Source organism: Salvia splendens, chromosome 5 (assembly GCF_004379255.2).
Source record: "Salvia splendens isolate huo1 chromosome 5, SspV2, whole genome shotgun sequence".
In the NCBI taxonomy this organism is placed as follows: Eukaryota; Viridiplantae; Streptophyta; class Magnoliopsida; order Lamiales; family Lamiaceae; genus Salvia; species Salvia splendens.
Window position 1 is genome coordinate 6461700 of NC_056036.1, and position 69099 is coordinate 6530798.

Below are 69099 nucleotides of genomic sequence, written 5' to 3' on the forward strand. Positions count from 1 at the left end.
TTTAGCATGTCGACTGCAGAATCCAAATCACATCTGTTGGCTTGATAGACATCAGAAAGAGACTCATCTGATATTCCAGGAAAGATCATTTGCAGGTAAGCCAGGTCCATGTCAGAGTCTACATCAAAGCTTTGCTTTTCCGGGTACTGTGACGTCGAAGCAAAAAACTCACTACTGCGATTATCTTTCCATTTAGGATATTCAGCAGTTTGGGGAGCACCAAGACTCTGGGAATGACTTCGATAAACATTTGGATGCTGACCTCGTGGAAACAGATTTACAGGATGATATCCAAATTTTTGACCAACCTCATTCCCACTGTTAAATTCTTGAGGTGAACCAAACTCTTTGGTTAGATCAGCAGGGCCTCTTTTAAAGAGTGGCACATAGGCTGCTGCATAAGGATTTAAAGATGATCCTGTCTTCATTGCTGCAATATTGGGAATTGTGAGAACGATGAAACCACTCTAGCATCGCCATAAAATAAAATTTTCATTTGAGGAATATGGTGAAGATAAACATGTAGCATCAAGTGTGTCTAAAATTAAACATAACAAATAAGATATGATCGTCACCATACAACTATTTTTACACCATGATAAGTTTTTTAAGGTTAAGCAAATTCACAAGGAGCATCATGTAAACATATATTCAAGAAAAAGAGTTCTATGATGCCAACTCTAACCAAGTCCAGATCTACAAGACTACAACCAACAGGCATAGATGTGATCTCCATCATGTCATATTGCTTAATCCTGCACATACTGAAAGATTTTACAGAAATATATTTGAATGGTTGGTTTATTTTTCAATTTATTCCTTCTAATCAAAACCAGAAATACATCTTAAATACTTGATTGTTTTTATAATCATGAGTTGCTTTGAGACAGTTCCCTAAAAGACTAAATAACAAGTCCCATAGAATTCAGTAACAAAACAAAAACATTATTGACTGACTTCAAGTCTATTTCTCACTCTTTGTGCACAAACCAAGACAAAGGAAGAGATTGGCTGCATAAACAGAAATACAAAGAATGGTTCTTATTCGATATCACCTTACAGCTCACTTACCCAAAATGCAAAACAAGAAAATTACATTTGCACAAAAGTAAATTGTAGTAAAAGCTAAAGTGAAATTGCTTCAATAATAGTATTAATAATTTAGCCTTAAGAAGAACTTTCAGAAGCATTCACCTTAAACAGCTCCATAATATAGATTCGACAATCGCTCTAATCAATAACAACAAACTAATTTGTACAAGTGACTTTGAAAACCAATACATATAAAGAAGTTAAGCAGATGCAATACGCAAAACAAACGAAGAGCTGATTCCGTTACTCATTAATTTATTTCTTTTCCTTTGAATCTTTACCATGAATCTCTATTACTGTACACGCGAGCACTTAATACCAGCATCGCTTCTCAACTGAAAACTAGCAAAGACAGGCAATCAAACAGAAACAGAATTTCAGAAAATAAACAAAAATTAATGAAAATTCATTCCATCCAATCACATCGACGATGCAACAAAGCAAGATTCAGGCAAGAAACTGCATGATCATACGGTTAAAACAAATCGAGATTAATTAGATAAGGAAACAAATGAATCGCGATTTACAGGCTGAAACAATAAGTGCAGTATACGACCACGAGATCGCATGCGACGAATACAGATTGAAAGAATTCTCACCTTAGGTTGAGAGCGCGGAGAACGAACTGCGGTTGAAAGCTGAAACCCTAGGATTCGTGATCACCTGAAATGGAATCGGAATATCGAAAATAACAGAATCAAATTGGGGAAGAATTTGCGAATTTTGGAATCATAGCGAAAGATCGAAATAATGGACGGTTTAATTTAATATGTATAGAATTGTTAACTCATTTATTTCATCATCATATACATACTGTTCTCTCATTTAGTAGCCTTTATACGTGAAAGTTGCAAAAGAGATCATAAATTGGTGGAAATTTGTACTAGTATTGCAGTATAATTAATTTACTGTTGTAGTCCACAGATATGCTTGAGTTGAATTTGAAGCATTAAATTGTAAGTGCAATAAAATAAAATTAAAACAATACCACAAAATTTTTTTGGTCCCTCCCAATAACCATATTTATTATTTTAAATCCTATGTAACATAATAGTATAGTATTTGTTATGATTTGAGACATTTTTGTCTTTATACAATGCTATTCATTAAGGTGGGGTTCGGTTTCCAAGATAAAATAATACCAAGATAAAATCTAGGATTGAGTTGTGAGATTATTTTAGTCATAGGGGGGTTAGCTATGACTAATTATCTCATGATTATCCATCTAGGATTGAGTTGTGGGGTTGAATCTTATGTACCAAACACGCTACAAATTTAATCCCGAATATAATCTTGCAAACCGAACACTCCCTAAGACTAAAATAACAATTTGTTTTTACTAGGAGTACCCCAATAAATAATTTACTAACATGTTGAGAATTAAAAATACACCGATTTTTTTTAACAGTTGGATTATGTTTAAAACAAGATCTTTTTAGTTTATTTTCAATTGATTTAGAAACGAGATTAGAGCGATTATATTGTCATTTTTTTTATTATTTAGGTTTTTTTTCCTCAACATATGAGGAAAATTGATTTGGCAATTTTGGCTATCAACATTTAAGTAACCTGACTTTTTAGTCTTGGTATTGTACAGGAACCAAACAAACAATTCGAACATACAGTTTAAAACTTAAATAAAAAATGGTTATACTACATGAAAGGCCAAAAATGATTGACAAAGAATTTCCCAAAACAAGAAAATAATAGAATTTGACGCCTAGAATTCGACATCATCATTTCAATATACATATGAATATCAACAATACTCAAGAAAATAACATTACTGTATTTATTTCTGCCAAATCCGATTTCAGAAATTGGCAAGTTTTGTTCATAGCTAAAGGGATTGATTATGAAACAAGGCCTGAAAAGAGACATGAATTCCAGAGTTGTAAACATTAACCAATTATAAACACTGGAAAATCTTTGGTTGCTTCTGATTTATTTTTTCCAAATAAACCGTCTAAATCCTAATTTGGCGCTATGCTTAGGTTTTCAACAAGAAATAGAGATGAAAGTTGAATAAACAAATGAAACACAAGAACATCCATCAGATTTCCAAAAGAAGTAGATACATGACATGTACTAGTATGTTACAAACTGGTCTGGGAAAAGGAAGTGTCAAATAAAAACCGAGTTCAATAACCAAAATCATCATCCGGGGTCATGTAAATGTCATATCAAAGTTCATCGATCATGAAACGAGAGGACTCAGGGAGGAGGAGCTCCAAGTTTATTCGCGGGCAATAAAATCGCATCTCCATCTTTATGTAGATTCAATAATCTATATATATATCTTACCGGATTGGTTGCTGGTTGTAATGGTTCTTCTCTTTCTTCTTGGCAGCAGCGAGTCTTTTACTCCTAGCAGCAGCTTCAACAGCAGCAGCTCTTGCAGCAGTGTCCACCTCTTTATTTGATTTCTTTTTCTTGGAAGACGCCAACCTCTTGAGCTTCTCTTTCACGTCTACAGCAGAGGCGTCTTCTTCCACTTGTTCAGTTCCAGCAGTCTCCTCTTGTCCGTTAGGAACATCCGAGCTGTTGGACTGATCCTGAGGATCCTTCACCTCTTTGGAAGCCTTCTCCTTCTTTTTCTTCTTCTTTGCACTTTTAGACTCAGCAGGGGGGTTATCCTTCTTATCAGCAGTCCCATTTGATTGTCCATCCTTCTGCTCTTTCGCAATATCTGCAGAACAAATGCAACAATAGCAAAACAGATCAAAGAGCTTTTTTCTAGGACTGCCTGGAATTATAACACAGCAATTATTTATTACGGGACAATGTTACCAGATGATGCTTCATCTTTAGCTTTCTCTGTGGGGTTCACTCCAAAATCAGCTAAAATTGCCTCGAGCTCAGCAAGCTCCTTTTTCTTTCTCTCCTTCTTGGAAAGCTGTCTTTCTGTCTCTTTAGGTGCTGATGAAGCTTCTGCAGGCAGCACAGCCACTGGCTCAGGCTGTTCTTCAACCTCTGGTTCCTGATCATGACCATCTTCCATATCATCATCACCTTCATCAAGAAGTTCATCCTCACTTTCACTTTCCTGCAGTTACGATGAATTAGCTATTATGTATGAAAATTGCAATTCACATTTTTCAATGCATGGCACATAATTGTGCTAATTAACTGACAGCAAAGAATCTTCCCATATTTGCATTCTCAGATGTACACTTAAACATGTAGCATTTACCATAGAGACCCCCTACTGGTCAGAGGCAGAAAAAGATATTATGGACGAGGAACTGAGGGAGAGAAACAGGGTTGTAGAGTCGCTGAAACAGGTTCAATCAAATACTTGGTCGAGTAGTAGATGAAAGGAGGATCATAAGAACAGTCTGAAGAAGGGATTACTGATCAAGAGAAGATTCAAGAGATTGCAATGTAGGTCGAAAATGATAGGTGTAGCTTCAATTAACAAGCACAGTTGCTCATATTCAATTTCACTCTTGTAACAATACATGTAGTACAGCACTTCTCTGACAACTAGCTTCAATTAACAAGCACAGTTGCTCATATTCAATTTCACTCTTGTAACAATACATGTAGTACAGCACTTCTCTGACAATCATCACAATCCCCGGATCCATGAATAAAAGTAAAAACATTACATCAGTTAAGGAATATATACCTATAAATGAACAACAACGCTAACTCAAACAGTCAGTGGACGTAACGTTGCAACCCATTCTAGAAGTTTAATAAAGCTCACATGACAAAAAAATTAAACAATAGGAGCCATGAACTTCTATATTTTAATCAGACACTTTTTGGAGAATGAAACCACAATTAGCAAAAAAACAAGTTATTCGTTTTGCAGTAAAGCCATCATGCGGCAGATCAGTCAAGACAAAAATTTCCAGCTGTAACAACATTAAAAGCCTTTACAGAAAAAAGGAATGTCTGTACATAATACATCCATGTTGAAGCTCTGTTGATCACAATCATGCAAACAAATAATAACATGGCACATTACCACCCCATCTATGATAGCTCTGAGCTACATTTCAACAATTCTTTCTATATCCAATTTAATCAAACGATATATGACAAAGGAAGGAAGTATCGCTTGCAGAGAAATCTGTTTCACATAAATAACGGGAAAAGGAAAAACAACTCAATTTAGTTACACTTGCAACAAGGCATACTGACTTCAAGTCAACGAAAAGCTTACATTTATGACGGATTGTATACGATGCAAATCATGACTTAAAAGCGACGTGTTAGAACTTCATTACAAATGGCTAGTATAAATAAAAGCACACGTGAATTAACACTTCCATCCCCAAGGGATCCCCAAAAGAAAGATTTGGGAATGATGAATTCACTATCATCATACATGCTCAAAATTAGTCAGACTCAGAAGCATGTACAAATAGGCAAATTCAAGCAATATAGAACTAGCAAGAAAAAAAAATAGTGCGCGAATGTGTAATACACCAGTCTTCACTATTTATACCTCCACAACATCAGGTTTATGAGTCTCTTCACGTGCATTCAAAGCCGAACCACCCCACATCGCCTGGGGAGGAGCAGTAGTGGCATAGTAGTCATCATCATCCTCATCGTCAACATCCGCCCACGACTTCACTGTCAAAGGTGCCGGTGCCCAGAACACCTGCTTCTCTGCCCCGGCATTTTTCCCCCCCGCAGATTTTGACGTGCCCCTGCTCCCCTTAGAGGACCCCTTTTCTTTGTCAGACTTCTTCTTCTTCCTCAAAGTATCCAGAGCCGCAAAAACATTGGTGTTGCTCACAGTAAAAGACGACTCATCCCTTCTATTCCCGCCTCCAACCATTTCCAATCCAACGAATTGTTAAAAGCCCTGGTGAAACACAGAATTTTTTCGAAATTGATACAATCCGGAGCTTGGATACAGCTACGGCCGATGATTCCAAGGACTCCTAGAGTTTCAGAAGGTACAAAAACACAAGCAAAACACAATCAGAACAGAGTAGATTCACACAAACAAAATAAATCAATTAGACGAACTCCAGTCCAATTTATTTCGAAACTTAGATGACGTATAATTAGATTTCAGATTTCGAAAGACCTTCTATCGATATTCAACTTCCTTTATTCACAGCTTCCAAAAATGAGATTCCGAAAAGCTAAGGCTCACAGAGAATTAGGGTTCCAAATTGACAAGAACAAAAAAATCAAAATGAGAGAGGTATACTAGGGTTCCAAATTGACAAGAACAAAAAAATCAAAATGAGAGAGGTATACTAGGGTTCCGATGTGTGAGAACGATATCCGTATCTATATCCTTTCGCTGTGTGTGTATAGGTGTTGCATATAAACACAGTGATGCCTGTGGAGAGAGCGAGAGAGGGTTTCGGAATTGGAGACGGAAGTGTGGTAGAGATAACGTGAGAGAGGAAGCCACCCGCTTTTATACTTGTGCTCTGTGTAGGGAAACCGGTCCTTGTAGTTTTGGTTATTTCAAAATTTAGCCCACTTAATTTACCTTTACCTCCCCATATATTGTAACAGTAACAGGTGTAATTGTCCCTAAGTAACAGGTGTAATTGTTCCATTTTACGAGTTGCTCTTGCTCCATTTAAATTACTAGTAGTAGTATGAGAGGAGTACTTTATTTTGCATATCTTACAAAATCAAATCACGATATAGTTGCTACTTTAAAAATAAGTTGTTTCCAAAATAAATTTAGTTTCTTAAAGTAATTTTTTAGTTTGCATTTTTTTAGAATTTTAGTTTTTTATGATGGTTCTTAAATGCTAGTATTAGTCATTAGGTAAGAGAGGCAAAACGTAATCAATGTTAAAGAAATAATTATCTTTATCATTATTACAACTATCCCAAATTTCATAAACGTAGTGATACTAATAAATTTGCAGCTTTTATTAGAAATAATAGGCTAATTTTATCACTTTTGCTCCGGTATTATGATATTTTGTCGGGCTTATAAGTAGCAATTTTTTCTCTCTAAACAATATGCAAATTTCAAAAATATCCCAGTGAAAAAAATAGTACTACTAGCATTTTGACATTGTATATACCCATTACATTTTTATAACTTATATTTTTTTTTGCTCTTCATCATTCAGTTTGATATTGAAAGTTTATCCTATTTCAGTTGACGTCTATATTTAACTTAAAATCTAATAAATTTATGAATTTGACTAATTTGTAGCTAGGCGTATTAAATTAAATGACTACACACTCTATTTTAGATTATTGGCCGGATTACAAAGTACACATCTTGAGGTGACAATATGTTTGGGTCCTATTTATGGATCAAATCAGAAGAAAATATTTGAGTATTAATCTTAGAGATCTCATACCAAATCCCATCAATTGAATGGCTTTAAAAAAAATGAGACATCGAGTCATTTAAATAAAAGATCTATTCATTGATGAGAAAAAGAAAAATGCGAGTTGGGTAAGGTTGACTTGATGATGAAAGAGAATTTTGGGCTGTGAACCGCGAATTGGATGGATCTGTGTAGAAAGAAAGTTATTTAATACTTACTAACAATTAAATTTATGCAAACAAACAAACAGTCGGGATGGCCGAGTGGTCTAAGGTGCCAGACTCAAATCCCACTTCTGACATTGTATTTTTTTTATCGGCGTGGGTTCAAATCCCACTTCTGACATCGTATTTTTTCTATTTCATATGATAAAAATACGTACATTTTTCACATACTACTTTAAGGAAAGGAAGTGTTATAGCTTGACAAAATATTCTACCATTCATAAGCAAACAGTAACAAAGTGGTGGCAATTTGCAGCAAAAGCAATTTCTAGACATAATACATGTTCTATACTTACATATCAACATAAAGAAGATCAATATATATGGCTTTGTATTTACATTGTGAAAAACGCGATCAATATCACATGAAATCGTCTTCGATTTCCTGTACGGATTTGCTGGCTGATGCCGTGTCCTTGTTGGATGTCATCTTCTCTGAGACCATCAAATTCTTGTAGCTTCTCAGCTCAGCCTGTCTCTCCTTCTCGAGCTTTTCAAGCTCATCTCGACTTTTCTGCAAAACGCCATTCATCCAAAAAGTCAGGAATAGCAGAGGCCGATAGGTTTATATCACCAAGGTGAAGTGACTCACTGTGTCTCTCAGCTGATGCTTCCTTTCTGCTATTTCGGATGCATCGACAGCCTCTCGTTCAGCTGAACACAACACACGAGTCAGAAGAAACGAGAAGATGTTATCTTGCAAAGTTCAATAGAGGCACACACACATACAAGCACCTTTTAGATCTAGCTTTCTTTCAACCTTTGTTTTGTTTAACCTGTTAACTATCTCATTCATTCGTTTCTCCACTTTCATAGTTCGGACCTGAGCAAGAAAAATGGAAATAAATCAAGTTCTAATCCCCAAGTCCGCATCTAAGGATTAATGAAATGCGTGTAAAAAACTCGCCATTTTTTTATTGTGGAAACCAACTTGGCCGACTTCCATAGAAGCCGTCTTCTTAAGGTTCTGCCAGGGAGTGTAGACAATGCTAACACTGTTCACTTTATTTCCTGCTAGGTTAACAAAATCGTAACATATTTCACCAAAACAAAATTTGAATATGTTATTCAACATCGCATTCAATCAACTAAAAATAACCAAAAGAGAAAAACGGCACTTGCCCTGGATGGAATTTGCTTTAACTAGCTGCGCACAATCTTCCAATACACCCTCGGGTATGTCATCAATGGTCAGGCCTTTTGGTAGTCTGAGATAAACATGGGCCGAAGACATCTTGTCCACATGGAACCTACAGAAAGATACCTATTTCAATAGTGCATTTTTACGAATATATTTTTGTAATATTACGATTTTGCTTTCGGAAACCAATTGCACGATACTTCTGTTACCCGTATGACCTATCAAAACAGAGTATGATCTACAGTCCAGAATTAAAGCTGAAGCTAAATACATACTAAATGTGAAAACATGCACACAAAAAGGTAATCCAAGTAGTAGTATTTTGCTAAATGACCTGTTTTTGTGAGATTTTCAAAACAGAATGTACAGGAAATGAATGTCATAGTTTTATTCTGCTGAACATTGTAGCACTGAATCTATCTCTATGTGAAAGAACTTAGTATGTTTACACTTTTCTGGAGAGGGACGATCATCATAGTAATTAATGCTTGTTTCTAAGACAACTGGTCTGGAAGGAACGGAACCAAGGCCAACCCTTAACCCTAATGATGATGATGATATGATAAATTCAATCAGTTCTTCTGGTGTTGATTTGGCTTGAAGCAATTCAGTTCTATGGTTAAAAACACTACAGTCACACTTGCTTCATATGGAAGCTTATGTTTTTTTTTAATCGTCTGGCAAAAATAAAAAACAAATCCAATCGCTAATTGCACATCAATTTTCACTAAACTCCTTCAACTATATTCAGCTAGAAGTAATCCCCCAAACAAAGTCAATTTCAGAAAGAAAAAAAAGCTCAAGCTGAGCATTTGTGTCTGCCAAGAGAGACATCAATCCTTTATTTTCTTCTGTAGACGAGTGAGAAAACTAAAAATTACTGAAGCAGGTAAAATCAAACTAAATTCTTCCATAAACGATTACAATTTCGAATGTTAAACCGAACAAAAATTGAAAAAGTGAAATTTAAAGATCGATCTCCAATTAGAAAATGAAGCAGAAATATGTAGGTACCAAATGTCTTCGGGGAAGCCGAATTTGATAAGGTCCTCGTTCTCATATTTGTCTAAACCCATGAAGATAGTGTATTCTCCTGCCTCCGGTCGCCCCTTGAAGTAGAACACCATCTCTCCTCTCTTTCTGAGTTACAATCTCAGATTATTTGTAATACTCACGCGTGCGAATCGACATTGACTTCTTTTATCTAGCTACATTAGAGTATGAATAACCCCGTCCCCAGTTCCGACCCGAAGTCCCCTTCATGTCATCATTCCTCTACAGTTGCGGCCTAGGCCCCAACTGTTCTAACTCTGCAGGCCGCAACTCGGGTTGCAACTAATAAATAACACTATTCACAACTTCAACATATGTAACTCGTAAACGCAATTCGTTGAAAAATTAAAACTGGGAAAATGCATTGTTCATTAGAAATTAACATTACATTACTAGACGATGCAAATTTAAAATACTAGAAACCCGGGCCACGACTACTACTTCTTCATTTGGGCGCGAAGGTAGGCGATCATCTCACGGTGCAACTCGAGATCGAACTCCGACATCGTCGAAGTATCCCTCGATGTCAACTCCGTCAGCTGGCTCATCCGCCATGTAAAACTCATCTTCGACAAAGATTCGGACATCTTATCCAGAGACGGATTGATCGGCGGTGGCACCATAGCGGAGTTGCTAGCAGTTGCCTTCCCCTTTACTTTCCTCTTGGCCGCCTTTGTTTTCATCGGGCGGCTCTGAATGCTAGGAGAGGAGCCGAAGACGTCGTCGTCCGTCACGTTGAGGTCGATCGTCGGACCTCCTTCGCTCGAAGAGTAGTTTCCGAAGGCGGAAACTTTGGTTCTCTTCGCCGCCCCAGTTGCCGTCGGCTCGGCACCGCTGGTGTACTTCGGGCTCTTCTCGACGAGCTTCCCAACCTCGAAGTACTTGAAGGCATTCTTCCCATCAGTGAAGAACGCAAACTTCGTCTTCTCGACGAGGTCCGCCTCGCTGTGCCCGCTCGGCCACATCCGGACTACGTTGGCCCACTTTCCATTCCACTTGCTCATATCCGCCTGGACCCGGCCCCAATGCTTGCGCAACTTCACGTAGCTACGCTCGATCGACCCTTTAGGACGTCCAACGTTATACTTCACGGCAATCCGCTCCCAGAAAGCCTTGCCGGTCTACTGGTTGCCAATGATAAGATCCTCGGCGACGTCGACGTAGTTTCTCGCAAGCCACTTGTCTCTTCCGGACTGTACTTCTTCGGCCCATCCTCCTCGCTGACCTTGCCCCGCTCTTGGGCGGCCTCCATCTCACTGAGCTCAAACTCTTCGATGTTGACCGGCGATGTTACGTCGACGTTGCTACCGACTCCTGGACTAGGCGTCAACTGCGATGGTGGCGACCCAGGTATGTACCAATTCTGCAAGTTAACGAACTCGTCCATCTGACGTTCATCGCTGTTGAACCAATCCATTGACGCCGAAACAAATAGTATAATAGAGGATTAAAATGGAATGCACGTAAGAGTGATGCACAAAAGGCTCGTATTTATAGACACAAAAATTTGAATTAAAAAAAAGGTTGCGGCCCGGCCCGAACACAAATAACCTTGGGCTGGGCCGCAACGTGTCACGTCCCGTGCCGTGTAACGCGCGCCCAGGCGGGCCACGGGACGATCACCAGGCCGGGAACGCGGCCTCGGGACCGGCCCAGGCCGTGCCGCTTCTCCGTGTAACGCGTGGGACTGGCCGGGACTCGCGATTTGCGGCCCGGCCCGTAGCGTTATTCATGCTCTTAGCAACCGCGCAAGTACATTTTTCTATGGTGTATTGTACATAATGCAACGGCCAATGCTACTACATAGCTCTATGCTCCAAACTAGTCATGCCCACGGTTCGTAAACCGGCGGTTTCGATTCGGAATCGCCGGTTCCGGTTTCGAGAAATGTGGAACCGAAACCGAACCGAGGTTATTTCAAGGTTCCCGGTTCCGAACCGTCGGTTTTCCGGCTTTTTTTACTGTTTTTCACAGTTCCGAACCGCCGGTTTCTGGCGGTTTTTCGCGGTTCCGGCTAGATTTCACGGTTTTCCGATGGTTTTTCACAGTCCCGGTTTGGAACCGGCAGTTCCGGCATGGTTTCAGTTCGAAAAATTTGGAACCGGAATCGGCCCGCGGTTCAAAATATGGCGGTTCCGGTTCAAGAAAAAAGTCACGGATCCGGTTCGGAGTCGGAACCGGCGGTTACGGTTCCGCGGTTAACCGCCGGAACCGAAAACCTTGGGCACCTCTACTCCGAACAAATACTCTCTCCTATTAGGAGACTATTTTTCGTCCACAGTCCCAGTTTTCTATTGCAATCCGTTCCCGTATAAGAGTTCCGACATTATAGAGAATTCTAGCCTGAACTCACCTACATCAGCATATTCTTTTTTTTATTAATAAATGGATAGAAATTTGAGAATATCGTGCCACGATGGGCTTGAACCACTGATCTTTGGTTCGGGCATCAATCACTCTATCACCGTTTGACCAACACGACCACATAATAACAGGCATATTCTATAATACACCATCCGTCCCACAAAAATATGCACTCTTTCCTTTTGAGTCAGTATAATAAGAATATGCACTTTAATTCCACTAATACTTTAATTACGTTTTCTTTCTATCTTTCTCTTACTCGTGTCTAACTAAAAATGCATATTCTTATAAGAAGATGAAGTAAAGATAATTAACACGCATAATTAATTGATTTTATAAAAATGAGTTCATATTTTAGAATCCATATGAGAGCCCACACGAAATAAGGCCCAAAATAGACCAAAGCGGTAAACTAAGCCCATTAATTCCTATTACCTCTCGTTGGTTAGGGCAAACCTGACCCCCCAAAAAACTCTTTGTACCACACAGTCACGCACCGAAGAAGCATATTTGAGCTCCGATTTCACCACCGCCACCATGACCGGCGCGGCGCCGTACGACTCCGATCAACCACACGGCGACTCCGCCTCCAGCTATGACCCGAACTACGTGCCGGACTCCGTGAAGTCATTTGTGGTGCACATGTACCGCCATATACGGGAGAAGAACGTCTACGAGATCCACCAAATGTACGAGACATCGTTCCAGAGCATTAGCGATAGGTTCTTCAAGGACGCCCCATGGCCTTCCGTCGACGCCGTCGCCACCTACGTCGACAACGACCACGTCTTCTGCCTGCTCTATCGCGAGATGTGGTTCCGCCACCTCTACGCGCGCCTCTCGCCCACGCTTAAGCAGCGGATTGATTCGTGGGATAATTATTGCAATCTCTTCCAGGTTTGGGCTAATTATGTTTGTCTGTGGAATTCAGTGTTTTTTCTGCTTGTCTCGACAGTGATTAAGCTGAAACATCAGTGTACCCAAAGTATATGTGCTTAGTTTCGTAATTTACATTACCTATTCCTCTAATTAATGTAGAATGTGAATGGTAGAAGAAAAATGATCCAGGCATCGAGCACTGATAAATCTTGATACTTGGTTCGTTTTAAAATTAGCTATTAATATAACTAATTTGGAATGTGAATGGTAGAAGAAAATTGATCCAAAATGTTTGCAATGAGAGTGATTTCGGTGTTTCTATTGAGTGAGTGACAACATATAAACTGAAGGAATGTAAGTTTTTTTTTATGACATATTGTGAGGATGAACGGTTTTTGGGTGGTCGTGTAAGACACGTGTTGGTTGTAGTAGTATTGTATATGGACTTTTATTTTGTGCTTGAAGGTGGCTCAGTATACTCCAATATTGGCAGTTTTAGAATTTAACAGCTACATATCAAATTGCATTCCATTTAGCAAACCTTGAACGGTTGTTGGCTATAGTGATGCTTGTTTGTGATAAATGAAATGAAGGAACTAGGGTGGTTCTGTTATTCACTTTTATCAGATGTAGTGATTTTCAATTACAACGGACCTCAAGATGGTACAAGGAGTACTTAGTATTTTTTATATTTCGTATTTTTTTGGGGGTTGGAATCTATGCTGATTGTATAATTATACTTAATTTCGATGAGGTGGAGAGAATGTAAGCTAATATTAATAGTTTAGATGAACTTTGCTTGTTCTGATGAATGATTCTGCATGCTGGATCTGAAACTTTGATAGGTTGTATTGCATGGAGTGGTGAATATGCAACTGCCAAATCAGTGGTTGTGGGACATGGTTGATGAATTTGTGTACCAGTTCCAGTCATTCTGTCAGTATCGTGCTAAGATGAAGAACAAAACTGAGCAGGAGATTGCACTTTTGCGCCAGTATGATCAGGTTTGTCAGTGAGAAATTGATGAGTTATTTTATATAGATAGTTGTGTGCGCACGTGCTTTCTTTTAGAGTAGTATTCTTATAACAGTGTTCTCTTTTCATCCATCCCGTAGAATAGTCCATATCCATAATCCATTTATGGCAAACTTTTTCTCCTCTTTTACTTTATCATTTATGGGCTCCACCATCCATTACACAATTCAACTACTTTTTCCCCTTCTCTCTTACTTTACCAATTACACATTAAAACCCATGCCGGACCCTAAATGACTTATTTCTATGAGACGGAGGGAGTATATGATTTTCATTGCTTGTGTGAAGTCATGGATAGAGAGAAAGCAATTTTCATATTAGAATAGTCAAAGGGAAATAATATGGAGGCCGCATGGGGAAACCAACTTACTACTGAGTATCTCATGCTGTGTTTGGATGGGCTTCTCTATGCCTTTTTCGTTAAGTTGTTGAATTTCCTTCATGCACATTGTTTGTCAGGGATAATGAGAAGGCAATATGAAATTTTGCTTGATTAAGAGGTTTACATAATGCTGAATGCTGGTCTGTCATTCTTGCCATCTTGTTATTTTAAGAAAGGACTATTTCTGATTATTATATTTGTTTCTCAGGCGTGGAATGTGTATGGTGTCCTCAATTATTTACAAGCACTTGTGGAGAAGTCTTCGATCATTCAGATTCTGGAACAGGAGAAGGAAGGTCTTGAGCAGTTTACTGCTACAGATGGATATGATTATAGTGGTGGAAGTAATGTGTTGAAGGTCTTGGGGTACTTCAGCATGGTAGGCCTGCTTAGAGTTCACTGTTTATTGGGTGATTATCACACTGGGCTGAAGTGCATACTACCTATTGACATAAGTCAACAAGGTGTCTATACCAGTGTCATTGGGAGCCACATAACCACAATATATCACTATGGATTTGCAAATCTCATGCTTCGGAGGTGGGTGTTAACTTTTTTTAACGTAAAGCTCTATGAACCTTTTATTGCCATGTTTCATAATCTTCGTGTTTCAATACCCTCATTAGTAGTCTTATGTATTGAATTGAATACAGCGTTGTGCTTTCATAATAAGGTTGTTGCTGTGGGCCAAAAAGGAAGTATTTTCATGAATTAATCTTTTAAAAAATGTAGGCAATGGTATTGTTTGTCAACTTTATTCCATCATATCATGCTGTGATAACTGAACATTATTGTAGCATGGTATGATATGTTTCTATGTGCATATAAATAAGCCATGCTTAGAGTAACATAATGAGACCAACTGTTTTTCTTGTTTAGAGAGATGTTTATGAAGGATGTGTTGTAATACATTCTCATAAAAATATGTACAGGTACACGGAGGCAATTCGAGAATTCAATAAAATACTTATTTACATATTCAAGACTAAGCAGTATCACCAGAAGTCCCCTCAATATGAACAGATACTGAAAAAGAATGAGCAAATGTATGCTTTGCTTGCAGTCACTCTTTCCCTCTGTCCTCAATTGAAGCTTGTTGAGGAGACTGTCAACTCTCAGCTGCGGGAGAAGTATGGTGAAAAAATGTTGAGAATGCAGAGATATGATGATGAGGCGTTTGCTCTATATGACGAGCTCTTCTCTTATGCGTGCCCAAAGTTCATCACTCCATCTGCCTCAAGTTATGAGGAGCCACTTGTAAATTACAACCAGGTGTGGATATATCATCTGAGCGAACTCTAGTTAAGTGATTTCAGTTTCTCGATTCTCATGTGCATTAGGCATAGATACCACATGTATCTGGATTTGTTTTTCCGGGCTATAGCTGGCATGCTTATTCTAATTTGTTTTCATAATCTCATAGGCTTTTCAAATATGATATTTTCAGGATGCCTATAGACTACAGTTGAAGTTGTTTCTCTATGAAGTAAAGCAGCAGCAACTATTATCAGGCATTCGGACCTTTTTAAATGTATACTCTACAATCTCCATTGCAAAGCTGGCCTCATATATGGAAGTTGATGAGGATACTTTGAGGTAACTTGTTACATTTAAATCCCAACTTGGCATCCTGCTTTCCTTAATATATCAAAGTGATGGTTCCCATAAGCCGTATTTCATCATCTATTCACAGGACAATTTTGATGACATACAAACACAAGATGCATTCGGTTGATTCAGATGGAAAAATAATCTCCAACATGGATACCAATTTCTACATTGATGATGTGAGTTTTTTTGTATGGTTTTGTCTTTTCTTCCCACTGACTCATTTGTAACACGAATGAGGATTCATTTGATCTTCTTTTCAATCTCAGGACATGGTCCATGTTGTTGAATCCAAAGCACCAAAGAAATACGGTGATTACTTTATGCGCCAAATTGTCAAGGTACATACAAAAAAGCTAAAAATTCGTTTGGGATACTTTCTTTACACGGCATGCTTACCCAGTATATAAACGTTGATTTGTTCCCTTCAACACTCATCTTGCAGCTTGAAGGGATAACGTCTGATATCGACAGAGTAAAGCTGGAGTAAGAAATAAAGTCTTGCTCTATGATTTTGCCCTTTTCTCGGTTTCTGGAAGGTTTCCTGGGCAAAAACTCAAAATATTCAGAGTAAGAGAGGAACAAGGTCGTTTTGTTGCATCATTTTTTATCTTCCGAGATTGTGTTGCATGTTAAATATGATTCAATACTCGTGTCGATTGTCGAATATTAGATCTCGAATTTATCGCTTTAGGATTGTTAAGAAGAGTACGTTTATTCTGACATTTTCTTTCGTTTTAGGAAGAGTTTCCTGTTTAAAGATCAGATCTTTTTTATTTTAATAAATAACTTGAATCTTAATTGTTGTTAGCTGAGAATTATTTCTTAGATGGGGAATATTGATAGATTTCAAACGGTACGAAAATATTGTCGAAATAGATAATAGTTCTAAAGTTCTAAATTTGCGTTCCAATTGCAACATCTGTATAGTAGGAATAGTATAATAGAGGATTAAATCCTAATATAAAGGTAATATTGTCTGAATCACGTATTTCTATGAAACATAACTTATTTTGTATTCATAAATTCATAATCTATAAAGAAGCAATATTTTTACATGGTTAAATAAACAGTTTCAGATTTTGATTGTTGAGACTTTCTTATCAAAAGCCAACCTCAAATATGATCATAAAAAATATTCCCAGAAAACATTTCATTTCGTTTCAGTTAAAGAGTATAAGTGTTATCGTCTCATTTCATTTCGAATATGAATAAATAGTAAAAACGTTATCGTTTTAATCGAATCCAATTTTACAAGTTATGTTGTGCAAATACTTGTAAGAAACCTCTTATAATCAGAAATACGAAATAATTGGTTGACTTTTGTAAATTTAGGAGTGTGATCACATACAAAAGGAGATAATTAAAATCCAAATAATATCAATACAAAAATAAAAATACCTTCGATTACTGTATATATATGTAAACTGAATCGTCTACAAGAGTATCATCTAAACAGCAACATCAAACAATCAATCAAGGTTTATGGCCTCTTAGAATAAATCGAAGGTTTTTTATAATTTCCCAAATGCATTTTACACGGACACATGCCATTTGTTATATATGGTATTCAAGAATATAAAAAATTTAAAATATAGACTTACATATATATTACAGTAGGATTGCTCTATACCATGAATGCCTTGCCTTCTTCTACCTGCAACTCTTCAACAGATAGGAAGAGGGGCTTGACAAACTGGTGCTGCTTGAAAATCTTGCAGATTCTTTTCCAGGTGTTCCACATTCGCTAAAATCGAGTGTGCGCCTCTCCGACTGCAACGGATTGATAATACCATCAGAGTAAGAGTTAGAGAAAGTCGGGGAAACCACGTTATTCTATTTACAATCTCGGTGCATATAGCAAAAGACGTAATGGTGTAGAAAAATATATTTAAGAATTTATTGTAAACACATACCATGAAACTTGAAGCAGAGCATGGATTGTGGTTATGCTCTTTCTCTCCGTCGTGGTTTGTGACACATTTTCCCTTCATTATGGTTTCAGGAGTTTCATCACCAAGAACCTTTTGGGCATCAGCAAACGCACCTGCTGTCTGCTCTCCTAATTGCTTCATTAACCCAATGGCGTCATAACTTCCGTCCCCCGGGGTCAAGAAGTAGCCAATGTCCTACCAAAATAACATACTATGATATTAACATGAAAAGAATAAAACAATGAAAAAATAATGATCCCACTAAAATATTTCACATACCTCGATTGATATATCTGTATCAACTTTTGGGCCTGGTCCGAAGTTATTGATAAACCAAGGGGACTTCCAAATTGAAGGAGGTGTTTCCGCAAACCTGCAAATAAAGGATCGAAATTAGGAGCAACTGAGAATTGTCAAGAGGCTAGCATTTAACCAGGTGATAATGATCTTACATATTATTGTTTTCATTGGCTAAACCTTTGCCAGAAGCCTCAACTTTCTTCGCTGAAGGACTCAAGGATTGCAGAGAGGTAGTTATAAACAAATTAGTCCTGTTCTTTGAACAAATTCGAGGAGAACAAAGGACAGAAAAACATGCATTTGAGGAAGTTAAAACAGCCCCATGTTTTGACACAGCATCTAATCTTCGTGAAGACTGTTTTGCAAGGGCCCTAGCACTTAAACCAACCGTTCTATCATTCTTCATTATGAAACGGTCAGGAGAAAAGAATAGCAGGTCATTCACATCATGTTCGAGAAGGATTCCAGAAGACTCATTCGCCTGCCAGGATCAAAATCGTAACACATCAGAATTGCAAAAAATAACCTGGTAAAACATTCTTGTGCAGTGCTACAATTAGTAAATTCACACAAAGAAAAATTAAATTCACGATGAGCAATACAATGAAGTACAGAAAATGAGTATATTCTAGACAGCTTTGCAGCAAATTCGTTTTAGTAAGGCAGTAGCAATAAATGTTTGCATTTAGTACTTATCGGTATTTTCCGATTCAATAATGCAGAAAGAAGCCGATTAATGCCAGTGGAGACAAAGTAGGGTACTCACTGATACAGTCAAGTCCTTTTCTGCATTCTTAGTCATACAGTTCGAACAACCACTGCCGTTGTTAGTAGATCCTTCTGTTGTATCTCTTTCTGAAGTGACAAAGCTTTTATTGCCTTCATTCTGTTCCTGTCCAGATGCAGGAGCTGCGTTTTCTTTTTCCATACAAGACACTTCAAAGTTTCTTCTGTTTGGCGATAGTGAAAGCAGCTGTCCTTTTTTCTCTTTACATTCATCAAACATAAACTCTAACTGGGGAAAACCATTGTTCATATTCAAAAATGATTCTTGATTTCTAGGACCTTCAAGCTTCTTTTCACCTCTCTTTTCAGACAAAGGAGATACCAAGTCACGGTGTCTTTTCTTCAATATTGATGGCGTGCCTGTAAAAGTTTTGGCAGCACTTTTGAGAATAGCATCAGGGCTGTCATCTCTGGTTGGTGAATCCCACAGTTTGAACGGTGTCATGCTAGATATCATAAGTTGGCGGATGCCGAGTGGGCTGTACTCTTGATGCATATCGCTACCTGATGGTATAAGATCACAACTGAAGAATGGTATGTCCAAGCTTGGAAAACGTGGGGGCTCGTAGAATAAAGCTCCAGAATCCTTCTGTTCTTCAGTTTTAGTATCTTTGTCCACCAAAGAACAACCTTGAGAATCATTTGAGGATGTCAAGACAAAATCATTAACTGAAACTAGTTTCGGTGTTCCCTTTTCCTCAACAAAATTATCTTCACATTGCAAGTGATCAGACTCCGTAGGATATATGAAGTCATGTGTACTTGGTCGATTAGCTTCCTGATCTGCATGTGAATTACTGTACTGATTAGGATGAGGGCCAAACATGTGCTGACCATCAGCAGAAGGAAGTTGTATAGGGAAGGGAACACATTGAGGAAATGAAGGACCCAGCGGATCAGAAGGTGTATAACAAGATTGTGAAGCAAAAGCCCCATTTTCAGGAAACTGGAGAGTTGAAGAACGATGGAGCAATGAATCTATTTGGTTTATAACTTCAGAGGGACAGCATCCACCTTGATCAGCCTCGGTGTATACCATCCTGCTGCAGTCTGAAGTAGAGATCATATTTGTGGCATCGGAATCTACAGCCATGTTCACCATGGAAGTATACGTCCCTAATGGCATATGAGACTCTTGCTGAAAGAGTACTTCTTCATGATTATTGTTCTGGCCACTTGAAGATGTTCCGACGAACATTCCAGGGGACTCTTGCCCTAGATCTAGCAAAGACATGTCCGGTAGTTCATTTGGATTTAGTTGCCAATCTTTCCCCGCTAAGGCACCCCAATCTAGAGAGAAATCATGCTCAAGAAACTTGTCACTCAGTTCACAAGGTGCTTCTGGTATAGAAAACGCTGCTTCTTGAAACGCAGGACGATAATCTCCAGGATACTGAATTGAACTTGATTCTTCAGTTATTCTGCAGTCCCCTACGGGATGTACAATTGGGTTGCTTGTAGGTTGAGACATACTAGCAATGTTAGAGCCCTGACTGCATTCAGAAGCTTCCTCTGCTTCTATTCTGCTTCTAACAACACTGTTGTCTTCACTGCTTTGTTGTGCTTTTGAAGAGGAGGAAGGTTCTGACTGGTTAGGATGATTCACAAGAGGCTGACCTTGGAACTGTGAAAGTAATCCTGAAGCTAAATACATGTCCAATTTCTTCTTGACAGAACTATTCCAATGGTTTTTGATAGAATTGTCGGTTCTGGTGACAGACAGTCAAAAAAGGTACTCAAAATGAGTAAAAGCCAGGAAAAGTTACATACAACATACAGGTGTGAAGGGGCTAATACTAGTTTACGTACCTCCCAGGCAAGAACTTAGTTAACTCCGCCCATTTGTTTCCATAAATTTGATGGGCACGGATCAATGTTAATTCCTCATCCTGTGTCCAAGCTTCCTTATTTATGTTGGGATTAAGATGATTGTGCCACCTGAAAAAAATGAGTAACACCAACTGACTCACATATAAAGCATGCCAATAACACAAAATGCAGAATCAATTACTTTATAATCATATAAACCACAAAAATCAATTGAAGCTCCTGCAAGGTTACCTTTCACGACATTGCTTCCCTATACGCCCAGGAAGATGACTTGCGATCGTAGACCACTTTTTGGGACCATATTTGTTGACCAATTCAGTTATAACTTCATCCTCCTAATTATGTGTTAAAGTTGAAATTAAACAGACTCTATAAATCTTATTACATAATATAGAGATAAACCAAGAGAATGACATCAAAGCCATTGATGACTAGAGAAGTAGCCTAACCTCTTTCGACCATGGACCTTTCACAAGCTCAGGATTAAGAACTTTCTGCCACCTATGGAGGCACTGAACATCTGTTCGGTCCTTGAAACACTCCGCTGAATATATCATAACATATCACAGTAAGTGAATTGAATAATTCACTGCATGAAGGCCTAAAACCCATTTTCTTACCTATCTTCTTCCAATTTTTCCCTTTGAAGCGTTGAACAGCCATTCGCAATATCTCATCCTGCAATACGAGCTGAAAAATCAGTCTTTTACCCAACAAAATCCTATTTAATCTGTAATTGTGTTTATAGACTTGAATAATTACAACTATAGGAAAAAATCATATTAACCTCTTCTGCAGTCCATTGCCCCTTCGTCGAACGACGTGTTGGGCCACTGGTTCTCCTGCATAACAGAACGAGAAAAAGTCATATATATCGAAAGACTAGTATGTATCTGAGCACGAGCCACCGTAGTTTCTTTGATTACACAACTTCACTAGAATGGAAACTGGTTCCACATAATAACCATGAACAAAACATTGAAATAGTACCCATGTAAAGGTCGAGCTCTTTGCAGACCATTTTTTGCAACATCTGAAGGGTTATTGTTGCCTGTCCTATCACTTTCCATATTTGGCTGATAAGTGTAAGTTTAGGCCTCCAACTCGTTGGCAATTCTCTTCAAGATTTTTTCCAAAAATCATTATAAGCTACCTTATAACAAGGTAGGAACTGTCTGAATCTGGGATGGGATCAATAGCTAGGAACATGGAAGGAAGAAAGGAGAGAAGTCAGGTTTGCACATACAAAAACAGAAAACAAGTATTAATTCAAGAAATTGTTGCACACTCTAAATATAAACTGCACTAACTAGCCGTGAAATGTATTCAATTGCAACAAAATTACACTTTTCTGTGATTAGAGCCGTACATTGAAAAAGGAGTAATTTATAGGCTCTTAAAATAAAAAATTTGAAATATCCGGTTGCATTGAAACAGGAATAGCTCTAATTCCGAACATCGCATCTGATTGGTCATTGATGCCAAACCACTTAAATCAACAAAAGACCATCTTCAAGCAAAACCAAACACAAAAACTAACTTGTTAGTTTTTTAAAATAACTAGGGTTCTAGATTCATGATATTCCTTATACCAAGACCACAACCAAATCCAGAAAAATAAGGAACTCTAACAATAAACAATTCCTCCATCTTACTCAAATTCTAGTAAAAAACGGAATTTGAAATTTGAAATACTTACTGACGAATTTCAATCCAACAGCAACAGCAGACACACCAAAATTCCAACCGATCACTTGCGGATCCAGCAGAAACTTCATAGACATCCACGCATCCAATAAATTCAGAAGCACAAGAAGGATCCGCTGATTCTCGTGAAATTTGGCAAGAGGAGAGAGAGACAGCCGCAGTATGATGTGTTTCCTATGATACGTAGTGCGTGAAGTGTGTGTTTTAGAGAGAAAGTGAAATAAAAAAACGGCCCAAATAATTCAAAATTAAAGAGTGCGGAGAGGCTTTGTTTCAAACCCCTGACGGTAAATGTCGAACAATTTTTTACGGCTACGATTCCGCCACGCTGCGCAATCTGAATTCAGCTTTGTATGTTGTTCAAATGTTTAAGCATAACGGCACATTTGAAAACAATTTAAATTTTTATTAATTGCCTTACTTGTCCAAAAATGAGGTAATTCCAAATGACATTTCGTTGTTTATTCATCCTCTGCAATAAATATAGTATGAATATAGTATTTTATTTGAAAATGGAAATTGATTGCACTAGGGGTTATAATTTTTTGGAGTTGGGGATATTGAGCTCACGGGTTCAAATCCCGCCACTCGCTGGAAGACTTTCGGCCTTAATCTGCAATCCCGGTCGAGCAGAATTAGTCGGATTCAGCCAAAAGGTGGGTTCGATACACCTGTGATTAAACAAAAAAATGAAAAAAAAAACTGAAACATTTTGAGTTTCAATTTAACCAATCAATCACCCGAGACCTCTCTAAGGAAGTGTTTAATTGCATTGTAAGCTCTTTAATCCATTTTAAGGGTTTGTAATGCACTAATGCCATCTTCATGTTTGTATTAGTGTTTAATGTTACATTATTTTACTAGAATGTAGTAGATATTATCAAGTAAAATATTTAAATTTTTATAGAGAAAAATTTAGATATATAGAATATTAAAGAATAGAATAGAGAATTTTAGAATAAATTATAATGTCTATAAATAGATGTGCAAAAAATTGAGTCCATATTAGAGATTTAAGAAGCGTCAATACTGTACCAGAGTGTTTGGTTTGTCATTTGGGACCACTAACTGGGCCTTATATGATGTTTTCATATGTTAGGTTTGAAAGTAATCTTTTCTACGGGAGTGTTTGGTTTGTCATTTAGCACCACTAACTGGGCCTGTTTTCATATGTTAGATTTGAAAGTAATCTTTTTTAGCTGGCCTGCATTTTTGCCCTAGACCCGCCGAAATAATGTTTCTATTGGTAGTTAGTGAATCTTAATTTACGTATCTGTGGTCAGTTAGACCAATTAAGTTACGTATCTGTGGTCAGTTAGACCAATTAATTTCTCTGAATTTACATAATTAACCCCGCTTTTGCATCCAGAAATTTTTTGAATTAACCCAAAAAAAAGAAAAGAAACCTGCTTAGCCCTTTCCAATATCAATTGGCTAATCGGCAACGCAGGCCTTTAGCTGTTGCATAAGTTACTTTGTCATAACAACTCAAGCTTTACCTCATTCTTTTGGATGCTTCTTTTGGCACAGTTCATCTCATTCAAGTTCTAACTAGGGCAAATCCATCTGCAACAAAGATGATAACTTAGTTATTGCTGCAGCTTTGTGGAGATTTTTCTCAATTACTTTTGTTTTATACTATTCTCTCCGTCCCACTCAAGAATGCCACATTCACATTCTTGAGTGACACGAAGTTTTAGACGGAATAATTGTTTGTGATAATGGAGAGTGGAAAAAGTGATTGAATATTTTAATGAAAGAGGATATAGGGATTTAATTCCAAATATATAAAGTGGACATCTTGGACAAACTAAAAATGAAATGTGAATATCTTGAATGAGACGGAAGAAGTATAATTTAGTTATTGCAGTTCACCTATTCGCAAACAAGAAAAAAAAAGTTTCAGTTGAATTAATTTGTTATCCTTTATACTCCCATTCGAAAAACAATTAAAAGCAATTCGATTTTTACTATAGGGTTGACGCGGCAGGCAAAGGCTTCTCCTTACACCGGTAAGCGTCCCACTTCCGGCAATGGACTTCGATTCGATGAAAAAAGTAAAACCAATTTTATCAAAAAACAATTACAAGCAATTTGATTTGTTACCATTTAAACCATTCTTGACGCACGGGTAAACGCTCTCCAGACGCAGGTTCAATCAAAAACTTTTAAGAGCTGAGCAATTCAATATTCAAGATTTTCCAAGCTGTTTCTTCGATATCGCTATTGATTATGAGTCGTTCAACTCTAGAAAATAAAAAATGGAGAATAAGTAAAGTGAAATAAAAAAAAAGATAATTGAAATGTTTTGAGTTTCAGTATAACCAATAGCAAAAATTTTCATAACTCTGTGATTTGAATTGCACCTCATTTTCAATTTCATCAATTTTTAAAAAATACATTCATAAACTATGGATTACGAATTTGGACCCAAATATGAGTATAGACACAAACTACCCTCTATAACCCCGTGCTGAAAACAACTCTCATTAGCATTGATGGGTGAAAATGGAAGTTCACTTCCCCATAAAAACCAAACATTGCAAAAACTGCAACACTGGCAAAAAAGAGCTCCAACAACACACTCATTCTACTTTGAACTTTCTTGTTCAACAAAGATAGATTAGGCTCCTGCATTAGCATTAGGATGCTGCGATTCTGTGAGCAATCTCAGCCGCTCGTATGCCTCGAAACATGCATGTGCGTAGTCCGAGAGAGCTCGGAAGATCTCCTGCAGCCGGATCTTGAGGCTTCTGAGCGACTTCTCCCTCACTTGAACGCAATGCTTCTGATGCTCCTCCATCTTCTCGTCCATCCGCTTCTTCAAGCTCTCGACCACGAACTGCTTCTCCGCCACCGAGTCCTTTGTCCCACTCTCCACGGCCTTATCAGGGTCGCCCTCGTCCGTTGAGGGTGTTTTCCGATTCATGCACTTGTGATGCCACTCCTCGAAGACTTGCTTCTTCCAGACGTACTCCCTTCTTGTCTCCTCGTACTTCTCCTTCAGCTTCATCTCCTCCTCCTGGTGGAAGATGATCGTCTTGATCACGGCGGCAAAGGATGCGATGGCGCCTTTTGCCACCTCATCAGGGAGCTTCTCGAGGTAGTCGTGCCAATCGCGGAGCAGAAGCTGGATCGGAGGACTCGGGACTCTTGGCGGCGATGACACTTTCTCCTTCAAGGTGCTCTCGATGGGGATGAGATTCAGCTTCAGCCAGTTGAAGAGCCTCGTAATGTACTGCCTCTGGCCCGTCACGAGCTTCTCGAAATGTGAGTGCCGTTGCTCGAGGACGGCCGCGAGCAGCTTTGTCCTGTCATGATGGTGCTTGCTCGTCTCGATCAGAACGCCCGAGATGTCGAGGGATTTGAGGCCTGTGACAAGCTCAAGCTGGCTATCGTGATGTACGCACATAGACTCCCACATCGTTGTCATCCTTCAAGAAATCGACATATTGGGCAACCGTTAGACGTTAAATCGCTTAAAAGAATCAGGCACCACCGGCACTCACCCGTGAACGAGAGCCACGAGCTTGGGAAACAACTGCTTGTCGCGTATATCATTGACTTCTGATACAGTAGAGTCCAACGATTGCATGTCAACTATGTATCTCGTGTGCAAATGGCTAACACCAGCTTTCGTCTTCTCCAGTTGCTCGGCACTGGCATTGCGTCTCTTTAGCTTATTCAGCACACCAACTTTACGTTGATACTCACGTTTCATAAGCTCACCCGCCTACCCATATGAAGACAACAGAAATTCAAGACTGATGCCAAACTATGAAAGTATGAAATTCTCATAAGGAAAAGGAAAGGGGGATCGAGTCTTGAACATAGACGAGCCTTGATTTCATCGTATAGCTTTTTCTCCCACGCTAGCAACTTGTCCAAAACAGTGGCATGTGTCTCGTAATCATCTGGATCAAAGCTATCATGCGCTGTTTCACCATTTGGGACGCCCTTACAGGATTTGTTCCAAGTAATAACTTGCATGACTCGAGCTGCATGGTCGATGTGGCCAGGATACGATAAAAAGTTCACAACCGAATCTAAAATCGGAAAAGAAACAAAGAGATGCCAAACTGCAAATTATTCCAAAGGAACTAGTAAAAGAGGCTCCAAACTTTCAATATTGCAGTGTGAAAAAGATATACGAGTAGTTAAATACGGTGATCATAAATAAATCGAACATATTGATAGTTATTGAGTTCATTTGAAAAGTCAATATGTTCACAAACAACTAGTACAAGAATTACCATATTTTATACAAGATATTTTTAAGTTAAATGCATCAATCCAATATAAGCTTATGCAAAATTCAATGGACATATTTTCATGATTCATGTGAACGACTATTTCACATCCAACTCTAAATTGCAAGGTTGGAACTTTAAACAATAGAAAATCACAATGTAGGCGCGTTAGCAAAAATGATGACCTCGGTTATCAGCAAAATTCGAGTGGTAATGCAATCTCATTGCCTCGAGCATCTTTGAAACAGCTTGTGAGCTTTGGGAAGCTTCAAGGAAATGATCGTCGATCTCACTCAAAATCTTCAACAGATCCACACCATTTTCATCTCCTGCCGCACTCCCACCAATAACGGTTCTACTCATCAAAGTAGGTGCCGTGTTCGAGTGCATAAACTTTGGGGCTGGCGCATACGCTAGCGTCTCCTCCGGGGTCTTGAATGCTTCTGTATCATCGAAACCCACTTGCTTCTCCGGAGTCTTGAACTCATCAATTCCTGCCACATTCTCGAATACTTGATCGAGATTCTCATTCATGTCCTCGGCATAGCCCCCTTGGCCTTTCTCTCCGACCTCGTCCAAATTAGAGTCTGGCATTTTCCTTTATTTGTATATCTTATTCTATTTAATTCACGCATGTCCTTTGTTGTTATTATTTTTTTTTTATTTTATTTTAGTACACCTATAATTGATAGTATTAAAATTGTATAATCCAATAATATGCTGAATATGAAATATGAAATGTTTCGTTACAGTGTGTTGAGAGAATTACAAATGTCTGTTTGTCGTTGATTATAATGTTTTTAATTGTTTATAATCTTAGTAATACTATTTTTAATTAATTAATATTCTTAAAAGAATATTTTTATATTATTTTCTCTACGTTCATTATTTTAATCTATTAAATTATAAATATATCTTCATTAACAAACCAAAGTATAGAGTAATTCATAAATCACTATCATAATTTCTTAAAATGCAATTCTAAATCGAATGTATACATTCGATTTAGAATTGCATATACATTCGATTTAGAATTGCATTTTAAGAAATTATGATAGTGATTTGTGAATTACTCTATACTTTGGTTTGTTAATTTGGAATTAGATAGCTATGAATTTAGATTGGATTAGGAGTTTTAGTAATATATATAGTACATGATAATGGAGATTTATTGAATTTTTTTAATTACAATTATCATCTGGTGTCTCACAAAATTTGCAAAAAATTTATATGTAAAATTAAATACAAAATGTTTTACTTTAATTCAGCACCGGCTTCTTCGAACTTCTGGTTCCGTCCCTGTTTATGGATGTGTATTCTGTTGGAGAGGTGTTTGGAGTAGGGCTGATAATTCGCCTTACGATCACGCCGTTCCTCATCTTGCTTGCGGGGGGCTTCTATGAGTGGCAAAATTCATTGGCTGGCGAGTAGCCGGGACGAGGGCTATTCCTATGTAATTTGATGCTTTCAGTTTAGCGCGAGAGGTGTTCAACGAAATGCTGCTCCTAAAGATGTTGATGGGGAGAGGTTGGTGTTTTATAAGCTCGTAGTTCTTGGAGGTTGCCTTTGTTTGGTTGATGCTCAAAGAGATATAACTCATATTTGGATTATGGAAGAGTATGATCAAAGTGTTTGTGATCCTTGCTTATACTGCACTATTTTTTCATCTTAGTGAAGTAAAATGTGCAAAGAGTGAAGTATCCATGGTTAGAGTGAAGTGTTTGTGATCCGTGCTTATAGTGATCTGTTTTTTCATCTCAGTGAAGTAAAATGTGCTTAGAGTGAAGTGTTTGTGATCCATGCTTATAGTGCACTATTTTTTCATCTCAGTTAAGTAAAATGTGCATAGAGTGAAGTATTATATGGTTACAGTGAAGTGTTTGTAATGCCTGCTTATAGTGATCTGTTTTTTCATCTCTATGAAGTAAAATGTGCTTAGAGTGAAGTATTCCATGCTTAGAGTGAAGTGTTTGTGATCCTTGCTTATAGTGCACTGTTTTTTCAGTTCAGTGAAGTAAAACGTGCTTAAAGTGAAGTATTCTATGCTTAGAGTGAAGTGTTTGTGATCCATGCTTATAATGCACTATTTTTTCATTTCAGTGAAATAAAACGTGCTTAGAGTGAAGTGTTTATGATCAACATGTATGTACGCTATAAGGTATTGAAACATTACTATAAAGCATATTCACTTGTAAGTATTCAATTATTACAAAAAAATAGCTAGTAAAAATCATCTGAAACTACATAGCTATGAACTAAATAAATAAAAAAGAATTTAACAGAATATTATGTAAGTTATGAACTGACTATTGAAGTTGAATTAATCGAATATGTTTACATTGAACTAAATGACACATGTTATTAACTATATCACTTTCTACAAAGTTTGCAATCATTTTTTCACATCTATGTCCATATGTTTGCTACAATCTTCATAATGCCTTGATGTTGCCATGGAGTTAGTCAATGACTCATGGTTCGTCTTTAACAACATTAATGCGCTGCAATACTTTGATCTTAGCCTCTGCTTCAGTTGCTCTATACCCTTCTCTTCGTCTTTCATTATGTATATCTGTAGCTTTCGAAAGATTAACAGAAAGTCCTATCATTTAAAGAAAGTAAAAAAAGATTAATATCAATATTCAATATAAAGCCAAAACAATTCATTGTAATCAATATATACTTCACTGTGATCATAATATACTTCACTCAAATGGCAAAACAGAACACTCACATGATATTATACTAGTTCAATGTAAACAAAATATACTACACTATAAGCATAATATACATCACTTAAATGCAAAAAAAAAAAACACTCATATGCTAATATAATTCACTATAAAAACAACACACTTCAATACAAGCACAGTTTACATCACTCAAATGTCAAAACAGTACACACACATGTCAATATGCTTCACTATACTATAAGCACAATATACATAACTCAGATGTCAACTCACATGCCAATATACCAGTTCACTATAAACACAATACTAATTCAATATAAACACAGTATACTTCACCGTAAGCATAATATACTTCATCAAGTTCCAATCGTGATTCTTTTCATCCCTGCAGATCTCTCTCTCTAGAAAGACTATGCATAAGAATAAGATTAGTGTGCGTAAATGTGTATTTTTTTCCACTCCCGTAATTCACAATTTTACTACAAATACAGATATAGTTAGAAGCACAGTTGCAATAGAGACATAAACATATATACTTTTATCCAATTAGTGTAGTAAGTATAGAGAGCTGACAGTCACTGCTAATAGTTATACGATCCCAACCAAAAACAACGATGGCTACACCACCACCGATCTCTCTCCCAACGCCACTCCGGCGAGACCCTTCGCCACAAACATCCCATGGCCCAGCCCTACCCCGACGCTGGCGTAAATGATGACTAGATGTTGAAACTTAGCGGGAAGTGAGAGAAGCGGCTGAAATGACCAACGGAGACAGGGGAAGTGAGAGAAGCGGCTGAAATGACCAACGGAGATAGAGGAAACGGCGAAACCCTAGGTTTCCATTGAGAGAAGAGAGTAGAGAAGAAGAAGCGCAGTGGGTTATGGACAAATGATGCATTTTTCAAAATGAGTGTAATTGATTTTAACCCTAACTTTTGTAAATGACTATTTTGCCCCGCCTTATTATAGTGAACCAATTCATTCTTATAATGAAGTAAAATCTGGGACAATTTCGAAAATCATATGTTGAATATCAGCCCTTAATTTTCTTGATCTTGTGGCTGATATTTAAGGGATGTTTGCCCTATATCACTACTCTAAAACTAATTGTCTAAATAAATACTACAATCGTATGTCGACCAGCGGTGTTGGAGTACAATTTTTCACAGTACTCTAAACATTAACTTACGAAAACCTTGACCTAAACTAATTAATAAGTAGGGTTTAAACTAAAAGAACCTATTCAAAAAATAAATATGGATTTAATTGAAACTTCGAAATCCCGGCCATATTCGTATCGTTTACATTTACATATACTGATATACTAATGCTACATTACATTACTTATTCGAACATAATTACTAGTTACTAGCTTATAAAAAACACATTTTATCTATTATGTAATGAAACAGTAAAGTGTTAAACACACTTCATATATACACAACAACGAATAGACTTATATTACATCTATAAAATTATTACTAACAATGAATCTACAACAATGTACATTGACTTACTTATTCAAGGTTATTGATCATGATAATTAAAATGCTCTAATTTGGTCTCAACTTTAATATTAAATGTGGTTTATTTTTAATCCAAACTCTCTATAATATCATGATGATTCTGCATGAACACGATATTAGTAATATCATCTAATTTCTTGAACGTGACAATTTACTTCATTGATTAGTCCTATATACCAAACAAACCAAATCTTAGAGCATCTCCATCTGTGCTCTTGCCAACGAGCATGGATGTGGGCCCGAACCCACTTTTACTCCCTGCTATTAAGCAATAGACAACACTCACCTTCGTGCTCTTCTGCAAGGACAAGCTCAAGGGTCCCACCATTCTATTATTCAATTTAAATAAAAACATTTCCACAAAATTAAAATGCATTAAAAATATCTGGAATACTATAACAAATTACAAAAAAATTAAAAAGTACATAATTAAAATCCTAAATGTGTGTTTATAGACTATCCATTTGAGAGGGTTTGAGTGAGAGAGGAAGATGTAGATAAATTGTATGAAAAAATATGAATGAGAAATGAATGGGAGATGATTTGATGTGAAAAATGGATGATAAATTTGTGTATTTATATATGATTTTGGGAATAAAAAAATTAAAAAAAACAAAAAAATTCCAGAAAAACGGTAAAAAAAACGGTCATATTTTTGGGAATCTGAATTTTTTTTGGTATTATTTTCAATTAAAAAAAAAAGAATTTCCAACGGAAATACCGTTGGCCAATCAGAACGCGCCACATCAGCTGCTCGCTGGCACGGACGTGCTCGATACATCGAGCAGCGCCGCGCCACTGGTATGGACGGACGGACGAGTGTCCACTCACTGCTGCGGATACTCTTATGTTCTAGAATCAACTCCCACACATACACAACTATATATACATAGCTGAGTATGAAAAACACTAGTATGATAAATTCGGGAAAACGGAACCCCAATTTTCTAAAGTGGATTAGTTTCTGATTAAATCCCACCGAAAAACCTATCCCTAAAATCCATCCATTCAATTTCATTTTCATTTCATCTCCAATTTTCGTTCCATATTTCCGATTTTCCCTCCTTTTTATATCCAAAATCTCTGGAATATTCCCCCAATTCTTCGTTGGATTCAGTAATCTTCCTCACTGATTTAATCTCAATCTCACTCTCTCAGATCAAAATTGACGGTTAATCAATGAAATTCTCGGCCATGGAGGAAGCCGAAGCCGAAGCCAAATCCGCTCACGATCGCTACTCCAAACGCGCCGCCGTGTGGATCCCCTCTCCGATCATCGTCGGCGCCGGACCGTCGGGGTTGGCCGCCGCGGCATGCCTCAAACTCCGCGGCATCCCCTCCCTAATCCTAGAGAGAGAAACCTGCATCGCCTCGCTCTGGCAGCTGAAGACCTACGACCGGCTGAAGCTCCACATCCCCAAACGCTACTGCGAGCTGCCGTTCATGCCCTTCCCCCCCGATTTCCCGACCTACCCTAGCCGGCGGCAATTCGTCGAGTATCTGGAGTCCTACGCGGCGGCGTTCGGGATCCGGCCGGCGTTCGGGCAGGCGGTGGCGAGCGCGGCGCGAATCGACGGCGGATGGAGGGTGAGGACGGCGGCGGGGATGGAGTACGCGTGCCCGTGGCTGGTGGTGGCGACGGGGGAGAACGCAGAGGAGGTGGTGCCGGAGATCGAGGGAATGACGGTGTTCGGAGGAGCCGTGGGGCACACGAGCGGGTACCGGAGCGGAGAGGGGTACGACGGGAAGAGAGTGCTGGTGGTTGGATGCGGAAATTCAGGAATGGAAGTTGCTTTGGATCTCTGCAACTATAATGCTAAGCCTTCGCTCGTCGTTAGGGATAAAGTATGTGTGCTTTTTCACCTTCAATTCAGTGTTTTCTTGTCATTGTATTTTTTGCATCCCAATTTCGACTTTAAGTCTTTTTTTTTTTAATTTCGATTTCGACAATTGATTTGCTTTTGTGCATGGGATGGGAACTATGGGATTGATTTTTGAAGGATGTCATTCTTCGATTTCTTTTTTTTTTTTTTTGTTTAGTTATGTAAGTAAACCTTCATAAACAATGAGTTTTATTTTCCTCATTCCCTCCTTAGCTGAAAATCAAGTTTTTCAGTGTTGTTTTGGTGTTAAAATTTTCTCATTCTAGTAAAATAGGTGATTAGAACCCGAATATTAAAAATTATAAACGAATAAATCAAAACTTAATTTTTCTCTTATTTGTCTTTTCAATTTATCTTTTTATAACATCAGTTGATCAGATTAATTTCATTAGATGATGAATAATTTTATCTAATCATTACCAAATAATATAATTTCAGAACTTTAATTTTCTTTTGAATTGATGCATTTATCTTCTTATTTTAAATCTTCTTTTTAATTGGTGATGATTTTAATTTTTAGGTTCACATTCTACCTAAGGAGATACTCGGAGCTTCAACTTTCGGGCTATCGATGTGGTTGGTGAGATTGTTGCCTGTTTGTCTCGTCGACCGGGTTTTGTTGGCCGGTTCATGGTTGACGATTGGAAATACGGACCGGTTTGGGATCCAACGGCCCAAATTAGGGCCAATAGAGCTAAAGACAAAGTTCGGAAAGACTCCGGTATTGGATGTCGGAACCCTTCATAAGATCAAAAAGGGATACATCAAGGTACAATACATAATGCTTTAGGTGCAACTCCTCATTGCAAAATAGAAGTACTATTGAGGATTTCCTCTTCGTTCTAACTTGGAAAGTACAATTGCTGGTTAATTTGATAAAGTGTTTAACTTCATTGATTTTGTCTCACTTTTTTTAGGGTTTGTGTGAGTTTATGTTGCTGAGATTCTCCACGCTTGATGCTTTTGCTTTGATCATATAGGGAAATGTTTCATATCCTATGTTGAATTTGTATTTCATCTATGATGATATCATTATGTTGACATACAATATTAATAATTAAACAACCTTTTATCTCTAACTATTGTGCATTCCTGCCACATAAAATGAGACATGAAATTTGTGACTTTAAGCTCTTCTTTTGTTGATTTTTTTTAATACTTCTTCAGGTATTCCCCGGGATCAAGAGAGTGAGGCGTGATTGTGTAGAATTTGTGGATGGAAGAATAGATAAATTTGACGCAATAATCTTAGCAACGGGTTACAAAAGCAACGTGCCATCGTGGCTAAAGGTAATTCTTTAAATGCTACATGAACAACGATAAAGAGTTGATTTGAAATCGAACATCTAATTGTATGTATTTATTTTGTGTTGACATGATAGGATAACAAGATGTTCTCGGAGAAAGACGGTCTTCCAAAATGTCCATTCCCGAATGGCTGGAAAGGCGAGCACGGTCTGTATGCAGTGGGGTTCACCCAACGTGGTCTACTTGGGGCAGCTGTGGATGCTAAGAACATTGCAAAGGACATAGAAAAATGTTGCAAAAGGAGTTTTAATTAAAAGTCATTTCTAGATTGTGTGATGTATATATATATATATATATATATATAGATCTAGCTAGTATATGATTTTATGTGTATATAATAATTAGTTTTTATTGGTAAGTTAGATCGATTGAAGAAGAGAGAGATTATGGAGCTAAGGATCTCTAAATAGTTGAAAGCACATTCTCACTACATTTGATGAAGTGCTTAGGTATAATATCGATCATATGTTTTAGAATGTCAATGATCGATAGTTGGTTTTTGGTTTGTAGTGTATTTCCTAACTTTGTTGAAGTTCATCCTCGTTTTGTTCACCTCTTCTTATCCAACTTTATTTGGATTCAATTATGATAACATTTTATTATATCAAATTATATTATTCTAGTAATATTAGTGGATGGACGATTTCTTGTGTAAATATCTTCATTTTATCAGCAGACAGCAAAGAACCAATTTAGTGACGGACTATATCCAAATTGATTTTCAGAATACATACAATAATGTTTCTATCGATATAATAATGTTTTTTTTTTCAATCATGCATGATGTTTATACGCAATGCGTAGTTCATGAGTATATATAGCTAGTTACCTAAATCGAAAAGATTTTATTGTATTAACATATAACTAACTACTGGTTCTTAAATCTTAAAGATGGCCTAATTACTAAGAAAATGATGAGCATTAGTTTTTCTATAGCCACGACGAAGGTGCCTTTCAGTTAAAGGCGAGATCCATGATCACCACTTAATTAATCATGTGCATGCTTTCTTTAATTGTATCCATACCATTAATATTTATATATTGTCCATAAAAAATTAAATAGTCCGAGCATACATAATTTAATTTAAAATTAATAAAGTAGGAAAGATATAGAGAAAAAAGATTGATATGTTGTTAGTGAAAAATGAGACTTGCCTCATTAGAGAGAACAACTTACTTAATATATAAAGACTAGTTTTGGCAGATAAATTAAACAAAATGAAAAAAATGACTAGTTTTGTGGACAAAAGTAATGCTCCATTAATTTTTTTTCTCTCGAAACAACAAGACAAACCATCAACCAGAATTGCAACTTTTTAGTTTTTCATTTTTTTGTGATAAGCCAAAATATGCAATATCACTATATATTATACACTCCTATTTATAAATACAATAAAATCCATTCTTATACTCTGTCTGTCCCACTCAAAGTGGAACATTTCTTATCCAGCACATGATTTTATGCATTATTATTTTGTGAATTAAGTTGAGAGTGAATAAAGTAAGATAGAGAAAAAAGTAAAGAGAGTGATGTTTCTATTTTAAAAAAATGTGTCATTTAGAGTGATCAGATATCCTCAAAAGAAAAAAAATTGTGTTACTTAGAGTGAGACGAATGGAGTATATTCTTGTACCAGCACCACTCAATCTAAAGATGTTCTTGTAGGTATAATCTTTTAATCATAAATGTATTTATTTTCACTCTACCGATTAGTTAGCCTAAAAAAGGTTCTCGTTAGGTTCGTTGATGAATAATGATGAGAGCTAGAAGTCTAGAACAACGTTTAAAGTCGCAATACTTAGAATGGAAACTTGTCTAATTACTTTTGGTTAATGATCAATCTTAGTTATATTCTAAGAAATAAATTTTGATTGGATCCAACTTTTTTAATGATCAAAACATGATTATGATCGCAATCTGAGCTTTGTGGGTGGGTTTTGGTGAGAAGAAGAGATGCATGTGCGTGTCTATTTAGGACCATTTTGTAGGAAGCTAGGGGAGTGGTTAAGGTGTTAGATTTGCATGTTTTATGAGCCAAGTACAAGCCTTAAGTTTCCATTTTCCCCAACTAAAACTACTAGTAGTACTACTAATAATCAAATCTTTATTAAGAAAAAGTATAGTGGGGACAACAAATGATTCAATATTCTCTCTCTCTCTCACACACACAACACACACATATTTGAGAAATATATATACTTCCTTTATTATTTATACAGTCGATTATTGAATGGAAATTTAAACTTAAGCATTTGTATTGATGAAAAGAGTAATGTGAAATTTGACATAATTTTCGATATAGTTCTATAATAAAATCTCATTTATATATTACATTGAATATTTATTCAGAGATCAAGTGAGCAGGGTTGTAAATGTGCCGAGTCAAATATTGACTAACTCAAACTTGACTTGAGCTTCAATCATGTTGTTCTAATTTGGCTTGCAATCTAAAATTATTGAAGCTTACTAGAGGCTGGACATGATTAAGAGCTTCACAAAGAGGTATGTTGTGCTAGTTATCGGTTGAACTTTTGGATCTTGTTGGTTTTACCTTCTCTTGTGGCGTTGTTGTGTGTTTTGTCGTGGTGATGCGGTGGGTTTACCTTTGGGTGCTTCTTATTTAGGGGGTTGCTTGGTGTTGGATGCTTTTTGCTAAATCTGTTTTCTCTGGTTGCACTTTAGAGCCCCTATTCTTGGAGATAGGTGGTTCTGAACTTGTTGATGATCTTGTCTTTTAGCATGCTTTTTTGGCTCGTCGTTTTTTTCTTGAGTATTCATTATTTTTCGATTATTGAGCATTTGAGCTTGAGCTTTTATTTATTTTAGAAGTCATGAGGACACTTTTTTCATCCATAAAAGAAAAAGAACGTGGACACTTTTAAAAATGTTGATTATGTATTTAAAAACATCTATTAGCATTTTTAAAATTAAAAAAAATTGTCCTTAGTCATACTTTTTTTTTATTGTAAAGAGTATATCGAAAAATTAAATAATTAAATTTGAGTATACAAATATTTGGTTGGTTAAATACATTTGAGGCTCACTAAATAAATAATTTAAATCAGTTATTAATATAACTTTTATTGGTATCCAAAAAGTTCCGAGAAAAAGTAGTATGAGACTATTTTAGGGATGAATTTTTTTAATGTGGTGTTATAAACGAAGTTAATTCAACCACACAAATATTGACACGCCTTATCAATTATGAAACGATCTTACAATGTCTCCATATGAGTATATACTGGGACATTAGAGGATCTATTTATGGGGTGGGGCTACGACTCCCCAATGATTTTGAAAAATAAAGTATTATTATACTAGTAATTTTATATTATAATTATAATGTTATTTTTAATTAGTTAAATTTGAGAGTTAAAAATTTGTTTTATACTAGAGCTTCTATCCCATAATTATTTAATTTTTCTATCTTTGTTATTCCTTTTTTATTTTTAAATTATCAGCAATAAATTTTGTATAAAATATAATTCTTAGAAATTTGTTAAATTTTTATAAATTAAATTAAATTAAATTAATTATTGTTTGGATTGGACGGTAAATTACATGGTGTGATGCTTAATTAAGTACTTCCTCTATTCCATAGTAGTAGAGTCATTTTTTTTTATTTTGAACGTTCCATAATACTTAGTAGAGTCATTTTCTTTTTAAGTAAAAAGTAACACATTTTCATCTTTTATACTTTATTATCTCTATTTTTTCCTCATTCCTACATTGTTATATTTTTATTTAATACATTACACATTTTATCTTAATTTTCGTGCTGAAAATGCCGGGAACAGAGGGAGTATATATGCATGTGCAGCATGTGTACGTATGGATAGGTGGTATCATGTCATACATTATCCATCATCATGACTTGTGACCACTATTTGTGGTCTACATAATCTTTGCATTTGTACAACTATATTAATCATATGCAACATCAATTTTGGTGGCACCCTAATCAAATTACATATTTTTTCATACTATTATTTCCCCAAAACGAAGCCAGATGATCCAAATGTTTTTTTTATTCTTTTACGGAGTATTTAACTCAATTGATCTTGCACCATATTTTATTAATTAATTTTACACAAATAAAACGGAAATTATACAAGGTATATCTGTATATAGCAATGATTTACTTAATGTTGATTAGAAGACAACATCTCTCTCTAAGCTAGAGATTAATTAATAATTGAGATTAACGGTCAACTATTGAGCAGAATCCTGTTTTGGGTAAAAAAACACAACCTTGCTGTGCTAGTACTTATTTTTCGTTGTCTAATTATATCATCTTATTGCTATTATTCTACATATTTAAAATATATCAGCACCTTTTTTATTTATACTTTTCAATTAATCATTTTTAAAGATTGCTTTTTCACATATTCTATTTTTTCCAATTTTTAATCTTTTAAATAACCATATTAAATTGAATTAGTAAATAGACTAAGCTTTAATAACAAATGAATCCTTTTACCTATAAAAACCATTGATTGTTATTTCAATCATAACTATTTAGTAGGAGTATTTACTATAGAAGCGATTGGTAAAAAAATTTCAAAAGGAATTGGTTTTCTAAGTAATTCTTGCTCTAATAATCAGTATGCTATTCAAGTTTATATATGTCTATGCATCAACGGCACTCCCAAATGACACGTATTACATTTCCCCCTATTATTTTCCGATGTCAACATGCGTGTGTAATTCAATTTTTTTTCTATATTTATAACATTTACTAGTATATATGAACCAACAAAAAGATTATAGTATATAGTAGTCATGCATGCTTGTAGGTGTTAGGGATCCCTATATATAGGATTAATCTTGAAAAATACCCTAGAAGAGATGAACATCATCTCCACTTTGACCAAGATACTAACTATTTAGAATAAAGAGGGTGCCATTTTTATATATGACTTTGACTAGTCGTTCATTTGTGGAGAGGGAAAAACTATGAATATTTAATATATGCACAATAAAATTCCAGCATCTGTGGATTGCATGAAAAGATACACCAATGAAAGTGAATAGATCGTATCAATATTCCAAAACAAAGATAGAAATTAGTAAATGGACCACCACTTTTGTCTTCAATTATAGTTGTGTTCCTTTATTTCCTACACATGCTTAAATTGCTGCACTAGATTCTTTAGTTTGTAATTACCAAAAAGTATAGTACTAACTCATAAGACTGACTGTGTCAGAACTCAAAAGACAAGACCAACTATAAGCTTTGTGTGATGGAGAAAGAGCCTGCTAAAAATGGTGGAATATCCGTCTTATATGGAGAGGTGAGAATGGTGGAATATCCATCTTTCTATTGGAAAGTACAAACAACAATTATACTACCATTCTCTTTTTATTCTCATTAACATCGGAGACATATTCACAATATCTTAGTCTTTATTGTTTTACAATGAAACCTTTTATTTTTCACTACACAAGCAAATGGGAAAAGCACAAAGAGAAATAGTGCATAATATTTGTAACTTGAAAGCCCACTTGTCCACACTATTAAAATATTAAACCCCCTAGCTAGGTCAATATCACTCACGTTAAGGGTTTCAGCTAGAGCCGATGTGTTTCATTCTATCAACGTACTACATCCGTCCACGAAAAATAGCCTTGACAGTGAATGACACATGTTTTAATGTAAAATGATAAAGTAAGACAATGACAAAAGAAAAAAGTGGTTAGAGTATTATTAGTTGAAACTTGAAACTGATACTCACCTTGGTAAAAAGAAAAGCATACAATAATTATTTGTTTAAGTGGGCGCCAATAAGTGTCTTATGTTTGTCATTTTGAGATGTCTAAGATTCAATAATGTCTTATTTCACTATATTTAGTGAGCACGTTTGATTTATTAACTCATTTCACTAATATTTAGCTGTAAAATTAAAACTATATCGAATGGAACTCATACTACTATTTATTTAAATTTTTGCACCTACGTTCCTTCATATTTGTTAAAACTCATGTCGCCAAAAAGTAGGACTTCTATTGATTGTCAGACGAACCGAGGGAGTATAAAATTAAATTAGCGAAATATACATCTATGTATTTTGATTCTATCAATCTGTATATAGCAATATTAAAAACCCCAGTTTTCTTCATCTGCACAAGGTAAGTATGTTTGTAATTTGAAGCAGCCCACTTGAATCAAGAGAGGCATGATTAATACACTACTGAAATTGTTCAGTCATAACAGGGTAATTTTTTCCAAATAATAATATTTTTGAGTAAAATTAAAGCTGGCCAGGGATATAATTAATTCAAATACTGTACTTATATAATTTGTTTGCTTTGTTCCCATAAAATGGAACAAGAATTTTCCAACTTATATTCCCCATTGTCATGCATTAATAATACTTAAATGTCAGACTCTACGTATTGTTGTGACATTTTAATTTAATTCCTATCATCTAAATGTGATTTTCCTATTAATTAACTTATCTCAGAACATCACTCCGCTAGCTCCTTATAAATTAATTTTAAGAATAGAAAATCACTTTAATACTAGTATACGATTAAGTTAAAAAATAATTTCGTCTACAAGAAAGATTGAATATAGTTTTTTTAGTATGGGAATTTAATTGGTCGAACTAGCTAGTAATTAATTCCACTGAAAATATTACTGTACGGAAGTAACAAAAAAAAGCCCATTGGTCTTAAAAATGATCTGGGCCGTTCGAATGGGATTCAAATATTTATGGGCCTTTTAAGGAAATAATTTTACTCATGCTCCCCATATTTAATTAAACCATGTATTATTATGTTAGAGTACTACTACATGATTGTGAGATGAAAAAATAATGAATATCGGATCTCTTACTCCCATTAAATTATGTTTTCTTTTGATTCTAAAAAATATTCTTTTATAAATATAGTACTATTAAAAAAACGAAAAAAATTTAAAAAATAAGTCAAAAACACAAAGGGGAGAGACAGGAAAATATCATCGATCATGATCAAATTGTCCCCGCATGTAATTTTAACTCATAAAGATCGTTTTTTCCACTCAAAATCGCAGTGAGTTCTATCGAAGTCTCAGAGTAGGGCGAATTGCGACGTGAATCTGAAGAAATCAGAATTAGCTATGGCACCTCCAGCTCAATCTCATCGATCCCCTTCTCCTTCGCAGCCGTCTGGGTAATTTTCCGATCACATAATCCCTCCGCCCGCCCAATGTCAATCTATTCCCATCTATATGTTTGCGTGCCTATATGTGTAGCATAATTTTACTAGGAGTTAGTTTGCATTTTTAGTTTCTATCTCAATTTTTGCGCTGAGAGTATGAATTAGTTTGTTGAATATTGGAACTGCTGGTTTTGGGTATTGTTCTGAGTGTTCATGATAAGAAAATGCTTGATTTTGATCCATTCGTTTTGAATAAGGAGTATGAAGTGAAGAAACTCATTGATTCATGAGTTATTTTTCTGTGTAGTGGTAGTTTTGAGATGATTAGATGAGAAATAAAAAATAGGTCATGTTCTCAGCTGGATGATTAGATGAGAAATGAAGAATTAGCCCCCTTTTTTGTGTGTGTGTGTGTGTCTGTGTGTTAGGGAGGGAATAATGATTATTGGGGCAATAAAATGTACTGAATTCGACTGTAGAGTATATAATCTTATATCTGAAAATGTTGATAGTAGTAGTTCCCAGAGGTCTAATTCTTGTTTTCTACTTTTATCAGAAAGGGAGAGGTTTCTGATCTTAAAACGCAGCTACGCCAGCTGGCAGGTAGCTGAGCGCCTGGAACAGATGACACAAAGAGGGAGCTGTTCAAGAAGGTTATATCTTACATGACTATTGGGATTGATGTATCTTCAGTTTTTAGTGAAATGGTGATGTGCTCGGCTACCTCGGACATTGTGCTGAAAAAGATGTGTTATTTGTATGTCGGGAATTATGCAAAACACAATCCGGATCTTGCGCTTCTGACTATTAACTTTCTTCAAAGAGACTGCAAGGATGAGGACCCCATGATTCGGGGTTTGGCTTTGAGGAGTTTGTGCTCACTTGGTGTGGCGAATTTGGTGGAGTACTTGGTGGGGCCGTTAGGTAATGGGTTAAAAGATGGGAATAGCTACGTGAGGATGGTTGCAGCTGTTGGAGTGCTTAAGCTGTATCACCTATCGGCTTCAACATGCTTGGATGCTGATTTTCCACCTCTGTTGAAGCAACTAATGCTCAAAGAAAAAGATGCCCAGGTCAGGTTTTGCACCCTTGATGCAGTAACCTTTTCTTAGGGATAGATGTTACTTTTATGACTTAATATAGAGGTTGTTTTCTGCTTGACACATACAAAATTTATTACTTAATATAAAAGTTGAGTTTGGATGCTGGCTAGTACAAGTCATTGGACAATGGCTATCACACTACAGCGACCATTTTATCACTAGTTCTGCAATTGTTTGAACAGGTTGTGGCAAACTGTTTAACTTCTCTGCAAGAGATCTGGAGTCTCGAAGCAAGTACATCTGAGGATGCAGCAAGAGAGAGAGAAACATTGCTTAGCAAGCCAATTGTGTATTACTTTTTAAATAGGTATCGAGTGAGAGAAGTTTCCTATCATGAAATCATTTTTCTATCTTGTAAAAGGACCTAACTTGGTTTCCTATGGATTCAGGATGAAAGAGTTCAGTGAATGGGCACAGTGTATTATCTTAGAGTTGGTTTCTAAATATGTTCCTATGGATACTGAAGAGATCTTTGACATAATGAATCTTCTTGAAGATAGACTTCATCATGCAAATGGTGCAGTTGTCTTGGCAACTATTAAGGTCTTTTTACATATGACGCTGTCCATGACTGATGTTCACCAACAGGTACTTTGTCTTTTCATTTTATTATCCATAACTTCACAAACAATGATGAACGTTAGCATGATTGTGGTTCCTAATAAAGCTGAATTTAATGTGTTGAGAATTTGTCGCACGAAGAGTTTTGTTCTAGTCCATGTGTATGTCATTTAGAACTCTACATACTTTTGCTGCTGCAGTTAAAGTCTGCAGAAATCACGATGTAGTACCTTATATTTGAGATATGTTGTTATATCATCTGATAAAGAAACTGCTGATACATTCTCCAGGTCTATGAGCGAATTAAAGCTCCTCTGCTCACTTTGGTAAGCTCAGGAAGTCCTGAGCAATCTTATGCAGTTCTTAGCCACCTTCATTTACTTGTGATGCGTGCACCATACATTTTCTCTTCAGACTACAAGCACTTCTACTGCCAGTATAATGAGCCGTTTTATGTCAAAAAATTGAAGCTTGAGATGTTGACTGCTGTGGCAAATGAGAGCAATACATATGAGATAGGTGACTTTCATTCTGTTTGCATTCTTAAGCCTTTGCTATGAAAGATAACATAATCAAATTATACTCTAGTCACTGCTCATTGCCAACCTTGTGGTTCTATTCCAGTGACTGAACTTTGTGAATATGTTGCCAATGTTGATATCTCAATGGCAAGGGAATCAATTCGAGCTGTTGGTAAAATTGCTTTGCAACAATATGATGTGAATGCCATAGTTGATCGACTGCTTCAGTTCTTGGAAATGGAAAAAGAGCATGTGACTGCTGAAACTCTTGTAAGTATCTATTTTCTTTTCTAGGCCACGCCGATTTGCCAATCTTGAGATGTACTATTGCGGATTGGCAATTCCTTGAAGTATGTGATCGTGGAGAAGCTTGAGCTTAACATGTTATATATCTAGGTTCTTGTGAAAGATCTACTTAGAAAATATCCTCAGTGGAGCCATGACTGCATAGCAGTTGTTGGGAATATCAGCAGCAAAAATGTTCAGGAACCAAAAGCCAAAGCTGCTCTCATTTGGATGCTTGGTGAATATGCTCAGGATATGCAAGATAGTCCTTATATTCTGGAGGGCCTTGTTGAGAACTGGGACGAGGAGGACTCTGTTGAGGTAACTGGAAGCCACTTTCTTTTTTCTTTCATTGTCGTTTTTCATTCAATTCCTAAATTTTTTCTGCTAGGTGGTTTCAGCTTCAAACATTGCTTTTTGGTTCTTATATTTCAATTATAAATTGCAATTGCAGGAGCCATCTTGAAACATGCAGTAGAATAAGAAAAAACCTAAACCCAATTAACCTATCGTGCTCTAGTAATTAACTTTTATATGATACACAGGTTCGCTTACATCTTCTTACAGCAGTAATGAAGTGCTTCTTGAGAAGAGCACCAGAGACTCAAAAGGCACTAGGGGATGCTCTAGCAGCTGGTGTTGCTGATTTTCATCAGGTCTGTCTAGCTCAAGTTTACGATCCTTCTGTTAATGCTAGTACGGTTGCTAAATCTTGGTTAACTGCAGGATGTTCACGATCGAGCTCTTTTGTACTATAGGCTTCTAAAGTATGATGTTTCTGTTGCTGAGCGCATTGTAAACCCTCCAAAACAAGCTGTTTCAGTCTTTGCAGATACACAAAGTAGTGAAATGAAAGATCGCATCTTCGATGAATTCAACAGTCTCTCTGTCGTGTACCAAAAGGTATTTCTGATTGTCTGAGTAAATGCACAACGAATATGTGTATACTCAGAAGTATGCATCGAGCCAGGTCACGTTAACTAATGCAGGCACAATTTTTGCAGCCATCATACATGTTCACTGACAAGGAACACAGAGGCCCATTTGCTTTCTCAGAGGAACTGGGTAATCTATCTATTGGCACTGAGCCTTCAGATGCTGCAGTTGCGGCTCAGAGAGTCGAGGCAAATGACAAGGACTTGTTATTGGGTACATCCGAGAAGGAAGAGGGTCATGGTTTTGGAAGCAATGGTTCTGCATATAGCACCCCATCTTACAATGCCTCGACAACAGCTGGTGCTTCTCAGGGCCACTTTGATCTCGTATCTATAGACCAGCCATCTACAGTACATCCACCTGCTAGCTTTGCAATTGATGATCTATTCGGTCTTGGAATGCCAGCCGCACCCAGCTCTGCTCCTCCTACCTTGCTGCTTAATGCCAAAGCTTCCATAGACGTGAACACTTTTCAGCAGAAATGGCGGCAACAAACCATATCTTTATCCCAGGTTTATGAACTTCATAGCTGCCTTTTTACCAATATGCTTGTGATGAGGGTATATGGATTTGGTTGTGGGCTTTATTAGGCTTAAGTTGAAAATTAACAGCCCAGACTTGAAATAAGCTCTCTCCTTATTATTGGCGTTTTCCATAATTTTTCTCTTGTTACACTTCTTATAGATGACGCCCTTTTGTTGTTTTTTCGTTCAGGAAACCTCTATAGATCCACGAGGAGTGGCGGGAATGATGAATCCTCAGGCCCTCCCTCAGCATATGCAAGGCCACTCCATCAACTGCATAGCATCAGGTGGCCAAGCCCCAAAATTCAAGTTCTTTTTCTTCGCGCAGAAGGAAGATGGTTCGTCTGCTTATCTTGTGGAGTGTATCATCAACTCATCATCGTGTAAAGTGCAACTAAAGATCAAAGCCGATGACCAGGCTACGGCACAGGCTTTTTTCGAGTTGTTCCAGTCTGCGCTGGCCAAATTTGGTTCTGCTTAGGCTTTTAAACAACATTTTTAGTTCCATTTTTGTCTGGAAAACCGATGAACAATAGAAAGAGTTGTAAAATTCGATTTGTGTACAATACGTGTAAAAATAGCTCATTTATGTTGTCTTCTTGTCTGTCCTGCTCGTCCAATATGTTATTGGACTTGTTATTTTTTTACAGTAACTTAGTAAATTGAAATTGATATGGAAGCAAATCTCATTTCTGAAAACAATGTAAATTCTAATTTGATAATACCATGAATTCGCCTAAATACCAAATCTTGTTTTACCAAGTTCGACAAATTTATCATCGGATAAAAAATAAGAGAAAAATGATAAACAATAAAAGAGAGAGAACTTGTCGTCATCTTGTTGGAGGGAAAAATCTTTTTCATGGATGCTCACTTCAAATATACGAGCCACCATTAAAAGGTGTTCTTAAAACTGGCTCAATGCTCGATTTTCCACTGACAAAAATGGTGCTTACCAGAAAAGTCAAGGAGAAGCTATAAGAAGGGACAAAAGAATTCAGCCGCCTTGACCCTCTTCCTTGAATGAGATACTAGATTTCAACCATCGCTTCCAAGGGGCATCTTGTTGTTGCTCAATCCACGAAAGGAAGCAGCTATCCAGCAAACAGAATATGTTGACATAAAGAAGTTGGTTATGAACAGGGACAAATCGGAAGTTGGCAACTTGAACAGCTGGCCATATTGCTCCCTCCAAAATCAAAGCTGGGAGAAAATCTCTCTTGACATCTTCTTTAACCTGAGCAGTACTTTTGCCCGAGGAATAGCCCATGTAAGTGAAGAACACTAGTAAATCCAAGGGCCCAAAGATTATACCATCAGCTGCTACTTTTGAAGCGACAAAACGGAAAGAATTTGGCTGTAGCTTTAACCGCACCCTAATGATGCGGTCCAGCCCTTGATACCTGCATGGCAGACAAATATTAATAACATTATTGTCATTCAACACTTTTCCCTACAATTCTGGGCTGTGTCATTGACAGTTACCAGCCATAGTGACATACAGATGAGATATAGGACAATACTGTTGTGCTCAAGTATCCGGAAGATGATACAGAAATATGCCCATTGCTGGTTTCTCGTTTGTTGACATACACTGATACTAGTACCGTAGTCAGTTAAAAAACTAGTGTGCACTACCTGTGCATTTCAATGTTTTTCTTCAAGCAAGTCATAATGGAATATAGTTTGCATCTCGTTAGTGAACTAAGTAGAGTGCAACCGATACAAATATGGCAACAGTTGTATGCTTGTCATTAATGGCTGGCCATGCAGCTGAAGTGAATAGAGTATATCCACCGGTATATTCAAACCAAGCATATGTAGCTGAAGTGAATAGAGTATATCCACCGGTATATTCAAACCAAGCATATGTAAGAGTGTATACAAGTAAAAAGTAAAAATGCAACTTTCCTAAACCAATGCGGGAAATAGGTAAAATACTGACCAGTAGTGACCAACTGGACCAACAAATCCAAGACCAAACATGGTTGTGGTGGCTACTCGTCTCCAATTGATCTTTAATTCTTTATGTTCATCCTGGAGAAGTGAGCAAGGATATACCATTGTTAATTGAAGAATGAGGGAGCCATATTTCCCAAAAAAATCAACAACATATCAAACCCCGAATTCGCAAAGCCTGTTCCACCTATCATATTTATGAAATGGAGGAACATCCCATTTATGAATTTTATGTTCTATTCATTATTCTCTGCTGGGAAGCAGCTTAATACCTTCAAAGAAGCACAACCACGTAATACGATTGTCCACACTGTTAAGAGATATAGGGGTGTTTTAAGAATGTTCAGAAACACTCTACAACATCTAGTTTTATCACAGTAAAGATTATTGCTAGCATCATAAATACTGATTCATCCATTGCCATGAAATACGTAATAAGATGAATTCATATCCATTATCTTCAAGTGTTACACTAAGATTACTGGCAAAGGTATTTCACAGCGCACAAGTTCAAGCAGCAGAACACTCCCACCATCTGTAGGATAAGAGATCGAAAATAACATGAAGAGCATGATTGAACAAGTAGATTATGGGAGAATAAACCTCTAAACAGATATAGACCATTGCTTCACTATCATAGATATGCTGTCAAGTGTCAACCAATAGCATTTGTGTGCAATATCAGGGCCAAGTAGCCGAACAACCTTCGACAACAAACACTATCGAAGTTCTCTTTATCAGAATTGAACCAATCCTTTACTAAATTTCATACAAATCCACATACAACAACTAATACAAGTAAATTGATCAGCAAACCAAATTGATGAGCATGCAAACGCAGGTTTCTCACGGTAAACGATACCTACACGCGCAAAATCCCTCAATTGGAAATCATAAGACACCAATTAGCATCGTATTCCATCAAACCCTAAAAATGCAAGCGAAATACAGACTGTGCAAGTTCCCCTATTGAAAAAATTCAAACAAAAACGCGCAATTAAAATCATCAAAACCAACCCCTGGCAAAAACCTCGCATGTGAAAAGGAAATGATGATAATAATAATAATAGGAATGACAACGCACATGCTTTTGCGGCTTGGTGGTGGAGTGCGTGACGGCTTGAGCTCCAATATCGCCCAACCCCCAAATGAAGCCGGAGCTAATCACCTGCGTTTTTACTGGATGCGTCGCTAAACAATTCTGGTACCATTTCCACAATCTCAACATGATTTTCCTCTTAATTCAATCAGTTTAATCCGACGTTTTCTTCACGGTTTTCTCCAAACGATTGTGTTGAGAGGGGAGTGTTTCAACTCTCCTCTCTCAGTAGGGAACAAAGGTGGATTTTGGTTGCTCTCCTTTATTTCTCTCTCTGCCTAATTTTCTATCTCTATCGATTCCTAGGTCAATTCATCTGTTTAATTTAGAGCTTATCAGTACTGTTTAATTAACAGAGACGTTCACTGTGTCAAAATTTGTAATTTTCAAGTAAAAATCTCTTATAAATGTGAACTATTTTTATTTCTGTCTGTTTTTAAAATTATGAATTTTTTATAAATGTTAAGAATTTTCTTCATCTTAAATGATGATATTCATTTTTCTCTAAAATCATATTTTTGCGCTCTTTTTTTAAATTTACCAACAAATAAATTCAAATTAGAGTACGATAACTTTTATTGAATAATGGGATTTTAATATGCTAAAAGTCATAGTATAACTTGAATATTAGGTAAAATATTTAAGAAAATGATACTTAATATTTAAGTTAATACTACATCTGTCCCATAATAAGAGACATTTGGTGTAAGCATGAGTTTTAAGAAAGGTAAAGAATGGTATGTTGAAAAAGTTATTGGAATATGATGCCCACTTTTTATATTAATTTTATTATTTACAATAAAATGTGAACAAAGTGAGTTAGTAGACAATGAGACCTACTTACTATTAATGGTAAAAATGATATCAGATTCTTGTTGTAGTATGGACCGAAATGACAAAAATGTGATTTTTTTTATTGTTAAACAGATGAAGTACTAATTAATAAAGTACTAGTATAATGGTACGAGCTGGGGTCTTCTATTGTGCTAAATAGCACAACAGAGGATCTCACTCCATAATAGTACTCCATCTGTTCCGTAATAGTAAACGAATCATTTTGCCTTCAAGTTTTGTTGGTGGGGCAAGATATATGATTCAGAATTACCAAGATGCCATGGCAATTTGTAGATGGTTTGGTTATCCAAATTTGTTTACTACCTTTACTTGTAATCCGAAATGGCCAGAGATTGTTAGATTTCTTGGTGCCAAGGGGTTGAAACCGGATGATCGACCCGATGTTGTCTGTAGGATTTTTAAAGTGAAGTTGGATAATTTGATAAGAGATCTTAAGACCAACCAAATTTTTGGAGCTGTGAAAGCAGGTTTGTTATCATTGTTTAGAAAATTATGTCTTTCCTTCTAACTAATCCATTTATTGATTTATCTAATAAATATGTTTGTTAAATTAATCTTTGCAGTTGTGTATACTATTGAGTTTCAGAAACGTGGATTGCCTCATGCCCATATTTTGCTTTTCTTAAGCAATGAGGACAAATTACCTCAACCTAGACGCATTGATGAGATTATTTCTGCTGAAATTCCTGATCCAACAATTGATCCTTGCTATTATGAAAATGTCAAAGAATTCATGGTGCATGGACCATGTGGTGTTGTTCGTAAATCTTCTCCGTGCATGCGTGATGGAAGATGTTCAAAATATTTCCCAAAGCAATATCTTGATGCCACAAAGTTTGATGATGATGGTTTTTCGGTTTACAGACGTAGAGATAATGGTCGTGTTGTTATGAAGGATGGTGTGCCCTTGGATAATAGATATATTATTCCACACAACCGTGCATTGCTTATGAAATACGGTGGTCACATCAATGTTGAGTGGTGCAATCAATCGCAATCCATCAAGTATTTGTTTAAGTACATAAACAAGGGTCATGATCGTGTTACAACGTCTTTTTTCCAAACTGGTGCGGATGGTGCTAGGCAGAATTTGGATGAAGTTAGTTTGTACTATGATTGTAGGTATATATCGTCATGTGAAGCTGCTTGGAGAATTTTCGGATTTGAAATTCAATATAAGGAGCCTTCTGTTGAAAGACTGAGTTTTCACCTTCCGAATGAACAACATGTTATTTTTAATGAATCAGATCCGTTGGACAACGTTCTAAATCGTCATACTATTCATCAAAGCAAGTTTTTGGGTTGGATGGAGGCAAATAAGATTTATTCTGAAGGTCGAAATCTCACTTATGGAGAATTTCCAACCAAATTTGTGTGGAAAACCTATCATTGGCAACCTAGAAAACAACGGTTTTCCATAGGGAGGTTGTTTTATGTTGCTCCAGGTTCTGGTGATATCTATTACTTGAGATGTTTTTTGAATATTGTTAAATGAGCTACATCATACGAAGACATTAGATGTGTCAATAGGGTTCAATATGATACGTTTCGAGATGCCTGCTATGCATTAGGATTGTTGGATGATGATAAAGAATATGTTGATGGCATTATAGAGGCATCCTTTTGGTCTTCTGCACATTCTATAAGATTGTTATTTGTGAGTTTATTGACATCAGAATCTATTTCAAGGCCGGATTTTGTTTGGCGAAGTTGTTGGAAATATTTATCAGATGATGTTCAGTATAACCAACGAAAATTAAGAAATCATGCAGGTATACAATTAGTTTATTATTTTCTTTTTTTTTATTTACATATTATTGTTTAGTTGTAGTAATGAATTATGTATTATCGTAGGTTTGATGTTGGATGACGAAGAAATTCAGAATTTTGCATTGGCGGAGATTGAGAAATTGTTGTTAAATTTTGGGAAAAGTTTGCGCGATTTCCAGGGCATGCCTTATCCAAGATCGGAGTATTTTGAATCATTTGACAATAAGTTGATTAGCGATGAGTTATGTTATGATCGTGAATCTTTAGGAAGAGAACATTTGGAATTTCTTACCAAGTTCACTGATGAACAACTTTATGTTCATGATACTATTATGTCATCTGTCTATTCAAGTGATGGAGGAATATTTTTTGTCTATGGTTATGGAGGTACTGGTAAAACTTTCATATGGAAGTCTTTGTCAGCCGGGATTCGTTCTAAGGGTGATATTGTTTTAAACGTGGCATCGAATGGTATAGCTTCTTTACTTTTGCCTGAAGGTAGAACAGCTCATTCTCGATTTAAGATTCCCATCATTGTTAATGAAGATTCTATGTGCAATATAAAACCAGGGAGTGCACTTGCTGAACTGATTGTAAGAGCTAAGCTTATCATATGGGATGAAGCTCCGATGATTCATAAACATTGCGTAGAAGCTGTGGATATGACTTTTAGAGATATTATGCGTGTATGTAATGAACGTAGTACGGACAAACTCTTAGTTGGAAAAACAGTTGTTTTTGGAGGTGATTTCAGACAAATCTTACTAGTTGTTCCTAAGGGTAGTAGGCAAGATGTTGTGAATGCCGCTCTTAACTCTTCATATCTTTGGAGGAATTGCACAGTTCTGAGGTTGACCAAAAACATGCGACTTTTGAGTGCTGCATCTTCTGATGAAGTTTCACAACTGAAGGAATTTTATTCTTGGGTTGCTTCTATTGGAGATGGAGTTGTTGGTGGTCCAAATGATGGTGATGTCACTATTGATCTTCCTTCTGACATTGTTTTGTCTAATTCTGGGGATCCTCTTAGAACAATTGTTTCAACGATATATCCATCCTATATGAATCATGAGGACTTGATGAAATGTTTGCATGATCGTGCCATACTTGCTCCTACTTTAGAGGTTGTCGATGAGGTTAACCAATTCATGATGTCGTTGGATCAGTCTGAGGGTCGAGTTTATTTGAGTTCTGATAGTATCTCAAACTCAGATTTGACCTCAAATGGCTTAGCTGAGATACATTCTGTTGAATTCTTGAATAAGTTGAAGTGTTCAGGTACACCTAATCATGAATTGTTATTGAAAGTCGGTACTCCTGTGATGTTGTTAAGGAATATAGATCACTCGAATGGATTGTGTAATGGCACTAGACTGGTAATTACGCGTTTGGGTGATTATGTTTTGGAAGGACAAGTATTGGGTGGCCATAATGTTGGTCATAAAGTTTTGATCCCCCGAATGTCTTTAATACCATCTGATCCAAGGTTGCCATTCAAATTCCAACGACGACAATTTCCTTTGGCTGTGTCGTATGCAATGACCATCAACAAAAGTCAAGGACAATCTCTATCTCATGTTGGATTATTTTTACGAAAACCAGTCTTCAGTCATGGACAGTTGTATGTTGCTGTATCTAGAGTTACGAGTCGTGGAGGTCTCAAGATTTTAGTTTGTGGAGATAAAGATGATAATAGAAGTGATGCTACTATTAATGTTGTTTACAAAGAAGTTTTTCAAAACTTATGAACAATTGGTTTGTTTGTTGGGTCTTTCTAATTTTTTCCTTTAATCTCTACTCAACTAACATGTTCTTTATTTGTGTATCTTTATCTAACAAACTTATACTTTTTGATCATTACTCATACATCTTATTATTTTACTCCACTTATACTTTTCTCATTAGTCATACATCTTATTAGTGTGATTTAATAATAACATTAATTTAACTTCACTTTGTATAATTATTTCGTTTTAGCCAAATTTAAATTTAATATATACATATTTCAAAATTTTGGAAAGTCTAAAAGATAGAAATATAAGTAAATCAAAGTCAACTTAATTCAAACCATGTATAAACTTAAATATTTATTAAAAAATTATTTAAAAAATATATATTATACAAAGTTCAATAAATATAAAATGCAAATTAAAACTGTATTTAATCAAGAAAGATGTACTATAAATTGATTACATAGTTTTATAAGAAGTACTAAAAGCCTACAAAATATTAAACAAAAATTTCAAACAATATACAATAAATTAATAATATTCTAAAACCCTAATGCAACATGCGATGCCTCCATCTCTCTCAAGTTTCTCTCTCCCTCCCTCCTTCCTCCTCCTCCTCCTTAACCGGCGGCGGAAACCATCTCCCCGGCCAGAGCACCGCTCCTTCATCCTCCCTCCTTACGTTTATTTTTTTGTGAAAACCTGCATATTGTTTTTAATTCTTAGTTTATATTCATTAGTTAAAAATCTTATGCCCCGTGCATAGCACGTGTGTGAATACTAGTTTATATTAATGTGAGAGAGCTTTTTCTAAAAATTGAAATGTGGCATCTTTTGTGGGACAAAATAAAAAGGAAAGTGTGACATCTATTATGTGACCAAGGGAGTAATAAACTATAGATTAGAGCATTAGCAATGGGGCGCCCTTAGGGGCGCCGCGCGCCCTATGCATTTTATTTTATTTGAATATTTAAATAACTACAAAAATTGGGAAAAAACTTCATTTCATTTATAAAAATTAATACATTACAATACGAATAAAAAAAATACGCAAACTCAGCGACGACGGTTACGGGCCCACACTTCTTCAATCATGTCGTTCATGAGCTGAGCATGGTCTTGTTGGTTGCGCATTGAGGCCTGTCTAGATAGAACCCCATTGAAGCCCGTCGGTAATCCTCTAGCGGTGGGAGCGGTCGCCGTGCCGGACGAGCTAGATGCACCTTCATCATCGTTCCAGTCGGTGATGCTCCCACTTTCATGCTCGACTATCATGTTTGTGCATGATTATGCACGCATACATGACATGGGCGATGACTTCCTTGAACCAAAGACGAGCCGACCCTTTCACTATTGCCCACCGTGCTTGGAGCACACCAAATGCCCGCTCGACATCCTTCCGCGCCGCCTCCTGCTTGTGCGCAAATAAAACCCTCTTCTCACCAATTGGGCAGCTGATCGTCTTCACAAAAACAGGCCACCGTGGGTATATGCCATCGGCCAAGTAGTACCCCATGTGGTATTGGCGCCTGTTGGCAGTGAACTCGATGGACGGGTCATTGCCATTGCATTGCTCGGTGAAGAGGGTGGATGAGTTGAGGATGTTGATGTCGTTGTTCGACCCGGCTACACCGAAGTAAGCATGCCAGATCCAGAGCCGATAGTCAGCGACGTCTTCGAGGATCATCGTCGGGTGGCTGCCCTTGTATCCACTAGTGAATTGGCCTCTCAACGCCTTTGGACAATTCTTCCACTCCCAATGCATACAGTCGATGCCCCCTAGCATCCCAGGAAAGCCGTGCACAGTCTCGTGCATCTTCATCAAGCCCTGGCAATCAACAGCAGTCGGCCTGCGCAAATATGTGTCCCCGTAGGCCTTCACAATTCCCCTACAAAATCTCTTCAGGCACTCCGGGCCTGTTGTCTCCCCGACGTGGAGGTACTCGTCGAAAATGTCTGCCGTGGTGCCGTAGACCAACTGACAGAGTGCAGCCGTGCACTTTTGCAACGGTGTAAGGTCGGGTCTGCCGACGCCATCTTCCCGATACGTCATGTATTCATCATGTGACTCCAACGTCCGGACAATGCTGAGAAAAAGGTAACGCGACATTCTAAACCGGCGGCGGAAAACAGTCGGGCCCCACCTTGGTTGCTCGGCAAAATAGTCTGCAACCAGACGTTGGTGAGCTGCCGCGTGGTCGCATCGGACAACCGTCCGACGTCGAATAGGCCTGTGGATCTGCTCCGCTGCCGCCGTCTCATCTCGCTGCAGTTCGGCTAAGCATTCCGCCATGGCCTCTTCAACGGCTGCATCTAAGGCATCCCCGGTCGGACTACCTTCCTCCGAGGAACTAGTGGTGTCGTCGTCGTGGTTCATTTTGGTATGTAAGAGAGTAGAAATGTGAGAGATGAGAGAAATGAGAGAGGCGAGATGTTCGTATGAACAAGTGAATGAGAAACGAGGTTTAAATAGACAAGATTCGAAAAAAAATAATAATTTAAAAATACGTGCCATCGTCCGTGCCTATTGTCCGTGGAGCCCACAATGGTGTCTGATGGGGCAGACAATGGCCTATCGTCCGCACTTCTTCCGCGCCCGAAGCTTAGGGCGTGGGCGTAGGGCGTGCCATCGTCCGGGCACGCACCCACAATGGAGCCATCGGGTGCGCCCGAGGACGATGGCACGCATCGGGCGTGTTATTGGGCGCTCCATTGTGGGTGCTCTTAGAGATAGTAATAAAGTAGAAAAGGGAAGAAATAATAAAAGTAAAAAACGTAGTCATAAATTATAAAAAGAAAATATGTAAAATGAAATAGTTAGTACTCCCTCCATCCCTTAAATTTTGTAACATTTTGACTGAGTGTGAGTTTTAAGAAATGTAATGGAAAATGAGTTGAAAAAGTTAGTGGAGACCAGGTCCTACTTTTATATACTATCAGTTTTATACTAATAAATGTGAGTTGGAATTAGTTACAATGGAATATGATGTCTACTAAAAAGTGAAATGTCATCAATTTTATGGGACGGATGAAAATGAAAAAAAGTCACCAAATTTAAGGAATGGAGAGAGTATATTTTTTTGAAAAAGTGAATTGCCAGGGAAAAAAAAGAGAGCAGAGAGTACAATGTTATTTCTATTTTTAACAGTTGAATTATACACCGACATTTTAGCACAATGCTAGGGGTGGGGATCCTCTGCTGTGCTGAAAAGCACAGCAGCCCCTGCTGCCCCTCACAACAAATAAAATAAATAAATAAATAAAAATAAATTTAATTAAATAAATATATATTATTTTGATGAATAGTGAGGAGCAGCAGGGGCTGCTGTGCTTTTCAGCACAGCAGAGGATCCCCACCGCAATGCTAGTCCAACAGTTGACAGGTGAGTAGTAACGAATTTTAAATTTAATTAATATAATAAGCTCTGCCAATATTATATACACAATATTTCAATATTTTTCTCATTCCAAATTCATAAAGGAGCTCGCTCAATACATTTGATAAAAGCCTGCGATCTAACGCCTTCGATAAATAAATTATTTAGTTCAAATTATAGTTTAATCTCCGAGGGCGTCGCCGGAATTTCGTGACTGGTTCCGCCGGCGGTGTCGCGGCTGCTCCGGTTATGATCAATAATATTTATCCGGCAGAGATATTATTTTGTAGCGAAAATGGTGAATGCAATGGTGGAAAGAGCTACGAGCGGCATGCTGATCGGTCCAGATTGGGCGAGAAATATCGAGATCTGCGATATTTGCAATGTGGATCCCGCGTAATTCTCTCAGTTGCATATACTAGTTTTTACGAACTCTTTTAGTGTAATGATTGCTTGGATTTCCTTTTTTTCCAGCATGCTTTTTGCGTTAGTCTGCATTTGATTTGATTTTAGTGTCTGTAATTAAATGGAAATCAAGCTTCATAATTGTGTTTGGAATGATTAGAAGTGTTGATTTAGCTGGTCAGCAGAAATGGAGATGTTCATGATGATTTTAGAATGTCACCGACTTGAACTGCTGATTGATCTCGTTGATAATTTTAGGATGTCAAACACAGTTTGAAGTCATGTTACGCATCATGATGTATCATAATACTATGAATAGATGATCAAGTGACCTACTTTCCTTTTAATGATTAGTTTAAATAATTTATGTTGCTTGAGTAGTTTGTATTCCTGAGTGTGTAACGAAAAATTGAGATATGAGGTAGTTGGTTTTGCAATATTGGATTTGGAAGGGGGAAGCTATCTATAGATCTGGGAGGATCTATATCACCATGATAATTGAACTGATTAGTTTCTTTCATTCATTCATGCTGAATGTTAGAAATTTGTGAATTTGTAGCTTCACCTCTTTATGTGCATTCTAGTTGTTTTTATTGAGAAAGCATAGCACATTCCTTCTGTGAGCTCATGGTCTCTCTTGTTTGTATCAGACAAGCAAAAGATGTTGTAAAAGGTATAAAGAATCGCCTACGTAGCAAACGGCCCAAAGTCCAGCTCCTTGCCCTGACTGTAAGCTTGACTTTTCTTTCATAAACATTTTGCTGGTCCTGTAGTAACAGTAACCATAATTGCTAAAAGTCACAATTACGGTGCAAATTGGAGAAGATATTAATATTAATAAATACTTGGCAAGAAGCCTTTGGAGGACCGAGGGCAAGATATACCCAATACTTTGCAGCTTATCAAGAGTTGTTGGTATGTGGCGCTAGCATATTCATGACTTACTCATGGCTTGGTGGTTTACATTTTTTCATGTCCAACATATCCGATGTTGCTTATTTCTGCAACCTGTGGCCTTTTTCCAGCGCCTGGGAGCAGTTTTCCCCCGAATTTCTGAGACGTCAATACCTGTTTTTGCACCGCCATCTAACCCACATAATATCGGTAATTCTGAGTCTAGACCGCCTCCAGCTGATTCATCTGTTGAACCTGAATATCCAACATTGAGGTGCTAAGTTCTCCCTATCTGAATAGAGTTTTTAGCAAGCCCTTAAATACCTGGTGGCTTTATCTGATATTTTCAGAATTGAAACTACAGAGTAATTTAATGGTTTTCATACGTCTATTAGCATCTTTTTATTGTCTTAGTGATTGGAAATTATTCGTGTAAAAAGTTGATGGTAGATCTTTCTATGTTAGCCCGACAGAAATTGAAAATGCACGCGGTATTTGGATGGCCTTGCTGAAATGTTGAACACTATAGGCCCTGATAACAAAGAGGTATGATGAATTATACTTGGTTATGTTGAATATCTGACCGTCAGTCTTTACAGCTGGCGTAGCTTAGTCAAAATTACCTCTTTATGCTGGTCTCATGGAAGCGAAATTGGCTGCTCAATGGCTACCATGTTACAAACTAATTTAAAATATAGTATTATGAAATTTTAAGAATTTCTTTTTAATTTTTTTTTAAAATTCTTTTTTTTTGTTTTCTTGGTGGCAGGAAGTAAAGCAAGATCTCATTATTGATCTGGTGAAAAAGTGCCGTACCTATAAGCTCAGAGTGGTACATCTTGTTAATTCAACAACGTAAGACCTGTGGTTTATGGGTATAAAATTATTTTGTAGGAGCTCATGTTTTACATTAATGCATGTTGTGTGATGCACAAATGTATGGAAACTGTCCAAAATACATTAAAGCTGTCTTTGACTAAGCATCCTGCTAATGGTGTGGCTGTGCATGATCATACTTGTGGTTTGATTAAAGGCCTTTTCCATGTTTCTATAATGTAGGGATGAATCAGTATTATGTCAAGGACTGGCTCTAAATGATGATTTGCAACGTATTTTGGCTAAACATGAATCAATTTCTTCTGGCTCTATCCCTGTTCAATCAGAGAACAAAAAACCCGAACCTGCTCAAGCCTTGGTCAACGTTGATGCTCCTCTCATTGACACTGGTGATAAACAATCAGAAAAAGGGTAATTTCAGCTGGCCAACTATGAAATATTTTGATGTCGGAATTTCCCAACTTGTTTGAGATTGAATTTGGTTGTATCTATCGTTTAAGATGAAAATATCACTTTCAGATCGATGTCTGAAAGTAATGTAGAGGGACAGTTGCTGCTTACACCCACTGCTCCTCCAGCAACTAATAACCAATTGACAACTACAGCAAAAGTTGATCTATTGAGCGGAGATGATTTCAACTTGCTGACAGCAGACTCTCTGGCACTTGTTCCATTGTCGGAGCCTCAGCCGCCAAGCCCAGCTGCATCCCAGAAGAATATTCTTGCTCTGGTCGATATGTATCCACAGAGTGACATTCAATCCTCCAATCCCAATGGGCAAGCCTATTCTTCATTGCCTCATTTTCAGCAACAAAGTAATGGTCAATCTCCACAACCGTCTCTACTCCCTAATGGAAGCACTTCAAGTCCATTGGTAGCTCAACATGACCAGTTGACTTACTCGCAAGGACCTGCCTTCACGTGGAATGGCCAGACGAACCAGCAACAACTGCCAGACTCACCAATATATGGTAACCATTGAAATCTCTCCTGCTGGAAGATCCCATTGTGTGAATCTAACAAGCCGTGATCTAAACTTATTGATTGATGCAATCATGTTTGTTTGTTTCTGTCCACTTTTTTGGGGATCAACTCTCATTCTCGGAGGAAGCACACTCCATCCTAATTGAAGAATAAGTTGGGATTGATATGTCCTAATTGGGGATTAATAAAACCATAATCGGAGATTGATGAACCCTATTTGGAGTGGATGCACACAGTTTTTTTCTTCTGCAAAAATCTGAGTTCATATATTTCTATTGGTAGGTTCTGAAAGTAGCAGTGCTTTTCCACCTCCTCCTTGGGAAGCCCAGCTGGACAACAGCATCTCAGCCATTAGCCAACCTCAAGAATCGCAAGTTACACAAGCAGCAGCCAACGGCTTCCAGCCCTTGCCTATGGGCCGAAACAGAGTCAAATAAACCGGTGGTCAAACCATATATGTATCCAAGCCACCTCAGCAACCAGATGATGGGGGGCATGGGCGTGTATCATCAACCTATGCAATTTGAACACATGGGGTACTCATATCCCCAACAGATGTACAACAACCAAATGGCCAGCTACAGATATGGCTATAGCCCGGAGCAGATGCACAATGCCCAGTATTTCGAACAGAATATGTCTGGCTTGTCACTGAGGGACAGCGGTGCAGCTTCTTACAATACATCAGCACTGGCTTATGTGCTGTCTGGAAAGCCGGAGGACAAGCTCTCCAACGACCTTGTTGACATCACCATATTCAAACCAGCAAAAGCCACAGTAGGTTGAACTAGGAGTTTGTGACACCTGCTTCTGTATCTTATTTCCTTTTTACCCTTTTTTGGCTCATTTTTTTGTATTTTTATTTGTTTGGCACGCATTGTTTCTATTGGCCGCCTGCATTGACCCCATCCCTCGTTCCCTCTGTATCTCTCTCAAGTCTCACACATTTTTTTGTAATGCAAGTACGATTCGACGTTATTATTTGTATAAATCACACATTATTTGTTTGTAATGGAAGTGAAAAGGTTGTTTAAACTGCTATTGCCTTACGTAGTGTATTTCAGTGGGCACCATTATTAACGGAGGGAAAATTTGGATAATACCCGCGGTAATTTTTAACGTGTTTCAAGATTAATAATAGTAGTACGGACTATAGTCAATAATAGTGCTACTGAAAATTATGACAAAATTGCAAAAATTGAGAAATAAATACGTTTGGAAAAAGAAGAACTATCAACAAAAAATTGTAATTAAAATAAAAAAAACGGCAGGGAATTTCTTTTATCCTTGACGCTTTTAATTTTTCAATTCAAAAACTAAAATAAAAATGTATTAATGTAGAATATCAAACTTTTTTTGAACACTGAATCGCCTTTGTCTAAAAACTGAGTAAAATAATGGTGTATACTGTATACCAAACACAAGTTTCAAATGAAGCGCAAAAAGATTTTTAATGACTATAAATAAATAAAGTAAACTAGCTTTGAAAATACAGAAATCAATTAAATTCCAATTTCTCTGTCTGCTTCCTCTCTTGATTATCAGTTCCCATTTCAGATGAACGCCGAGTTTCCAATTTCTTGATCGCCTTAAACAGTTAAATTCCGCAAGTATATTGATTTTCCCCCAATTTGTTTCTAATTAGAGCAAGTAGATGTAATAGTTTTTTTTTTTTTTTGTTCTGGGGATGTATAGTGATGAGTTGTTGGATTTTATATAATTCAATTGCTGACTCGTATATGATAATCTTGACTTGATGCAGTGCTACTTATATCATTGAGGCCTCCATTAATTTCAGTTATTAGGCCTCATAATGCAGTGTGTTCGGATTTAGGCGTCTAGGGCTAGGCTTTTCAAGGAATACAAAGAAGTGCAGAGAGAGAAATCAGCTGATCCTGATATTCAATTGGTGTGTGATGATTCTAATATATTTAAATGGACAGCTCTTATAAAGGTGGTTTGGATTTCCTCGTTTCATTCAAGGAACAAGAAACATTGAGGATTTGATTATTTGAATTAGTTGGTTGATTTTATTGGTGTGTGTTTAGGGGCCATCAGAAACTCCTTATGAAGGTGGAATTTTCCAGCTTGTATTTACTGTGCCCGAGCATTATCCTCTGCAGCCACCTCAAGTTCGGTTTTTGTCTAAGATCTTCCATCCAAATGTGCATTTCAAGGTAGTCTATCTTGTCTTGAATTGCTGGCAAGTCCCCATTCTCTAGGAGGTTGTACAGATCTCCAGAAACAACTTCTTCGGCAGATGACGTGCTCCGCTCAGAAACAATATTCTCCTGAACTCGGATGAGAACTGGCTCTTTAGGAACATTAACTACAACATTATGGACCACCGCTGGGCTAACACCAATATTATTCACATAATAGGAATCAGTGTAGGGATCGGTGTAGTACTGCGGCTGACTATAGGGATCAATGTAGGACGGCGTAGCAGAGCTGATCGCCGAGCGGAGGGATGTGAGGCACGTTGACATCCATCGGTCGGTGGTTCGGCCGATTCGGCAGTCGCGACGACGATGGACGCCGATCGTATTCATCCATGCAAGCCGGCTGCCGCTGCCCCGGGGGATCCCACGACGACCCGCCGCTGTAAACGTGGGGCTCGCTGAAACGATTCCCCCAATTATCCCATGCCGAGTGTGGACGCGACGCTGGGGGCAGATCCCACGTCGATTGAAGCTCCTATTGGATCAGGCGCTCGGCTGGTCCAGTCCGACGCGACCCCGACGCACCGCTAGGATTTGGCCGAAACCCTTCGTTGATGTCCATGAATGGGGCGGTTGCGATGGATACCCCAGAGAACGGTGGTGACGGTCGGTCGAGCACGGGCTGCGGTGGCAACTGCTGGTGGACCCATGAATGGTATTCCGCGACGCGCGACATGGGAGGCAGGTCCCAAGAGGTGTGTGCGCGCGCCGGGGGGGCAGATCCCACGGTGAAAGAGTCTCTGGCTGGGCAAGGCGATGTGCCTCCCTTGAACGCATCGAGTTCGATGCACCACTAAGGTTAGGGCGAAACCCTTCATTCAAATTCAAGAAAGGAGCGGTCGCCGGCAGAGACGGCGTAGCGACGGGCGCCGTCGAGAAAGGTGGGATGTAGGGCATGGCTACCTCCAATTGATGCGCGTTCGCGCGGCTATAGGGAGGATCGGGCTCCGGCCGCGGCGGGTTGCGCGATGACGATGGGCGGCTGTAGGGTGGCTCTGGTTCTGGCCGCGATGTGTGTAGCGCTGACGGCGGGCGACGATCGTAATCGTCCATCCGCGCTTCCATTCTAGCCATGCCGGCGACCAGACGCTTGAACGTGACACGGATCGGATCAATGGGTGGTGAGTCCGACGCCGCCGATGTTAACACTGGATCTGAAATTGAGGGCAGCGAACACATATGGTCCGTGCGCCCTACTCCTGCTTGAAAATCGGACATGATTTCATCAATGGAAGCACCAATTGTTAAGGGTAGTCTCCCCTAACACGATTTCGACGTCGACGAGAGATCAACGGCGAGAGGATAACGATGGACGTCTCGAGCTCGCCCCGAGATCAGCTCCAAGAACTAGGGTTTTGCAAACAAAAGGAAAATAAAGAAGAGGAAAAATTAAAGGGGAAATATGTATTTCATTGATTAATTAAAGAGAATAACAATAGCCCTATTTATAATAATGATTCTAACTTAATGAGCAAGACAAAAGATATGAAAAGATATGCTAAATCAATACTAAACTAAATAAGAGAGATTTGGGGATATTCATGGAGATATTCACGTATCACCGTCCCAGATAATTTGTCTCACTTTGACCGGACACGAGTTTTAACAAATGCAATGAAAAGTGAGTTGAAAAAGTTAGAGGAATGTGAGTCCTAATTTTATATATTAGTTTTATAATAAAATGTGAGTATGAAAGAATTAGTGGAATATGAGGTGCATTACCAAAAATGGTAAAAAGTGAAATGGAACAAACTATGTGGTACGGAACGAAATGAAAAAATGGGACAAACTATCTGGGACGGAGGGAGTATCTTTTAACGACATACTCATAAAATAGAAATAATACTATCTCTATTTTTTCTCTTTTACTTTATTCTCTTTCCATAACTCAAAAAACAGTACTCCGTAAATTCCATGTCGTAAAGCACGGTTTAGTTAGTAAAATGTTAGAAAATATATACTACATGAGACAGATAAACACGGTTTAGTAAGTAAAATGTTTTATGTATTTCAAAAATTCTACTTCCTCCTTCCCACTTAGGGCTGGGAAAATATACCGAAATATCGAAATACCGCACTTACCGTACCGAAAAAATACCGAAAATATCGAATTTTTGGTATACCGTACTTTTCGGTACGGTATCATACCGTACCGACAGTTTTAGGTACGGTAAAGGTATGCATTTTGTATATACCACGATGTACCGCGTTATACCGCATCATACCGCAATTGCGGTATATACCGCAAATTTACGGTTACGGTATATATTGGTATAACACGATATACCGCAAATACGGTATATACCGTAATTGGCGGTATATACCGCAGATATACCATATTTAACATATTTATTATTTATAAAATATATTATTATATAATTTTATTAAACATAATTGAATGGATTTTGAATGTCATGAATTATGTTTGCTTTGTGATGGATTTTTATCACTTTGATATTTCGTAGATGTTTAAAATGATACTTTTGCTATTTAATGCATGAATGTTAGGTTTTGACATGCGGTATTCGGTATGCCGTACCGTGATTTTGGCATACTGCAATATTGTGTACACACGTGATAACATTTTTTTCAAATATAATATCGATACATATTATACCTGATATTGAATTATGACATTCCCATAGTTATAATTATTTTAAAAGTCGTTAGCTTTAGCTTTTAATACTTTTTTTTTGTGTATACGAGCTTTTATATGCACGTACCAACGTAAGAATTGGTTCTCTTGGTTCCTCGTCCATATATAATTCATATTTTTTGGAGTACCTATGCAAATAATTTTAAACAAAATTCTCAAATTTCGACAAATGTTAAGAGAGACTACGTGTAAAATCCAGATCGTATGCATGCTCGTACTATCATCTATGAAGCCAAAAAAAGAGTAAATAAATAGAAGTGGTAGTATATTTTTTTATTAGACTATTTTTACCCCAAAATTTCAAATACTCCGTATACGTTGGATTAATGTATGTTGAAGCTATACGATTCAATCATCAAACAACAAATCATACGAACTTGAAGAAAAGGAAAAACTTGAGGGAAAAGAAAGGAGATTTTTTATTGATTGAATTTCTGACTGATACAACAATACAAAAAAAGTGTTGATCCTTATTTATACTCTAAGCTAAACACACTTAAGATAAGCTAAGTAAGAGCTAAGTAAAAAAATCACACTTAATAAAGTCCAGCTGGCATCAACGGTCAACTCTTTCTCTTTCTCCTTTCTTTTGTTCTCGTTCCAAATTGATGATCTCAATTGAGAATCACAACTTCAACACCCCCTCTCAAGAGGGACAATACAAACTCTGCAAGGCAAGTTCATCTTGCTCAAAATGCCCTCAAAAGTAGAAACTCCCAAAGGTTTAGTAAAAATATCAGCTAGCTGCAAATCATTCCTTATATGTAAGGGCTTGATTACCCCCTCTAAGTATCTTTCCCTCACAGTGTTACAGTCAATTTCAATATGCATCGTACGCTCATGAAACACGCGGTTAGAGCTAATGTCAACCGTTGCTTGATTATCGCAGAACAATGGTACAACCTTTCCACTGTAATGCCAAAGTCTCCCAATAAAGCTTTAGCCCAGACCACTTCACATGTCGCTTGTGCCATGGCCCTGTATTCTGCCTCAGCTGACGATCTAGATATGGTGTGCTGTTTCTTTGCCTTCCAAGACACCAATGAAGAGCCAAGGAACAAACAATAACCTGTCATAGACCTTCTTGTATCTAAGCATGCGACCCAATCTGCATCTGAAAAAATGCTAAGTGCAGGTTTATTATCACTGGAATAGAACAAACCATGGCCAGGAGTTCCTTTTAGATATCTAAGTATCTTCTCACTTGCTTCCCAATGCTCATCACATGGCTTTGAAACATATTGGCTGAGTTTATGTACTGCAAATGTTATGTCAGGTCGTGTGATGCACAAATAAAGCAACCTCCCAATCTGCCTTCTACATTTGGATGGATCTTTCATGGGTTTTCCAGTGTCTTGCTTCAACTGATTCACTGGATCCATGGGAACTGAAGATGGTTTGCATCCCAACAACCCAGCATCTCTGAGCAAGTCCATCACATATTTCCGCTGCGAAACCAAAATTCCTTTCTTGTTTCTGGCTATCTAAAGGCCAAAGAAGTACCTTGGGATTCCTAAATCTTTGAATTTGAAAAACTGTGAGAGGAATTCTTTGAAGGCCTCTATCATGTCAGGTCTAGAAGTAGCAATTAGGATATCATCAACATAAACAACTACACCAAAGAAAGTAGAGCTGTCACCATTGTAAAAGAAGGAGTGATCGGATGCTGATTGTTGGAGCCCGAGCTTGGCCAACGCCTCAGAGAGCTTGAGGTACCATTCCCTAGATGCCTGTTTTAGACCATATAAAGATTTATTCAGCTTGCAGACAAGCTTTGGCCCAGAAGAGCTGCCCCCATCAACAATCAGCCCAGGAGGCAGGTTCATATAGATCTCCTCACTCAAATCCCCATAGAGAAAGGAATTATTTATGTCTAGGTGAGACAAAGTCCAGCCTTTAATAGCAGTAAGAGCAAGCATGAATTTAACGGTTGTCAACTTGGCAACTGGAGAAAAGGTGTCAAGGAAATCTACACTTTCAAGTTGTGTGATCCCTTTGGCAACTAATCGAGCCTTGAGCCTCTCAACTGTAGCATCAACTCTAAACTTCACTTTGTAAACCCATTTGCAGTCAATAGGGATTTTACCCGACGGTAAATGCATAATTTTCCAAGTGTTGGTTTTCTCCAGAGCAGTGAGTTCCTCATGCATGGCTTGCTGCCAGTTAGGGGAAGAGGAAGCTTGGGAGTATGATTTTGGCTCAAAGACAGCAGTCATGAGAACAATATATTTGAGGTGAGTGGGGGATAATTTGGACTGAGAGAAATAAGAAGAGATAGGATAAGAGGATGAAGATGACACATAATTGCAGAGATAATCAGTTAAATGAGAAGGAAGCTTAGTGAGTCTTTCAGCTCTTGTAACCTGATTATTCTGATCAGTGGCAGAAGAGTTATTTGAAGTATTTATGGGAGTATTTCTGGTGACATTTTCTGAGGCTGAAGAACTTTCTGGAGCAGAAGTATTATTATGTGAGGCAGAAGGGAAAGTAGATGGTGATAAATGTGTGAAATATCTCTTCATGAAAAACGACATTTCTGGTAATGATCTCTTGCATAGTGCCAAGATTGAGGACCTTATTCCCTTTGTAACCCGAGGGATAACCCAGAAAAACACACTTAGATTCTCTTGGGGAAAATTTTTCTCTATGCCTGAGAAGAGTGGAGGCAAAACATAAGCACCCAAAGACTCTTAAGTGGTTGTATGATGGAGATTTTTGAAATAGGAATTGAAAATGAGGAATGTTATCAGGTAGAACAGAAGAGGGAATTCTATTTATGATATATGAGGCAGTGAGTATACTATCCCCCCAGAAAGTAACAGGAAGATGAGATTGGAAAAGAAGGCTTCTAGCCACATTCAAAAGATGTTGATGTTTCATTTCCACCCTAGCATTTTGTTGTGGAGTTTCTACACAGGAATGTTGAACCAAAGTCCCAAAAGAAGTGTATAAAGCAGACAGATTGAACTCAGGTCCGTTATCACATCTAATAGTTTTGATTTTTTTAGAGAACTGAGTAGAGATTGTATGGAAAAATTGTGTTAGTGTAGTTTTGACATTAGATTAGTGTTGCATCAGAAAGGTCCAAATAAACCTAGACTTATCATCAACAATTGTCAGAAAGTAGGCATATCCTTGTGTAGTACAGGGGGAAAAGGACCCCAAATATCACAGTGTATGAGATCAAAAAATATGAAGCTACTGAGTCAGAACTGGAAAAAGAAAGATGATGTTGCTTGGCTAAATGGCAGATTTCACAGAGAGTGTGAGAATTTTTGGAGAAAGACAAAACATCATTCATTGTTTTGAGTTTATTGTAAGACAAATGGCCTAGTCTCATATGCCAGAGATCAATGGCTACAACAGAATTTACACAAGAAACATCAAAGGAATCAGAGGAACCTGGATTGGATACATTGGAAACATCAAGGGAATAGAGATTACCAAGTCTGCTACCCCTCCCAATCACAGTCCCCGGAGAAGCTCCCTGAATAAGTATAGAATCATGAGTGAAAAAAACGGAACATGATATAGAGGAAGTGAGAGAACTAATAGAGATGAGATTGAAAGAAAAACTAGGAACACAGAGAACAGACTTTAGAGTGATTGTAGGTGTGAGGTGAATGGTTCTTATATGTGTGACATTGACTTTTGTACCCTTTGGTAAATTCACAAAAGCATCACTAACAGGAGAAGAGTCGGTGAAGAAAGTGATATCACAACATACATGGTGTGTGGCACCAGTATCAAGAAGCCAGAAATATGAAGATGATGAAGTAACATCAACAAATAGTGAAAATAAAGTAGTACCAGTGAAGGGAGTTTGTAGAGGATTAGGGACTGAGCTTGTTTGTGCGGCAGAAACATGAGCAGGTGATGGTGATGGTGATGAAGAGGATGGAGACGTGGCAGCAAACAGTGTCTGCAAAAAAGAAATCAACTGCTGAAACTGGTCATGAGAAGGCATAGCTGACTGAGGCAGTGAAGTTGGAGGGATCTTCTCACTGCCTTCAGGTACCAAATCATCAACATAATTGACAACTTTGGAGTTAGAAAACTCCTTAGAGAAGTCCTTATAGCTAAGTTTTCCTTTGCCCCTACCATAACTTTGAGGAAAGCCATGAAGAGAGAAACACCTATCAACAGTATGATTAGTTCGACCACAATGAGAACACAAGAGTTTTCCTCTGCCAAAATTCGAAGAAACGGCATTGACAGAGAATGGCTGTTCACTCGAATGAGTAGAGATAGGCATTGCAATGTTGCTATCAATACTCTGTTGTCTTTCTTCCTGAAAACAAGAGATAAGACTTTAGATATGGAGGGCAACGGTACCATTGACAGAATCGAAGACCGGAGCTGAGTGAATGAGGAATTCAATCCGATCAAGAACTGCATTGTGCAGTCATTCTCTTGGTGAGTATGCCAACGAGCTGCACTATTACAACGACAATTGTTACAAATACACCAAGCAACGGGCTGAGAATGCTTATATTCATCCCAAATAATTCGAAGAAATGTAAAATAGGTGCCAATATCTGAATGACCTTGCACCAGAGACATGATTTGCTTTTTCAATTGATAGGATCTAGCAGAGTCGCATTGAGAGAATCGATCTCTGAGATCTGACCATATTTCATGAGCATTGTCAAGGTACATAACACTTGAACAGATTTGAGGGGAAACTGAATTCCTAATCCATGAAACCACCATACTATTGCATCGAATCCAAACGGAGAAAAGTAGATCATCATCGGATGGTCGCAACAAGGATCCATCAACAAACGGTAATTTATTCTTAGCAATCAAAGTTGTAACAACTGACCTACTCCAATTGATATAATTCGAGCCGATGAGCAACTGAGGAACAAGCTGAAGACTCGGATTATCACTAGGATGAAGGTAGTAAGGGCTGGTATGATCCTCAGCAAAAACGATTTGGTCACCACCACGATTACCAC

At 37.5% G+C, this 69099-nt stretch overlaps 9 protein-coding genes, 1 non-coding gene and 1 pseudogene across 11 annotated transcripts in view; 5 read left to right on the top strand and 6 right to left on the bottom strand.

The window, feature by feature from the left end:
- LOC121805874 (polyadenylate-binding protein-interacting protein 6-like) overlaps positions 1–1913 on the bottom strand; it is a 2593-nt gene extending 680 nt beyond the window's left edge. The window contains exons 1-2 of the mRNA XM_042205902.1: positions 1692–1913; positions 1–430 (exon numbers count right to left, since the gene is read on the bottom strand). The exon at positions 1–430 is cut by the window's left edge and continues 10 nt beyond it. Of these exons, the coding sequence (XP_042061836.1) occupies positions 1–428 (428 nt within the window). The 5' untranslated portion in view covers positions 429–430; positions 1692–1913. The remainder of the gene's footprint in view (positions 431–1691) is intronic.
- A 1213-nt stretch (positions 1914–3126) lies between these two features.
- Positions 3127–6475, bottom strand: LOC121801897 (translation initiation factor IF-2-like). 2 transcript variants are annotated; one of them, XM_042201357.1, is made up of 5 exons: positions 6322–6470; positions 6146–6203; positions 5552–5996; positions 3883–4138; positions 3127–3781 (listed from the first exon to the last, which is right to left on the bottom strand). In XM_042201357.1, the coding sequence occupies exons 3-5, from the start codon at positions 5888–5890 to the stop codon at positions 3393–3395; spliced, it is 984 nt and encodes a 327-aa protein (XP_042057291.1). In that variant the 5' UTR covers positions 5891–5996; positions 6146–6203; positions 6322–6470; the 3' UTR covers positions 3127–3392. The 2 variants fall into 2 exon arrangements, with proteins under 2 accessions (XP_042057291.1, XP_042057292.1); XM_042201358.1 differs by lacking the exon at positions 6146–6203 and having other exon boundaries at positions 6322–6475.
- Positions 6476–7619: 1144 nt separating this feature from the next.
- Positions 7620–7715, top strand: TRNAL-CAA. The gene is made up of 2 exons: positions 7620–7657; positions 7680–7715. It is a non-coding gene; the product is annotated as a tRNA-Leu (tRNA).
- A 53-nt stretch (positions 7716–7768) lies between these two features.
- LOC121802625 (coiled-coil domain-containing protein 25-like) lies at positions 7769–9916 on the bottom strand. Its single transcript, XM_042202304.1, has 6 exons — positions 9750–9916; positions 8717–8844; positions 8502–8605; positions 8330–8417; positions 8187–8248; positions 7769–8108 (listed from the first exon to the last, which is right to left on the bottom strand). Exons 1-6 carry the CDS (start codon positions 9860–9862, stop codon positions 7956–7958), a joined length of 648 nt encoding a protein of 215 aa, XP_042058238.1. The 5' UTR covers positions 9863–9916; the 3' UTR covers positions 7769–7955.
- A 2682-nt stretch (positions 9917–12598) lies between these two features.
- On the top strand, positions 12599–16857 carry LOC121804433 (eukaryotic translation initiation factor 3 subunit L-like). The gene is made up of 8 exons (XM_042203973.1): positions 12599–13049; positions 13877–14035; positions 14657–14988; positions 15381–15720; positions 15896–16044; positions 16142–16235; positions 16326–16397; positions 16502–16857. The coding sequence occupies exons 1-8, from the start codon at positions 12690–12692 to the stop codon at positions 16544–16546; spliced, it is 1551 nt and encodes a 516-aa protein (XP_042059907.1). The 5' UTR covers positions 12599–12689; the 3' UTR covers positions 16547–16857.
- Positions 16858–17549: 692 nt separating this feature from the next.
- LOC121804432 (transcription factor MYB3R-1-like) lies at positions 17550–22851 on the bottom strand. Its single transcript, XM_042203972.1, has 12 exons — positions 22606–22851; positions 21897–22105; positions 21694–21748; positions 21527–21584; positions 21356–21450; positions 21138–21241; positions 20886–21014; positions 19057–20785; positions 18443–18771; positions 18270–18363; positions 17973–18185; positions 17550–17829 (listed from the first exon to the last, which is right to left on the bottom strand). Exons 2-12 carry the CDS (start codon positions 21974–21976, stop codon positions 17710–17712), a joined length of 3006 nt encoding a protein of 1001 aa, XP_042059906.1. The 5' UTR covers positions 21977–22105; positions 22606–22851; the 3' UTR covers positions 17550–17709.
- A 2385-nt stretch (positions 22852–25236) lies between these two features.
- LOC121803704 (protein ROLLING AND ERECT LEAF 2-like) lies at positions 25237–27457 on the bottom strand. Its single transcript, XM_042203334.1, has 4 exons — positions 27051–27457; positions 26454–26631; positions 26123–26346; positions 25237–26047 (listed from the first exon to the last, which is right to left on the bottom strand). Exons 1-4 carry the CDS (start codon positions 27455–27457, stop codon positions 25237–25239), a joined length of 1620 nt encoding a protein of 539 aa, XP_042059268.1.
- A 4566-nt stretch (positions 27458–32023) lies between these two features.
- Positions 32024–34713, top strand: LOC121802827 (indole-3-pyruvate monooxygenase YUCCA2-like). Its single transcript, XM_042202531.1, has 4 exons — positions 32024–32930; positions 33489–33737; positions 34136–34258; positions 34351–34713. Exons 1-4 carry the CDS (start codon positions 32265–32267, stop codon positions 34528–34530), a joined length of 1218 nt encoding a protein of 405 aa, XP_042058465.1. The 5' UTR covers positions 32024–32264; the 3' UTR covers positions 34531–34713.
- A 6501-nt stretch (positions 34714–41214) lies between these two features.
- On the top strand, positions 41215–45950 carry LOC121804435 (beta-adaptin-like protein A). The gene is made up of 11 exons (XM_042203978.1): positions 41215–41432; positions 41977–42493; positions 42706–42830; positions 42913–43111; positions 43375–43603; positions 43709–43875; positions 44002–44211; positions 44436–44546; positions 44617–44793; positions 44895–45338; positions 45541–45950. Exons 2-11 carry the CDS (start codon positions 42086–42088, stop codon positions 45829–45831), a joined length of 2361 nt encoding a protein of 786 aa, XP_042059912.1. The 5' UTR covers positions 41215–41432; positions 41977–42085; the 3' UTR covers positions 45832–45950.
- A 104-nt stretch (positions 45951–46054) lies between these two features.
- On the bottom strand, positions 46055–48711 carry LOC121804436 (protein Mpv17-like). Its single transcript, XM_042203979.1, has 3 exons — positions 48394–48711; positions 47296–47387; positions 46055–46753 (listed from the first exon to the last, which is right to left on the bottom strand). The coding sequence occupies exons 1-3, from the start codon at positions 48535–48537 to the stop codon at positions 46348–46350; spliced, it is 642 nt and encodes a 213-aa protein (XP_042059913.1). The 5' UTR covers positions 48538–48711; the 3' UTR covers positions 46055–46347.
- Positions 48712–56230: 7519 nt separating this feature from the next.
- On the top strand, positions 56231–60295 carry LOC121803133 (annotated as a pseudogene).
- Positions 60296–69099: the final 8804 nt, after the last annotated feature.

Coding starts and splice junctions, on each gene's coding strand:
- LOC121803704 (XM_042203334.1), bottom strand. CDS start 27,457: ATGCCAGACTCTAATTTGGACGAGGTCGGAGAGAAAGGCCAAGGGGGC. Junction 26,347..26,453: donor AGCTATACGATGAAATCAAG/GCTCGTCTATGT, acceptor TCATATGGGTAG/GCGGGTGAGCTTATGAAACG. Junction 26,048..26,122: donor CTCGTGGCTCTCGTTCACGG/GTGAGTGCCGGT, acceptor GATTTCTTGAAG/GATGACAACGATGTGGGAGT.
- LOC121802827 (XM_042202531.1), top strand. CDS start 32,265: ATGAAATTCTCGGCCATGGAGGAAGCCGAAGCCGAAGCCAAATCCGCT. Junction 33,738..34,135: donor TCAAAAAGGGATACATCAAG/GTACAATACATA, acceptor ATACTTCTTCAG/GTATTCCCCGGGATCAAGAG. Junction 34,259..34,350: donor ACGTGCCATCGTGGCTAAAG/GTAATTCTTTAA, acceptor TTGACATGATAG/GATAACAAGATGTTCTCGGA.
- LOC121802625 (XM_042202304.1), bottom strand. CDS start 9,862: ATGGTGTTCTACTTCAAGGGGCGACCGGAGGCAGGAGAATACACTATC. Junction 8,845..9,749: donor GGCTTCCCCGAAGACATTTG/GTACCTACATAT, acceptor ATCTTTCTGTAG/GTTCCATGTGGACAAGATGT. Junction 8,418..8,501: donor GTTTCCACAATAAAAAAATG/GCGAGTTTTTTA, acceptor TTTCTTGCTCAG/GTCCGAACTATGAAAGTGGA.
- LOC121801897 (XM_042201358.1), bottom strand. CDS start 5,890: ATGGTTGGAGGCGGGAATAGAAGGGATGAGTCGTCTTTTACTGTGAGC. Junction 4,139..5,551: donor ATAAACCTGATGTTGTGGAG/GTATAAATAGTG, acceptor TCGTAACTGCAG/GAAAGTGAAAGTGAGGATGA. Junction 3,782..3,882: donor TAAAGATGAAGCATCATCTG/GTAACATTGTCC, acceptor TTTGTTCTGCAG/ATATTGCGAAAGAGCAGAAG.
- LOC121804432 (XM_042203972.1), bottom strand. CDS start 21,976: ATGGAAAGTGATAGGACAGGCAACAATAACCCTTCAGATGTTGCAAAA. Junction 20,786..20,885: donor ACTAAGTTCTTGCCTGGGAG/GTACGTAAACTA, acceptor GTCTGTCACCAG/AACCGACAATTCTATCAAAA. Junction 17,830..17,972: donor GCTCTGCTTCAAGTTTCATG/GTATGTGTTTAC, acceptor AATCCGTTGCAG/TCGGAGAGGCGCACACTCGA.
- LOC121804436 (XM_042203979.1), bottom strand. CDS start 48,537: ATGTTGAGATTGTGGAAATGGTACCAGAATTGTTTAGCGACGCATCCA. Junction 47,388..48,393: donor CCACCAAGCCGCAAAAGCAT/GTGCGTTGTCAT, acceptor TCACTTCTCCAG/GATGAACATAAAGAATTAAA. Junction 46,754..47,295: donor GGTCCAGTTGGTCACTACTG/GTCAGTATTTTA, acceptor TCTGCCATGCAG/GTATCAAGGGCTGGACCGCA.
- LOC121804433 (XM_042203973.1), top strand. CDS start 12,690: ATGACCGGCGCGGCGCCGTACGACTCCGATCAACCACACGGCGACTCC. Junction 13,050..13,876: donor ATTATTGCAATCTCTTCCAG/GTTTGGGCTAAT, acceptor AAACTTTGATAG/GTTGTATTGCATGGAGTGGT. Junction 16,045..16,141: donor GTTGATGAGGATACTTTGAG/GTAACTTGTTAC, acceptor ATCTATTCACAG/GACAATTTTGATGACATACA.
- LOC121804435 (XM_042203978.1), top strand. CDS start 42,086: ATGACTATTGGGATTGATGTATCTTCAGTTTTTAGTGAAATGGTGATG. Junction 43,604..43,708: donor GAGCAATACATATGAGATAG/GTGACTTTCATT, acceptor GTTCTATTCCAG/TGACTGAACTTTGTGAATAT. Junction 44,547..44,616: donor GTGTTGCTGATTTTCATCAG/GTCTGTCTAGCT, acceptor GGTTAACTGCAG/GATGTTCACGATCGAGCTCT.